The sequence below is a fragment of the Ursus americanus genome, chromosome 14, assembly GCF_024610735.1.
Source record: "Ursus americanus isolate L20-20 chromosome 14, mUrsAme1.1.p, whole genome shotgun sequence".
NCBI lineage: Eukaryota > Metazoa > Chordata > Mammalia > Carnivora > Ursidae > Ursus > Ursus americanus.
Genome location: NC_142140.1, coordinates 68,688,967 through 68,760,115, shown reverse-complemented (window position 1 = coordinate 68,760,115; position 71,149 = coordinate 68,688,967). Strand labels below are relative to the sequence as shown.

Sequence of the window (71,149 nt, the reverse complement as noted above, 5' to 3'; positions counted from 1 at the left end):
CCGATGTGGGACTTGATCCCGGAACGCCGGGATCACGCCGTGAGCTGAAGGCAGACGCTTAAAGACTGCGCTACCCAGGCGTCCCAGGACATCCTAGTTTTTAAGGATTTAAGTTCTAAATTTTGTACCGCCAGGGCAATGCAGCATAGAATTTATATTTTATCTTTTAATTTTATTCACTATTGTATGATAACATAGAAATATGTTATTCTTTTAAAATAATGAAGCATTACAGATGAGGCTAAATTCTCCTTTGACCACCACCTCTAGTCCCACCTTCTCTCTCTTTAGAGGCAAGTACTGCGATTGGTTGGGTGAGATAGTGTCATGATTTTAATTGTAAAGACTACTTAGTTTGGATCTTTTGAAACCATTTCTATGTTCCTTCAGTGCAGGGGTTAAAACCCCATAGGACTTTTTTAAAAAACTCCATAGTATCTTAAGAAATATGCTAATTAACTCTCCCTCTGAAACTAATAATATCCTATATGTTAATTAATTGAATTTAAATTTAAAAAAGAAATATGCTAATTGTGTATTTTATGTAATCAATAAAAATCCCTAAACAAAATATAAGTCCAATCCAATGGCAAGTGAGAAGATGCTGAGACCCAATAGGAATGGCAAGATGGTTCAATAACAAGTAATTGGAACCGTGTCTTTATTCCGAGCCCCCGCCCACTGGCTGGTTGATTCCTCAGCAGAGAGCAGAGCAAGGCGTATGGAAGGAAGCTAAGCTAGGAACTGGAATATAGACTGGGAACTCTGATATGCTTTCCTGCAGAGTCCTCTTCCTCTTTTCCTCACCGACCAATTCTTTGAAGAAATAGTATGTGGGAAATTTGCAATTCAGTCTATTCATTCACTCAATACATGGATTTTTGCTGAGTACATTCCATGTGCTAGGGCCTTACCTGACTCTGGAGATAATACGATGAGCAAGACAGACATGGTCTCTGAGGTCGTGGAGCTTACAGACCAGTGGATTAGACTGACAATCAGATAATCATACAAAGAATAAGTTAGTTATGAGAATTTATGAGAGGAATTAGACCTTGGTAGGTTTTCTTGAAGTTGTGACATTTAAGCAGCAATCTGGAAGGTAAGAAATCAATATGCCTCCCAGGTGTTTTCTAGGTAGAGAGAATCACCTTTTAAAAGACCCTGGAAGCTTGAGGGGGCTATCTACAGGTGTTAGATACCAGCAGGACTGGCTTCATGGGCATGAAATCTGTCAGCCACTCAGGGCCCTGAGCTCAGGAAGGGCTCATGCTTGGTTTATGCTCTACTGTCATGATTTTGAAATTCTTAATAAGTTTTGAACGGGGAGCCCTGCATTTTCATTTTTCACTGGGGCCCATGAAGTATGTAGGCAGTCCTGGCTGTGGGAGTTTGATCTTGATTTCACTTGTCATACGTAGCCATGGGAGGGTTTTAGACAAGGAGAGACATATCTTGATTCCTGAAAGACCACTCTGGTTGTGATATGAAGAATGGAAGGGTGGGCACTATTATCACCCTTTAGTAACTTACAGTATCGCTGGTAAAACCAAATTTGGCTAAGAGTTATAATTAAAAGTCATATGTTACAGAAATATATTGAAGTGGATCCTGGGAAATTGGGAGGAAGGTCATCTAATAAAGTCTCTTGATTGGGAAAAGCTATAATCTCCTACATGGCTTCTCCCAATCTTCTCTTCTCTGAGCCAAATACCATCCGGTACTTTTTTGGCTCTTCAACTCAAGGCTAGATTTCTTAGTCAAGAAGCTTAAAGATCTGAAAACCCACCATTTCCCATTTGAAGCCTTACAGTAGCTTTTGGAATTGCTTAGATTTCTTAGTCAAGAAGCTTAAAGATCTGAAAACCCACCATTTCCCATTTGAAGCCTTACAGTAGCTTTTGGAATTGCCCCATATCTTCAGCTTAATCCTAGAGACTCCCGTATAAGGTGAGGCTTCTTTCCCTTCTTCCTTCCTATCATTCGGTGAGTCCGGATAACTCCCAGAGGATTATGATGAGGTTTTTCAGTTGTTCATCTGAATCTCCACTAATCTAATTCCTCAGATACATGGGAGTCCATCCCAGAGACAGTTGGCTATCTCTTCCGCTTAATGCAGCTGTGTTTCTGCTGTCAGTGAAGCTTCTGTTCTAGGCATTGTCCATAAATACTATTTTATGACATTATTGCCAGCCACACCATCCCTCTTGTGATGTTTTATCTATCAGCTCTGTTCAATAGCACTTTCTTCAATGATGGAAATAGTCTGTATCTTCTCTGTCCAAAATGGTAGCAACAAACCACATATGGCTATTGAACACTGATTAGAGTTCGACATGAAAATTTAGGCCACCAAAGCTCAGGAATGCTATTTTAGCTGTTTCATATCACAGAACCAGCATAGTGTAACTCCAGACATAAACCTGGGCCTTCTGTCTCTTGGTGATCTTTTCTTTATACCAGTGGTCTCAACAAGCATTTATTTGCAAAGTTTTATTAGACATCTATTAAGTGTATTAAGTATTTGGGGGATGCAAAGAAATAAGATAGCTCCATTGGTCAAAAGGGGGTTAGCAATAAGGAGAGAGAATCACTTTGTTGACCTCTAAGAGCAAAGAAGAAGAGGGACAGTCCCTGTGTTCACCTTCGGGAGTCCAGAGGTGTTACTATGACTGTTGCACAAGATGGGGCGAGTTCTGCCTCTGTGCTCTACAGACAAGTCTCTTGATCACTGAAAGTTCTTTAGTGCTTGACACACACAAACTACAGGTGGTCATTCTCATCTGCTATGCCACTCCAAGGTCTTCAGGTTTGGTGACAGTGAGGCTAAGTAATCTGCCCAAGCCCACACAGCTACTAAAAGACTGAGTCCGGATTGAAATCTAGATCCTTTTGACCCCAGTATTAATTAGGATAGCGGAGGGTACAGATGTTGCAAACATAGTTTGTGCACTGACTCTGGTGGTCTTGAGTGTCAGGCTAAGAAATTTGGATTTGATCCATTGGAAGCAGTCATCCAGAGAATCTTTTTTTTTTTTTAAAGATTTAATTTGTTTATTCATGAGAGACACACAGAGAGAGAGGCAGAGGAGGGAGAAGCAGGCTCCCCGTGGAGGAGGGTGCCCGATGTGGGACTCGATTCCAGGACCCTGGGATCATTACCTGAGCCGAAGGCAGACACTTAACCGACTGAGCCACCTGGGCTCCCTCCAGAGAATCTTTTAATGAACTTCTCAGTGGAAGCTACTGAAGAAGTAGGAAGAATAAGCCAATAGTGGTGTAGAGGGGACAGATGGGAGGTCTTCAAGAAAAACCATGTATCAAGGTTTTGTGCCTTAGGGGCTGCTTTCTCTCACATCCAGAAGATGTCTTAGAGGACATCTGGTAGCATTGGAACATCAAGGACCAGAACTGTTTTGGGAATCAACTGGAAGCTCAGAAGCTCATTTTTAGGTTCAGAAGATGTTAATTGATCATGGACTGAGCTGCGGGAAGGTCCAGCGGGAAGGTCCAGCTGGTGCCTGATGAACACAGAGCAAACCACCCCATGCTCTCTGGAATCGAGGGAGGGTGAAGTTAAGTAACTTGAACAAGGCCACCAGCCAGTCTTGGAAGAGAAGTGTGTACAGAAAGTACAGTAAGAGCGAAGAGGCAAGGGAGTCATCTCAGAAGGGACAGAGGAGGTCCAGAATGGGGCAGTGGTGAGAGAGGAGAAAGGAGAGTCCAGGTTGTGTTGACTGGTGTAACATTATGTAAGGGGTTGCAGGAGGGTGAAGATCAGAAATAGACTTGAAGGACATGAGGGAGGTCGCTGATAACTTTTAATAGTCCTCTTTGGGGAGCACAGTGTGGCCAGATAACACAGGAATTCAAGGGAAAGAGGACTATGTTCTGTGGGTAGCAGGGGTTGACAGGCAGTGAACGGAAGGACAGAAAAGCAACAACAGAAAAACACAATGAAGTCAATGCAAGTCTCTTCAAGATAGAAAAGAGCATGTTCATATTTGTAGGCAAAGGGAAAGAAGCCAGCGGAGAGAGTGAGAAATTAAACATATTGAAAGAATCATACTGCACGTACTTCTCTCAATATGGTTTAAAAAACATCTTTCAGCCATTCTTACTTATTTATTATTCCTGAAGCAGTATTTTTTCAAGATTTATATATTTATTTTAGAGAGAGAGAGAGTGGGAGAAGGAGGGGTTGGGGGGGAAAGGGAGAGAATCTGAGAATCTCAAGCAAACTCTACCCTGAGTGCAGAGCCCATTGTGGGGCTCTATCCCATGATCTTGAGATCATGACCAGAGCTGAAATCAAGAGTCAGATACTTAACCTACTGAGCCACCCAGGCGCCCCATCCTGAAGCAGTATTTTTAAGCTATAGGAATTGAAAGTGAGATAGGCCGACAGATCAATGAAACAGAAAGTCCAAAATAGCCCTAGATATATATGTAGATCTAACAAAATCTATATTTCACAATATTGGGAGAAAAAAATGGATTATTCAAGAACCAGTTACTTGCAAAAAAAAAAATTAGGTTGTGATTTCATGTGATGTACTGACAAATTCTAGCTCGTTATGGAGTTTTAAAATCCATAAAAATACAGGGGCACCTAGGTGGTTCGGCTGGTTAAGCCACCGACTCTTGATTTCAGCTCAGGTCGCCATCCCAGGGTCATGAGATTGAGCCCCACATTGGGCTCCATGCTCAGCATGGAGTCTGCTTGTCCATCTCCCTCTGCTTCTCCCTCCTCTTGCATGCACACAGTCTCTCTCTCTCAAATAAATAAAATCTTAAAAAATAAATAAAATAAATAAAAATCATGAAAGTACTAAAAGAAATGTACATAAATGTAATAGTAATCTAAGCGTATCAGAAGCATAAAACTCAAAGCTATAGACCAATGAAGCTAAGGGTTTCCTAGAAATAATCTGATGCAGAGCTAAATAGCTGTGGTAAGAAACCCTTCCATCCTCTCTGAACCTATTCAAACATCCATAAGTATGATAAGAGTATATTAATCTCAGAAGCTGGGAGGTAGCAGTGAGTGTGGTCCCTATTGCATTTTTTGGTGGACTCGGGCTTTGGAATTTTTCAAAATCTGTGGCATCACTTGGTTACAGTTTTAAAATATCATCTACTCAATAACATCATCTATCTCTTCCTCTAATAATTGGAGAAAATCATCAAACATCCGGAAGGAGTCAAATTCTTTTCAATTAAGTTATTTGCACCAAGTGTCCATCCCTTTAAGAGTTCTCAAGATTGCCAAATATATAGGTAAGGTATGCCACATGTCACATAGGCAAATCACTTGACATCACTGAAATGCCCTTAAATGACATTAGCAGTGCCATGAAGTAATGCTTAAAAAGACAAATCCACACAACTTAGTCCTAATTTCAAATACTCATTTGAGTGCCTTTAATCCAATACAGTCTGTGTGGAAAATTTGAAAAAAAAATCTTAAAATCCCTGCCAATCCTTTCAGACCACGTGCTGAGAAAACATATTTCAAATGGGCACCACTCGATCTGAGTTTCCAACGTGAGTGCATTTCCTGTGTTATTGCGTGATGTTTAGTAAGCATAATACTGAGAAGACTGACATTTAGAAGCAACTTCTTTTATTTTGATGGCAACTCCCTTCCTTGATGCCTGCTTAGCGAGTGTTCCACGTACCTGGCCCCGACGCACATTTTCCAATCCTGCCATGACTCACAAAATAATTGTTAACTAAAATAAACACCTCTTCTCCTGTACCATAGTTTCCAACAGAACCACGTCACCAGCCTCTGCTTCCTTGAATACGTCACTCATATTTCAAGAGTGAGTTCAAATGCTGGTACATTGGTGGTTTAATCCAACCACGAATCAAAAATAAACACAAGTCTTACTACCACCCCTCATGACGTTGTTCTTCCATACTATATGCTGTTAATACTCTGCTTCACTCAACTTGCATCCACTGATTAAAGAATTCTGGCTCTATGTGTCACTTGAGATGGGCTAAGTTATACTGCGGCAACAAAAGACCCCCAAATCTCACCCGGCAAAGTTCATGTCTGGTGTGTGTCCGTTGAAGGCGGTGCTCCATGGGATCCAGGCTGGTGGGACAGCCATTCCTAGAACATGGACGAGGTGTCATGGCGGTAGGGGGAGAGAGAACATGGCGAATCACACACTGGCTTTTAAAGTTATTTTTCCACTCTCATTTCTCTGACTAAAGCAGGTCACACAGCCATGCCTAGCTTCAAAGGCAGCGGGAAGATGCAGTGCTGTCATGCTCACAAACGACGAAGACCTGGAAATAGGTAGTGATCAGTACTAATGACTTCCACATGCTTATTTGACTTCCTTGCTAAGCATAAATGTGTCAAAAGCTGTGAAATTGGTTTCCCAAACTTTGGGAAAATATTTTGACTCAAACCTGTTTATGCTTTGGAGAAGGCTTTCAATGGTGGCTTTGAAGTTTTAAGCTCCTTAGATAAAAAAATAATATTCAATTTACAACTGGAAAGCAATATCTTGTGTTTGTTCTAGAAAAAAAAATCTCCCAATAGGTTTGTGAAAAAGGTCACTGTTGGAAAATGATGCAACATCTTCGTCCCCTATTTAATAAAATTCCTAAACAGGCAAATCACTGCAGAGTAGAAATAAGTAAGTCCCTTGGTCCAGTGAAATCCAATTTTAATTTATTGTTTTATATTTCTAAGTAATCTCTACACCCAACATGGGGCTCGAACTCATGACTCAAAGATCAAGAGTTGCGTACTCTACCGACTGAGCCAGCGGGGTGCCCCCAGTGAAATTCAATATTGAAATTCATTGTCAGGGTTCCTCTTCCAGGCTTTAGTTGGGGGTTGTTTGTGAGAGATCTACTAGCCTATCACTTTTTCTAGCACATGCAGCTTCGCAGTCTATATTTAAGTTAGGCTGGAATCCTCTTTCCTGTTTATATTTATGATTTTATTTTGAGCTATAGTATTTATATTACTATTTTCATTGCACTCCTATTTAACAAACCACTTTTGAGTCATTGATTCTTTTTTGTGAACTGGGGATTTAAAACAGAAGGTGGGCAATAACAACAACAAAAAGATTAAAATAAAAGGTAATGTGCAGAGAAAATAAAATGCGGTGTTTACATGAATTAGGTAGACCTCATTGTATGGGATGGACATACTCAGTACAAGTTGACTTTAAAGTATATCTCACTTTCTACAATCTTCAGCAGGAAATGTTCTCCCATTGGGTGTTTGGGTCGGGAAGATAATTTTCCAGCAAGTTAAGTTTAAGTTTTTAAATTAAGTTTAGAGTATTTCTGAGTAAGGTATTTAGATGAGGGATAACTCATGTGCCCTGGAGAGCCTATATTTGGGTGACCTGTGAAAACAATATAAGCAGAATTCTGTATCCCCAGAGACAGATAAAAGTAGAAAATCCTACCTCTTTCATTTTCAGAAAATGGCAAACAATCTGAAAAGGTCAAAGCTTGTGATCTCAGAGAATGTGATTCCTCTTCTCCATTCTATCCAACAATGTCTTTCTAAATACCCCAACTGGTTTTGGGGTGTTGTTTGGCCTTTATTGTAAGAGACACCCCAATTTTTTAATTGATCCCCCTTTAGCTTTATAACTAATAACATGATGAATCATGATGAATCCATGATCGCCATTCCTCCCTGAGGAAGGACCCTGGAAGGGGGTAGAGAAAGGCCAGTTGTGTTCTCTTCAACACTCATCCATAGGGAGAAGAAAGCAAGGTCCCTCTTCCATGAACCAAAATAAGAAAAAGTGGAGAAAACTGTAATTCCTTCTGTCAGGCACTAGTGTTTATTGTCTGCTCTGATATGAAGGTTTGTGTCCCCCCCCCCCCAGATTTATATGTTGAAACCTAACCTCCCAGGTGGTGGTATTAGGAGGTGGAGCCTTTGGGAGGTAGAACCTTCCCAAGTGGGATCAGGGTCTTTATAAAAGTGGCCCTAGAGAGCTCCCCTGTCTCTTTCAGCATGTGAGGACCCAGCAAGAAGATGGTGGTCTGTGAACCAGAAAGCAGGTTCTTACCAGACAGGAAATCTACTGGCACCTTAATCTTGGACTTCCAACCTCTAGAACTTGAGAAATAAGTCTCTGTTGTTCATTAGCTCCCAGTCTGTGATATTTTACATAAGGCATTGTCTCAGATAATAGCAGTAGCAGTAAAGAACTTGAACGTGTTGGTAAGGCTCCCATAGAAAGGGCGGCAACTCTATGCACTTGAACTTGTGTTGGATCCTTATGGGCCAGGTCCTGTACTGGGCACTTCATAGTGATGTGAAGAGGAAACAGGGCTGACATCATGCTCAAGGGGTCATGGGAGGTAGTTCCTACAGAGGTACCAGATGAAGTAGGACAAGTGCCATTCAAGAGAGACAAAATAAGTGGTGTTAGCAGGTAAGGATGGAAGTGGGGGAGCTCTTGTTTTTTGGATCTGGAAAAGCTTAATACAGGAGGCGGGATTTAAAGGTGGAGACAGATTAATTGGACGAATTGTGACAGACAAAGTGTCAAGGGGATAGTATGAATGAAGGTATAGAAAGAGGGTGTGCTTTCTAGTTGGCTGGAGAAAAGTGTTCTCTGAGGGGAGTGGTGGAGGACATGCCTGGGAAGATATAACGGGGCCTTTGGGAGAGTGATTTGAACTTTACTGACTCGTCCATGAGGAGACCTTAGGGTTTGAGCCGTGCTTTGGGAAGATGCATTGGCCGTAGTCGTGGGGACTGTGGAAGAAAGGAGGGTTGGGCAGTGGCAGAGTTAGCGGTGGGTGGGATAAGGTTTGGCCGAAAGTGAGTTTGGCTAAGAGATGGACTGTAAAGAATGTAATTTTCACTGAAAGAAAGAAACCCAGAAACTCCAAGATTGCTCTGGAAGGAGAATCTCTTTTGGAGGAGGGGGTGGCTGGACTTGAAGCTGCCATGCTCTCCTCTCAAATTTCTCTTCCCTTTGGAGAGCCCTCATTAATTCCCAAGGCCCCACCACACTGTTCTGTGTTGGGGTGTGTTATGGGCTGAACTGTGTCCCCCTAAAATTCATACCTTCAAGTCCTAAACCCCAGCACCTCAGAATGTGACGTGTTCAGAGAAAAGGTCCCTAAAGAGACAATTAGGTGAAGATGTGGTCATGAGGGCGGGCCCTCATTCAATACGACCAACGTCCTTATAAAAGGAGGGAATTTAGATGCAGACACGCGCAGAGGAAAGACCATGTGAAGACAGAGGAAAAGAGGGCCACCCACAAGTCAAGGAGAGGTCTCAGAAGAGGCACCTTGATTTCAGACTTCCAGAACCATGAGAAAATTAGTTTCTGTTGTCCAAACCAACCAACCTGTGGCACTTCGTTATGGCAGCCCTAGTGTGTACAGAAAGTGGTTCCCCTTGATGTTTTGTAGGACAGCTGAGAGAAGACATTTAAAGTAGCCTTTTGTAAAGTTTGGGAGGCAGCAAAGGGGACGCAAACCCACAAACAAAGATGAAACTAGGCAATCGAGCTTGTGAGAAATGGCTGCCTTTCTGAGACTCTAGCAACCCATCCCATTCGTAAAAGGACGCGTCCAGGGATGCATGCCTTTGGATCCCGTTGCTGCCTCTTGTATTCAGAGGGGGAGCCCCCACAATACAGCTCTGCCATTTTGTCACGGAGCCACGTGCTCACATGTGCTGGAAGAGGGGCTAAGACTCAGACCACAGGTGGCCTAAGGCTGGGGTGTGCGACCAAGGAAAGAGCAATAGAATCCGGAATCGCAGCCTCCAGGTTTGTCCACAAACTGGTCTGGACATCCTGGGGATCGGTGTGGCCAAGGTGTCCCCAAGCCCTTGCTGGAAGGGCTGCACCATGCACGAGGTGTTTATAAGCTTTGATGAAAACTGCGTGTTCCTACAGCCCTGCGAGCCTGCCTGGAAAGGCGGCAGGACCGGCAGCTGCCATCCCCGCACGTACAGAGCAGGGGTGGTGATTCCCTCTGACCCGAGAGAAACATTATAGGAACATTCCCTGGCAAGGACTAAGCCCTCTAGAGTGCTCCAGGAAAATAGTTTTGAACACAGGAATTGCCAGGTCTGGATAAACATAGTTCAGTCCCTCAGATGTTTTGAGCATGACTGAATGTTCTCACTGAACAGCCTTTCATCAGAGGTCTTCAAATAGTTCACATAAAATCCTGATCCTGTTCCAAGCCGTGGCTTGGTCAAGAGTTATCAGATCCACTGTTCTGGGGACCCAACACCATCAAGGGTTCATCCTTTTTGAGATAAAGTGAACCCGTGAGAAAGTGAAAACTTTAGGCTGAGCTAGTGGCAGGGGTATCATGCTTACATGGGAGGGTCCAATTCTGATCTTCTGGCTGATGGACTTGGGAAGTGTCTGTACCCTGAACTTCATTTTCCTCATGTGTAAAATAGGAATAATAATAAGAACGTGTCTTTATATGCCTGGCTCCTACATGTTTAATCCGATTGAAAAGCGAAAAGGGGTCGACTTTGCCATAGGAAAGCTCGCAAAGTCCGTGCATACAACAGGTGCTCAGGAAGCAGCTCAGAAGATGGTGGGAAAAAAAAAAAAAAAGAAAGATGGTGGAAGGATAATGTTATGCTGGCCCTCTTCGCTGTGGCTGTCACTGCACGAGGCATTCTTGAGATATCCTATGATTCTGCTATTCTCCGCTCTTGTTTTTGCTTTTTGTTTTTGTATTTTTATTCTTGTATTTTTTATTTTTTCAAGATTTTATTTATTTATTTATTTGACAGAGATAGAGACAGCCAGCAAGAGAGGGAACACAAGCAGGGGGAGTGGGAGAGGAAGAAGCAGGCTCCCAGTGGAAGAGCCTGACGTGGGGCTCGATCCCAGAACGCCAGGATCACGCCCTGAGCTGAAGGCAGATGCTTAATGACTGAGCCACCCAGGCCCCCCTGTTTTTCTATTTTTAAACCAGTCTTCAAGCCCAAGTGACAGAATGGATCCTAGGTGAATCATTAGGTTGGAAATTTAAGATGTTTGAAGTAATGTAAATAAACGAGTTGCTCAAAACGATGGTTAGCAGCCAACAGGTGTGGTGCGTATAAACACGGGGTCACCACAGGGCAGGCATTCTAGAAATACATGGAGGTTTGGAGATTCGTACGTTTTTCTAACTATACTCTCATTTATTCATTCATTCAACAAATATTGGTAAAGTGCTTATTTTATGCCAGGGACTACAATTAGGCATAGGAATCAGAAAACAGCAAGACAAGTCCCAGCCTTCCAAGGGTTATAGACTGAAGGAGGAATATGGTAAAGAAATAGATGAACAAATAATGCAACAAAGTATAATTAGATTTTAGCAACCGGATGGGAATTCATGGAGTCAGCATCCTGTGAGTGGTCACACAGATTTGTGACACGATTCTTATAAGACTTAATTTTTTAAGAGAAATTTTAGTTTATAGAAAAATCGAGAAGGTACAGTAATTTCCCCACATATACACCATCTCTCCCATTATCAACATCTCCCAATGTAATGAGCCTACATTGACACGTCATCATCACCTGAAGCTTGGAGTTTACTCTTAGGGTTCACTCAGTGTTGAACACTCTATGGGTTTGGACAGATGTGTAATGACATGAATCCATCATTATAGTATCATGCAGAGTAATTTCGCTGCCTTAAAAATCTTTTATTCATTCCTCACATGTCCCTAAACCCCTGGCAACCACGGATCCTTTTATCATCTCCATACTTTTGCTTTTTCCAGAATCTCCTGTGGTTGGCATCATACATTATGCAGTCTTTCCAGCCTGGCTTCTTTCACTTAATGATATGCGGGTAAGTTTCATCCATGTCATTTCGTGGCTTGATAGCTCATTTTCTTCTTGTGCTGAATAACATTCCATCGTCTAGATACATCACAACTTCTTTAGACATGCAGTGATCTTAATTTTGCTCAGGGCGCCATGTGAAATGTATGGGCAGGAACAAGTCACCAAACTAGTGAAGAGACCAGCTGATCGCCCATTATCCAATGTGCCAGAAAGGCTTGGTTCTCTATGGCAGGGGTGGGGGTGGGGTTTGTGGGAAGGGGCTCCGGCATTAATATCTTCACAGTGTAAAAAAATCCTATCTTGGTACTGTTGAGGGAAACAATCTTGAGACACAAACCAGCTGCTGGTGACAATGATGGAAACAAGAAATAAAGATGTCTAGGGAAGAAGTTGTTTTTATCTAGAAAAAAGCATTTAGAGGCAACAGGTAGGCTATATTGGTAGACCCCACCGCAGGAACTCATGAGGTGCTCAGAGTGTATTCCCATGAATAGAAAAGCTCTATTCTCTACAAAGGGTGCGGAGATGGGAGGAAAAAATCAGGGGAAGCTTCATGAAGGAGGTGATCTTGGAGCAGATTCTTGGTAGATAAGTCATGTCCTGACCAGGGATGAGAAGGACCCATGCCTGTTTGGAAAATACTGATTAAAAAAAATCAAACAAAAGAACTTTAATTTCTGAACAAGAAGGAGTGTTAGGGACTGGATTTACCCTCTGACCAGGAATAACCAAAAAAAAAAAAAAATCAAACAGATAAAATCTATAGAAACTGGACACTGGATATCAGGCAGCAAAGAACATGGGTCCCAGAAAGTCCCTGTATATAGACAGACATAAATAGGAAGGAAAAGAGGGGGGAAAGATGTGATATACTAAGACTAATTTTTAAAAAGCTGAAGTGTTCCTCAATGTCTTTCAAGAGTGATTTATAGTTTCTAGAATATAGGTCCTTTACGTCTCTGGTATGATTTCTCTCATCTATGGAACATAAGAACTAGGATGATCGGTAGGGGAGGAAAGGGATAAAGAAAGGGGGGGTAATCAGAAGGGGGAATGAAGCATGAGAGACTATGGACTCTGAGAAACAAACTGAGGGCCTCAGAGGGGAGGGGGGTGGGGGAATGGGATAGACCGGTGATGGGTAGTAAGGAGGGCATGTATTGCATGGTGCACTGGGTGTTATACGCAACTAATGAATCATTGAGCCTTATATTGGAAACCGGGGATGTACTGTATGGTGACTAACATAATATAATAAAAAAATCATTAAAAAAAAAAAAGCTGAAGTGATTCAGTTAATATCGGACGGTTACTATCAGACTTCAGAGCAAAGAGATCAATTTTATAAAAATAAAAGGATCAATCCAACAAGAGGACACAACAATCCCAAATGTTTATGCACGTAACAGAACTCCAGAATAAATTAAGCAAAAACTTATGAGACTGCAAAAAGAAATAACCACAGCCACCAGTACGAGTAGGATGTTACAACACCCTTTTTCAATACTTGATAGAAGAAAAAATAGAGGGGCACCTGGGTGGCTCAGTCAGTTAAGCGTCTGCCTTTGGCTCAGGTCAGGATCCCAGGGTCCTGGGATCGAGTCCCAAGTAGGGCTCCCTGGGAGCCTGCTTCTGCCTCTCCATCTCTCTCTCTCTCTCAAATAAATACATAAAATCTTTTTTTTAAAAGATTTTATTTATTTATTTTGACAGAGAGAGACAGCCAGCGAGAGAGGGAACACAAGCAGGGGGAGTGGGAGAGGAAGAAGCAGGCTCCCAGCGGAGGAGCCCGATGTGGGACTCGATCCTGGAACGCCAGGATCACGCCCTGAGCCGAAGGCAGCCGCCTAACGACTGCGCTACCCAGGCACCCCAATACATAAAATCTTTTAAAAAATAGGGAATCAGGAGGATACATACAGAACACTTGAAGCAACTATCAACCAAGAGATCTAATGAACATTTATAATTAATATTTCTCCATCCAGAAACAGCAAAAGACATAAGCTTTTCAAGTGCACATAGCACATTAATCAAAATAAGCCATAGGAGGACCATAAAAAAGTCTCAATGAATTTAAAATGATTAACGTCAGACAGAGTATGTCCTCTTACTACAATTGAATTAAATAAAAAATTAGTCTTCCAATCCGGAAAAAGTCCTCACATATTTGTGAAAGAAATGACATACCTCTAACCACCTGTAGGTCCAGAAATAAATTAAAAAGGAAATTAGAAATAGTATTTGGAACTGATAGAAATAAGCTAGACAGTACTGATCTAGAGGATTTTTTTTTTTGCAATTCCAGAAGACAGTGAATGGCTTTTCCATCTTTTTTTTTAATATAATAATATTTTTTTATTATATTATGTTAGTCACCATACAGTACATCCCTGATTTTTGATGAAAAGTTCCATGATTCTTTAGTTGCTCCTGAAGGCTTTTCTTAATCCTGAGGGTAAGGGAACGTCTCATCTTAACACAGAGCACTGGGCAGAGGGTGGGGGGTGGGGGTGAAACGGACCCTTAATGAGCCACTTTCAGATTGTTCCATACAGGTAAATTCTAGTTTATAAAGTGGTAATAGCAAGAAATATTCATAAGTTGGTGGCCTGCCCTTGAAATGTCTTTCCCATAGCATCAGTTGGGAGTTTCATTCCCAGCTACCCCCCAAGCACCTGTCCCAGCCCCATGGGGGTGAATTTCAACTACATTCCGTGTGGCCTCATTTGGTCAGACAGTCACCATCATATACATTGTTGCCCTGGGAGCGATGCGGGGTGACGGGTAGAGAAAAGACACCATGTTTGTTCAAAAAGTCCTTTTACCAGCTGCCAGATGTCTGTTGAAATAGAAGCAGAGAGGTGTGGGTGACAGGTCCGGCCTCTGGGGACAGCTGGGAGTCACTTCTGTCTCTGCAACGGGTGTGTTTCGGTCAGTGGATGGAGGGTTTGTCCAAGAGCTTGAGGGCTTTTTCCGCCCTGGGGACGCCTGTCCAAGGCTCCTGGCTACTTCTTGGTCCAAGGCTCTTGGCTACTTGCGTCCTGAAGGAAGAACTAGGGTATCCTTACAGACCCGGAGGAGACTTTCCGATTTGATACAGTTCCTTTGAACCCAAGGTAACCGGATGAGCCAACATCCCATGTTGGTGCAAGATAATTAAGGACAGCGTCTGGGAGGTAATAGAGTTTGTGAATATTTGGCAAAACAGAGCTCCTCTGTGTGTGGTGGAGAGAATGCTTACCAGACACTGAGTAATCTCTGACACGGAGTCTTCTTTACAGCTCAGTTGGGTTCATTCAATTCGTTTTGGCCAATGGATGCTGGAGAAAAATGTCAGCTACGTGGTTCAGAGCCAGCATGCCTCTTCCCACCTCTCCTGCCTTCCCACAGTGATCTCGGTGCTACTTAGTCATAAGATATCTCATAAGAAGAAGCAGAAATCCTGGATCCTTGAGTCGTCTCTGGGACTCGAGCCCTCACCGACCCCAACTGGAGTCTGAGTGAATAACAATCTTTGTTGGGTTAAGCTATTAAGATTTGGGATTTTATTTGCTATTCTATCTTCCTTAATGCATTATTTAAATTTGAGCCACTAACTCAGCTCTGAGTGGTTGCTGCCGTGCAGTAATGCGGGCTTGGTGTTGCCAAGTGTCCCAGTTTTTCAAGGCCAGCCTGAAATAGAGATTTTCACGTGACTCCAGGTTGGAAGAGCTGGCAGTGAGTTCAAACTGAAAACATCATGGCCCTATGGTGTGTAGACCAAACGTCAGTGGGCTGACTTCAGCCTATTGGTTGCTCATTTTCTGACCTCCGAGGTCTCTTCTAGTCTATGTGAGTATTTGACAAACTTAATGTCCTATCATGTTTGTAATTTCAGGCAACAATTATGTGGCACAGTGACATGGACGTAGATGTCTCAGAAACTTCAAGCTAAAACGTAGAAGACCATGGCCATTGGAGGGTAATCCAAAGTGAAAGTACGTCTCCTTCTTGCCCCACTCTCCCCTGTCTTTCTTTCCCTTCCCTTCCCTGCCACCTTTCAGAAAAGGGGCCTTAGATTGGGTTCTCCAGAAGCCAGCACTGAGATGGAAATTTGTGGGCAAGTGACTTACTAAGCAGATCCCCCCACTGTGGACTGATAAAGGATGGGGACGCAGGGCAGTTGAGAGGAGCCAAGCAAAGGCACCAGCATCTTAGGCAACATCCTGTTATCTTTACCCTATAGAATACTGGAGGGTAAGTGCCGCTAAGAGTCGCCCCAACCCACAGCAAGGGATCTGAGCTTTCAATCTCCTTAACCTGGCAGTCTGGGTAATGGCCAACATGAGGGCGGGAGGCACGTACATGAGCTCCCAGGCATCTCTGGCTCTCTGTGCCTGCAGGCGGAGAATTCCAGAAGCCCAAGGGCAGCCCTTCAAAGAAGAGCTTGTGGGTACTGGCCGTTGGAAACACAACGATGGAGGCGGGCTGAGGAGCTGGTGCACAGAAAGGATAAAACAGCATTTGATGGTATTTCGGCAGAACACCGACACTGTCCACTGTAGACGTAAAAAAAAAAAAAAGATTTCAGGGGAAAAAAATTCTAAAATTGCACCATCGATCGGTGGACAAGAGTTATTTTGTTGGGGGCTCATGTAGAAGTAGTGATTGCAGTTCTTTATAAGCAGAAGGTAACCGCGTGACTCGGGGCATCTCATTTCATTGCTCCGAGCCTCCGTTAGCTTCGGACTGTATGGCTGCTGAGAAGCACCCAGAGATAAGGCCTGGTGCATTTTGGCTAAGTGTCCTTAGCGTCTTCCCTCTGCATGCTCCTGGTACCCCTATCCAATGCCGCAAGACCCTCCCCCAGGAAGACGCTCCAAGGGACACTCCTTAACGCACTCTAGATTTTTTTCTGGGATTTATTTATCCTCCTGCTGTCTGCAGATTGAGAAAGGGGGGGCTCCGTTGAGAATGGTGCTGAGAGTTGGGGTGCATCATCTCACTGGCTGGAGTTGCCGTTCCTGCAGCCCCTCGGGCAGACTTTACCCAGCAGCCCCTGCATTGGCATTCGGGGTAGGGCTGGCAACGCAGATTGGCATCACTGTTAAGATCATGACTCACCGATGGTCACAGAACAATGTCCTTAGGACAACCGCGTCTTCTGGCCAATGAGGTGCAAAAGGTTGAGAGTTATTATTTTATGCTTCAGAGCCTCTCCCAAGTAAGGGTTCTGTTCTTTTGAAAAGTTGTCTGGCAATTTGACTTTCCATAGAAATGCCCTCTGGCTCAGTGTCCCAAGAAAACTTTGAACAGTTAAGCTCCTGCCACAAATGAGAGTTCATGGTTCTGGGTCAGGGGCTGTGCACCCTGGCGGGCCAGCATCGCCCTCTTTGCAGAAATTCGACTAAAGCGTGGTCCACACACGGGACCAGTGCCAGCTCACGAACTGTTACGGGGTGGCTGTGAGGTCAATACAGAAATCGAGAGTAAGAATTTAGAAACTTTCATGGCAATTTTATGTTGCCTGGAGGCCAAGTACACAATCAGTGGGCGTGTCCATCTCGCACATCCGGTGGGATCAAGAAGCTGACTGCAATGGTTTAGAAATAAAGCAAAAACAAGCATGGCGCTTTGCCACAGTCAGTCTGAGAGGTCCTGCTTGACTCTACGTCTCGGAACACCCCACAAATCCACAGGGCTCTTTATGGACCCATAGCATCCCCACAGAACCAGATGACCGTTGGAAAATGCCAGAGAGTTTCCAGAGAGGCTAAGCGATTCCCATGGAGCCCCAACAGATTCCCATGGAATCTGTTCAATCTCCCTGACCTTCCCACTTTCTTCCCTGAGAGTCAGTTGAGCTAAGTATTAAGGTCAGTTTTCCAGGCCCCAGAGCGCCACGAGGGAGTGCAAGTCAAATTGCTACTGCAGGACATGCTGGCTCTGACCTGCTGGCATGGGGTTCTGCTTCTAATGGATGTATTTGGCACCTGACCCCAATTCTAGGATTGTTAATGTATCAGCTAGCTTTTTATGTGAAACAAAGCACCCCCAAACTTAGTGGCTTGAAACAACAAATCATCGGTTTTCAGCAATGAGTGCTGGCTGGGTTTTGCATGGCATCCTTTATGGTCTGAGCCAGGCTCAGCTGCTCTCCAGTGGCCCCCCCCCCCCTCACCCTGGGGTGACTCACTTTTCCAGGGCCTTAGCTGGGCTGGCTGGGCTGGCTGGTCTCTCAATATCCAGCAAGATTCCCTGGGCTTGTTCAGATGATGGGGGAATCGTCCCCAGCAGGAAGAGGGCAAGCCTCAATGAGCAAGCCCTCTTGAAGCTTCTGTTTCTGTTGAGAATGTCCCATTGGCCCAAACAGGTCACGTGGCCAGGTCCAGATGCAAAGAGTGGAGGAACAGCCTGCACCTTTTGATGGAGAAAATGGAAAAAGCTGCATTGCAAAGAGGGACTTTTAGAGGGATGGGAATTTTTTTTTTTTTTAAGATTTTATTTATTTATTCGACAGAGATAGAGACAGCCAGCGAGAGAGGGAACACAAGCAGGGGGAATGGGAGAGGAAGAAGCAGGCTCATAGCAGAGGAGCCTGATGTGGGGCTCGATCCCACAACGCTGGGATCACGCCCTGAGCCGAAGGCAGACGCTTAACCGCTGTGCCACCCAGGCACCCCTAGAGGGATGGGAATCTTTTGCGTTCTAATGGAGATGAAAGAGGCCAAGCGACGTTGCTTGCTTCTGGTCTATGGTAGTTGCTCAATAAATCCCTGCTGAATGAATATAGTTGGAAGGAGCCTTAGTTTCCCTTCCCCTCACATAGTTGAGGTTAAAATGTTCAAAATACACTTTGCCCAGAGTCTGGTTCTGCCTGTGGATGGCCTTGGATGCCAAGAACACTGAGTCATTCTGTGTTTACTCTCTCATCATGGAAGAAGCCAGCAAAGTCCAGTGACCTTAGTGAGAGGAACTATATGGCTTTTGTTTCCTTTATAGAAGCAACTGCTGGTGTAGACTGGGAGCTGGTGCTTTAGTTGTGCAGCTGTTAAGACCAACCCGTTTCAGCCCTACCAGGTATCCACACTGAGCCCTGTGGATAAGGGTCGGCTGCTGAAATTGCTGGATAAACAATGGGTCCCTCAGTCACCCAAGCGGGAGTCCACCTCATGGCGTGTTGTCTGGGTGCAGGGCTCTCGAGGGCTTCCCCCAGATGACATACAGCTCTCTGTACCAGGTGCTTCTTTTTCCACAGCTACATAGCAGAGCAGTTCATGCCTTCAGCCTCATGACAGGTGTTCTCCCCCACTTGAGAGTGAGAAGGGTCTTCCCATTGGCAGCCCACCACTGGCAAGCCATGTCAACACTTTGCACCCTTAGCCCCTCTGGAAAACAAACAAACAAACAAACCCATAAAGCTGGGTATTTGAGGAAGCTGGAATGGCCTGTGTGATGATACCCCTGGGGCGCTTCTGCTTCTCTGGAGGATTTTCTGCCCTTCTCTGCGTGCGTGAATCCTAGGGCCATCGCTGGGTTTCTGTGTGCTGGCTCCAGGATTCTTCTGTGTCTCACATCTCTCCATGTGTATGTGGGGGTTCATTTGAGGGACTCTGGGACGGGTCTAGGGGGAAAAGATATGACCAACAGAGGGAGTAACAGTTGCTTGGGTTGGGGAGGTCCCTCTCAACATGAGACTGCCCAGGGGCTATGGTGGGTGGGCACAGAGGGTACCACCAAAAGGAAGAGGGAGAAGGAAATCCTAGAAGACCGGATTCCAAAAGGGGGCTTACGTGCGTAGGCGATGTTACTCACCAGTGCGGCAAGGAGCCTCTGGGTCGGAACTCTGAAGGGCCATAGCAGCTTGGTCTCTATGTTGTCAATGGCCTACAGATAGGCAGTGAGGTTTCACGGGGTATGCAAAGCAGACAGGTTCGAAATGGATAAGAATGTGCTGATTTGGGCAATTTTTAAAATAATTTGATATGTAGAAATTTGTAGTAGACACCAGCAGGCTTTTGAGCTGATGGGTCTCAGTCTGTGAGAAATACACAACCTAGGGACTAGTACACAGAGGCCAACTTTGGGTTACTCATGTAACACCATGACTATTTTCTGCGGTGTTCTTCCAGAGACCATGATGGGGCCACCCCCTGAGTTGAAATACTGTGGTCTCTCCAAAAGGAGAAAAACATATAACAAGGCGGAGGGGAGGGGGATGTTGCTGAGTGGCCACTGGGAGTGGCATGGCATGGCATGACCTCAGAGGACATCCACCAAATTCCTTACTCAGGATCACAGTGACAAAGCTCTCAGTTGACCTCCGTGCATGTTTTCCCTTACCTGCTTGGGGGAAAGTTAGTTGGCCTGGAGTCCTTAGCTGAAGCCTCCTGTCTTCAAATCTGTCTCTTCATTTCCTGAAATGTCTATAGTCGGTTTGAAGGAATACCATTCTTCTATTTAGGAAAGACTAGAACATCAGAGCTGGAGAGGTCATGCAGCCCAGTGTTTCAATAGAAGTGTTTCCAAGATTGAGTTCCATGGAACCTATGTCTTGGCGAGAATCTGGGAACAAAAGTTCAATGGTCCAATAAATTTTAAAAATGCTTCATAATCTAGTCCCTGCCTAAGGGTTCCCAAGACTGAGTTCTGTATTCAATGATCCAAAATCGTATAGGAGCAAGGCACAAGACTATATCGAGTAGATCACCCCCTGGGAATCCTCTTGAAAATACCTTCCTTGGAAGGTTTCCCAATGGTTGAGATCTCCCAATGGTTGAGGAGGTCACAAGGTAGTGAACTTCAGATAGTAATAGTATCTTGATTGCATTATGATTGCATACCATAATGGATGGATGAGGCATGAGAAAGAGGGAGGGAGAGAGAGAGAAAGAGAGAGAGAGGGAAGACAGTGTGATTGGAGATAGAGCATTGACAACCATGTAGGGCTTTCCCCCTTGGTCAATGGACCATAACTGGTCAGTGCACTTGTACTCATCTGAACTACGTCTGACCATGTTTTTGCTGTGAGTCATAAGGATTCTCAGATTCAAAGTCACATACCTAGACCAATGGACTGTTGGCTCATTCATGTCATGGCCCCTCAAGATCAATAAGGGTCTGGGACACTTCCTTTTTTATTTTTTACTTTTTCTGTTTGTCTCCTGATGTATTTAAATAAGTACAAAATAAGGTTATGAAACTCATGGTCCATATAAATGCTTACATTATACCATCAACATTGTAAGATATGCAAGCTGCTTCCTTGTAAATGCACAACTGAATGCAATACCGTTGTACTACCTCTGGGTCTGGACGTGTGACTCCATTTGGAGACAGCACAAGAAATGAAGCAAGGCCTGGCCCGTGGCTCTCCTGACCCCTCCCTGGGGTAGGCCCAGTGCCCACTTCCTCCACTCAAGCCAGAAAGTGACAGATTCAGCTGATGGAGGCCACAAGACTAAGACGGGTGATCATTAGTCACGATCGGCCCTGTGATAAGCACACTTCCACGCAAATGTATTTTTCCCACTTGATGTTGAACTTGGAAGCACAGGGTTGGGCTGCATTCTCCAACTCTGCAGGCTTTCAGATTTTGTTTTTGTTTTTTGTCACCGTGGAACTTGGGATGTGTCTGAAAGCATACATTTGTTGGGGTCTAGCAGTTGAGAACGTAGGGTCTTGCCTTCGGACGGTCAATGTTTCTATTCCAGCTCTACCATTCCAGCTGTGTGCCCCCGGCACTACATTAACCTCTTGGTGCCCTAGGGGTCAGAGATGTCCAGCCCTCCTGGGACTGTTGTAGGTATTAAGTGAGGGGGCTAGAACAGTGCCTGGTAAGCACCCAATACATTATAGATGTATTATTTCCTAAATTTCCCCCACTAACCATGCATTGTTGACTTTTCCTCATTTCCTTACATAACCTTCTTCAATGTTATTTTTAATACCTACATATTATCTCATCTTAAGACTGCACCAAATTTCTCCAGTCATTTCCCCATGGTTTGAGATTAAGGAAGCTCACAGTTTCCTTCACGGTAAACAGGGTGCTAATGGCCAAATTGTTGCCTATCCATCACTCCTGTGAGATACACTTCTAGAATTTTAATTCCCGGATCAGAATGCCAAGGTAATTCCCGCAGGAGACCCAGGCTTACCACTCGCACCCTGGATAGATATTCCTGGGTCTTTAACAAGGAAGAGTACGCATGGTTGAAGCTTTGCCCATTTCTGCCTTGAACCTCTCAAAGGATCTGACCTTTGTCCGTGAACTTCCTTGGCTTAAGCTGAGGTTTCACACTTGATAAGTGCTTCACAGAGAGGAAGAAAACATCTGTGTTCAAGGTCATTTTTAGTGCAACCGCTGTTTCTCCGGCTCAGAGGTACTCGTAGGACGACGCATCGCGAGGAAACGATGCATCCTGGGGCTTGTTCACTCACATCATTTTCCGGAACGGTTGGTGCACACCTCGTTTTTCTCGCAGGAGAGTAGTGTCCCATGGCTTGGTGTGGCCTCGTTTCCCTGAATCAAACATTCCCTTGGCTTGTCGTGGGCTCTCCTATCTACCTCCCTCAAAAAGGACAACCCCCAACAGGGAGCCCGGGCTGCCTCCCTTGGCACTATCGTGCCTGGTCTGCGGGGCCCAGAAAATCTGTCCATTCCCTCTTATCCCAGCCCGGGCCATGTGGCCAGATTGATGGCCTTCCCCACCTCCATGGGCGTCTCCCCAGCCTGGAACAGAAAACTGTCCCTGAGGAGTTCAGAGTCTTAGGCAAGTTTCAGGGTTTTCCATCTCAAGCACCGGTCAGTTTCAGACCGTCTCCTGCTTAAATTGCTCCCAGATCCCTTGTCTGCTAGCTCAGGACATGTCAGAAAAGTCCGCTTTCTCGCCCTCTGCTTGCATCCACGGAATCTGGCTTTCCTAAGCAACAAATGTTCGGGAACAAAGAATTCTTTGTACTTCGTATCGTTCCAAGGGCACAGAATAATCGCTCTGTGCTTTCTCGCTCCCACAGGTGAAGCGGCTTCAAGATGCAATTTGTCCCAAGATAAATTTGTGATTTTTAAAGACGGTTATTGAGGGAATGGGCCCGGTGCCAGCTCGAGTGTGTGTGTCTTCAGGCTGCTTTCTACCTGCTTCTTTTGGCCACAGAGAACGTCTTCCGGGGGGCTTGGATTTGCCATCATTTCAAACATGTGTATTTATAGGGAGCTACTCAGGGAAGTCAAACTGGCTCCTTCCATTCCTTCCCTTCTCCCTTCTCCTCCTCTTTCCTCTCTTTTTCTTTTTCCTCCCTCCCTCCCTCCCTCTTTTCTTTCCCTCCATCCCCTCTGCCTTCCCCCCCCTCCCCTGTGCTTGAGCTTTTAATACTAAGCTGCTCAGAAGAGTCAGAAGAGTGTAGACGAGGCAGTAAACTCCCTTTTGAGGACCTTTCCAGACCAGATGTGTGCACGCCTCGCCAAGAACGCCCACACAGGCTGCTGGCCGCAGTGAGACAGGAAAAATCTTCATTTATGGTGTAAACACCTACCCAGATATTGACCCAGTGCCTGGCGACACCGCCATTCTGACGACGACGTCATCAACGGGACAAATGCCCAATTAAGACTCACCTCTGTTTTTTTTTTTTTTCCCTTGGGGGAGTCCACATGATGGAAAAATCACAGGTTTGGAAATCAGACGGACTGGTTTCAGGGCCCAGCCCTGGCACGTACTTGCCGGTGGCTGGAAGAAACATGGTGAGTTCTCCAAGCCTCGCCTTCTTCACATAGAAGATGGTCAACACCCCTCTTCCCCCCGCCCCTGTGTTGAGTAAAGTTCGGGCGGGTGGCAGCATTTCCGCAGCTCGAAATGCAGGAAAAAAGGGGCTGGGTCCCACTTCCAGCGCCTGCTTCCATCCCACTCCCTGTGGACGACGGCGGTCGTTTTACCAAATCAAACGTCATCTGCAGGACTGCGACACAGAGGACTTGCCACAGAAGCAGGCCGGACACCTGCGAGGGGGGCTCACAGGACTGGTGCAAGCACTGGAGGTGTTGGGATGCTTTCCTGCTTTTTTAATGGAAAAAAGAAATGCGGGTGTAGAAATAGATAGACCAAATCAGCATCTTTGGCGGAAAAAGGAAATTGGATTATATGATGTGTATGGCACGCATCGTGACAAAGTGTGAATGTTCTGTGAAGGCCAAAGTCAGGGTACAAGATAGCACGGGGTACAGGGCGTGGGCTCTGTGGCTGGGATGCCTGCTTCACATCTGGCCTTTGCGGTTTCCTCGTGGGGTGGGGTGTCCTGAGAAAGACACTCAGGGTCTTGGTGTGCCTCAGTTTCCCCTTACATGGAAAAAGGATGACCAGGATGCCTGTTCATAAGATTGTTGTAAAGAGGAGCGCCTGGGGGGCTCCGTCAGTGAAGCGTCTGCCTTCGGCTCAGGTCACGATCCCGGGGTCCTGGGATCGAGCCCCGCATCAGGCTCCAAGTCTGCCTGACTCTCATCGTCCCTATTTATCAAATGGGCAGAAATAATAATAGAAGTAAAATACCCCTGGGGGATATTCTCCATGGCCCTGAGGACGCACTGGTCAACACAGAGGGACTGGGGTTTCTTTTGGCCGAGGAGGGCCTCCAGAACAGGGGAGAGAGAGGCCCAAGAGGAGGCAGAGAGCCTGGCATCGGGACAAGTGTCTTGGTGCCTGATGGATCGGCCGGTGGGGGAGCACAGCAGGGACCTGCTCTGCTGCCGTGAAGCCTGAAGGAGCTCCTCCAAGAGGTCTTACCCAAAGCCCACAAGTTTTCAGGGCTTGGTTGCAGGCAATGGGCATGGTCGAAAGAGACGGAGGGCCAAGAGAGCTGGTCCTGGAACATGGAGCTCTTGGAAGGATGGAGGGCTGATCAGATTGGCACTATCCAGCCAGAAGAAAAAGCCATGCCTCCCGCCTGCACCCTGCCCTATGCTTCTATCTCTGAATTCTTAGCCCTTGGAGGGAAATGATGTCAGATGTCTCAGGCTTTGTCCTGCCTGAGGGACAGCAACCTCGACCTGTGGCCTTCAGGTAGGATCATGGGGGGCATCTAGGAAGGGGGTTGTCTGGGGAAGCCCAAAGTCATGCTCATTGGGCCCTCCCTCACCCTCTATGTCGGGAAGGATTGAGGGAGCTCCTCTCTCTTTCTCTCTCTCACACACACAAAGAACATACACACATGCACACGTGTATACCCACACACGCACACCCCAGATACACACACACGCCCCTGTGTTACCTGGTAAGACTGAACCATAACTCGTCTAACCCTGCAGCCCATGCTGGGCCTTACCTCCATCTGGGCTCCACGACAGAAGGCAGCTAGAAGGAAACCAGGGGCCATCTGACGCCTTGTGACAATTTGGCTGGACCCTGGAGCATCTCGAGGAATGTTAAAAATTACCCACACCTGACCTGCATCCCAGACCACTGAGTCAGCCACTCGGCACACAGGCCCAGGCCAGTGGTATGCAAAGCTCTCTGTCGTTTTAATGAGCAGTCAGACCTAATGAGACCCAAGGCTCAGTTACACTCTTTCACTGGGGCTGGAAAGATCCAGGCTGGGAGCAGAACAGAGAGAGGGCCTTTGGGACCCCCTTCTGCCTGTGGAGCAGAAGAAACTTTGTGGCAGAGAGAGACTTCCCCAGACTCTACAGAGAACTACAGTCCCCCCCCACACCCGGCCGCGACATAAGAAGTGGGGGAAATTGCCAAAATTCCAAGGGACTCCTTCAATAAAACCAAGTGCCCTTGTCTCGGCGCTTCTACCCAGGAGAACTTGCTAGAGATGGAGGACCCTTTCTGAGAGCTTGAAGGAGCATAAAGGGCAAAGAGCCTGAAGAAGACGGCATCTTCGTTTGTCTGCCTCTCCATAACTCTCGCAAGCGCTCTCCTAGCCTGTCCTGCCGGACGGGCTGGAATGTTTTCAACAGAGCCTTGTTTATTTGAATTGGCTCATCTCGTGGAGGTCAACATTATCCGTGCAATGTCGGAGCTCCTTAAAATGATGATGTCGATTCAAAATGAGACTCAGTCTGCAGGTAACACATGTGACACGACGCGCACAGACCCTTCGCACAGTACATTTCCTCCTTGCAGAATTCCCTGGAGGGTGAGAGGTGGGGTGCTGGGGGCGCTCAGCTATCACACAGGCTGCCACAGTGGGAATAGGCTTGGCTTCCGAGGTTGCAGACGTACCTCAAGTCCCTTCCCTGTTGATCCCAGGTTCTCCATGCTCCAAAGGGCCCCTTGGGATCATTGTACCCTGGCAAGTACACAAAGCAGGGCGCTGTCTCTTTAAGTAGAAGAGGCTGAGATGCTCTCAGGCCACCATGACATATCCCAGCATTGGACCAGCCCCTGAATAAACTGGAAAGGCGCCTGGTCTGGCTTCAGTTACAGGGAGCACCACCAGGGAACATCTCAGGGAGCCTGGTTGCAAGCAGTGGGGCTTAGAGTCTGCCTGCTGGTCTCTCCGCCGCCCTGTGGGGAGGGCCTTGCCTTGGCATCCCTTGCGTGTGACTGCAAAGAAATCCGCGTGGAGGAAGGGGTTACACCGTTTGGCCGGGTGAGTCTTCTTGGCAAACTGTCCCTCTGGGTAGCGTGTGCTTATGCTTCTGGGAGAGCTGCCCGATGCCCCACTCCCTGCAATCACAACTGGAAGGGATTGCAGGGAGACGGTGTGCTGTGTTGCAATTGACAAGAGAGTCAGAGGATGCTTTAAATCCCTGATGAAGAGCTGGCTGTATAGTCTGGCTGGGGAGGTGAGAAGGACTGACTATCTGAGAGCATCTAGGAAGCCCAGCACCTCCAGATTTGAAGGGAGTAAGGGGACCGACCTGGAGCTGTTTCCCATCCGCACACACGCCTGGCAGGGGACCTCAGATTGGGAAGCAGGTCAGGGAGAAGTTTCCACCTGCAGCAAAGCGCTAGCCGGGCTCTGGGTGTGGCCAAGCTTGGTCGACACTGCTCTGGGCAGTGTTTTCTTTTCTACCCTGGGAACCGGGCAGGTGGGAGGTAGGCAAGAAGCAGTGAGGGCTGAACCAAAGGGTTCAGGTTCACGTGTTCGAAACCCATAGCGCGGTGTCATTGACTAAAATACTGAGTTCAAGGCAGAGGAAGAAACAAGCTATGCTTTACGATGTGTGTGCTTTTCTAGATGTATTTACTTCATCAAAAAGGTTACTCGGAGCAAAAAGAAAGAAGAGAAAGAAAATCCCGAGTTCAGTATGCTAATATTTGTGAAGTGCTTAGAATAGTCCTGGGGACATAGTGACCACATAAATGTTGGTTAAATAAATACAATAAAAGTCTGATTGGCATAAGGTCAGGCCATGAATCCTGGGGCACTGCTGACCTGTAAAATGACCCGGGAGGAGAGAACACAGCCCTATTCCTCTGGTTGGTTTTTCTACTTGCATGTGAACATTAGAACTGTGGGATTTCTAAGCTATTTTAGGTCAGGGGGGTCTGCCTTGCCTTGAGGGCTAAAGATGATAGAATAATAACCATGGTGACAATTTATTGAGTCCTGGTCCCTATGTTCTAGGCACTATGCTAACTGCTTCACACACTTCAATCCCTTTACTCACCACCATAAAATAGGCATTACCAGTCCTGCTTGCCTGCTAGCTTCGATGAGAAAATGGAAGCTCATTGAACTTCAGCTGCTCACCCAAGCTCATAACCCTGAGTAATAAGGTTTGTCCGAGCCCAGAGCCAGAGTGCCCAAGCATTGCCCCATACCCCCTCTCCCAGAACATGTATAAAGTCCTGCTAAAGTGCTTGCCACACAATGGGCATTGAGTGAAGTTTTTACACATCTTTTTAAATCTCATAATACAAGAATTTTTAAAAGACCATTCATTATTCGAGGAATATTTCAGATGCTGTACTTTTACTTAAAGATAAGAATATGCAATTGGCTACCCTAAGCAGCTACTTTCAAAGAGTATAATCGTACAGAATCGAGGGACTCATTTAGAGCGATAAGGTTTTATGACACGGGACACTAGCAGGAGGCGGGGGTGTGCCTGTGCGAACGTGCAGCATTAGTAAGCAGAGACATTCAGAATCCACATGAAGGCTCCTTGTTTCCATCAAGGCTCTGCCATCGGACAGCCTTCCTCGGGCCCACCTGTGCCACGCCCAGAAGGGCTAGCCTCTCTCCCTGTGACGCTGGGCGGACCGCGTTCAGGCGACTATGAATCAGCGGATTTCCCTGGCTGTTCTTCCCCGACCTCCAATGGCCAGCTCCCCACCCTATGGCCGGGGGACGCCAGCGGAGGCCGGGAGCCAGGCCAGGCGAACTTCGCCTGGAGCTTCCCCGGTTGTGGTCTGGTTTTGCCCAGGCTAGGAGGAGCCAGACCACCCCCGCCCCCCAACCCCGCCCGGCACGCTGTTCTGTAGTCGGCGGGACTCTCTCCTCCCGCTGATTCTCACCCAAGCAGGGCCCTCCAGTGGGTCCCCTCGAGTCCCGGGAACCAGGCACACCGCCTAGGTGCGGACACTGACAGCGCGGGGCGGGCGCGGGGCAGGGGTGCCCAGGGGAAATGCTAGGGCAGGCCAGGCGCGCCGGGACCCTAGAGGACAGGGACGTCTTTCGGCGCTTAAGTGCCAGCTTCCCCCTTCCCGGAGGAGAGGAATCCAGCTTTGGCCCCCGCGTGGGCGCAGTCCGCGTGCGTGCGCCCCAAAGCCCAGCGCTGGGCACCGGCGGGGGCGACCTCGGGAGGGCTTTTCCCACGTGGCCGAGGGGGCGGAGGGACCAGTTTATTGGCCAGCACTTGGTCTCCAGGAACTCGGGGAGCCGGAGGAAGCGGAGGTGACAAAGCTCAGCGGCCGCCTAGTTTCGAGTAAAAGTCGCAGCGGTTTTGCAGTGATCGACTTTCTCCTGAGGCGGATTGAAGGCTGAGTAACTGTCTCCGGCCCTCCCTCCCTCCCTCCTGTCCTCTCTCCTCCCTGAGGCCCGCCCCCCTGCACACGCTGACCCAGGGACACACCCTATTGCAGCGAAGCAGACAGGGCGTTGTTCCCGTTAAAGGGGAACGCCGGGAGCCTCCCTCTGGCCCCTCGCTTCGCGCGCGCAGCCCGGCACCGCAGCTGTCTTCGCGGACGCCAGCAGCCGAGCAAACGCACCAAGTTTGTGCCGGAGGCCACATTGAGGATCGGGGACAACCATCCCTTTGGACTGTAAGTGCTTTGGTAGGGAAAGTGGAGGAGATGGAGGAGAAACGTGGGCATCTTCCGTCGATGGTGCCAGTAAGCGCGGAGCAGGCGCGGGCTTTGGGCTGGCCAGGTCTCCGAGCTGTCTTTCCGAGCTCAGATAGACAGACCACGGTCTGTCTGGTATAGTTCTTACACGGCTTGTAGGGCCTGCTTTATGGTCCCGAAGTCGTAAGGGGCGAGGGTGGTGGTGTTGGGATATCGGGCAGGGGCCGCGCAGTTTTCGTTTCGCTGGAGAAGCGCCTACTTGGGGACTCATTGGCAAATTGGTCCCTGCGGTGGACACCTTGGGGAAGGGTTACTGGACCTCGGTAGTCCCCCAGTTTCTAACCACATAACCTATCTCCGATTGTCCTTCTCTGTCCCTCCCTGGCTCTAGGAGCCACTGGATTTAATTTAAACCTTCTGGAAGACATCGGAAAACCGGGCTTATTTCTTCCCGTATATTCCAGGGTTCTTTTGAATGTGTTGCTTATGGAGAGCAACGGAGGGGCCTGGTACTGAGTACTTTTAAAGCTGAGTTACTGAAACGTCGTCTCCCTGGCCCAGGGCCCTGTACTGAAACAGTCCCCCCAAGTGCAGCCGTGTTTTCACAGTCATAGGTATCCTCTAACGGGTCACCTGGCTCTTCACTTCCCCAAGGGCTGTAAAATAAGGGGCTAGGACAGCACAACTGCGGAGGGAAGATGTCCTGCGGGCTCTGGCGGGCTGCAGTTCTCCTGGGACCTAGCCCTTCATCCTCCGCCTCTCCTTCCCACCGGACGTCTGGCCCCCTCCATGCAGGCTCCTGGGCGCGCGTCCCGGAGCGCCGAGGCTGGACGGGGTTGCGTCTCGGCTGTGCGTGCCGGGGGCGCGGCCGGGACTCCGGCGATCCGGCGAGGAGCCAGCCCGGGAACGCAAGGCCCCACTCGCCGGGGCCTCCTGGGGAAGCGCGCGGTGGGCGGGAAGCGCAGGATCGGGCCGCTCTCTGGGCCACTCTTTCCTGCCCACACTCCCCCGGCTCTGCGCCTCGTCTCCGGAGCCACCCGGGTCGATGCCAGGCCGAGCTGGGGCCAGGACGGCTCCCCAGCGCTGGCAGAAGCGGGTGGAAACTCGGAGACTAACGGAATGCGGAGCGCACCGGGTCTGGGAAACCAGCTCGCAGCCGCGCGCTCCCCCTCATAGCGTGCCGCTGGTGTCCCCGGGCCTCTGGCAGAAATCTGGGCGCCTACCCCCTGACCCCCCCCATCTCCCCCTCCGTAGGGGAAGGGGCCCACTGTCCTCCTCCTGCCCCCTTCCCCTCGTGGGGTTGGGCTTGGAGGCAACCCCGGGTGGGTGGAGGTGTGCCTTGGCCTCCGCTCGTCCTTTTGGAGAAACCTCTCCTCTGGGGGTGACTTAGACGTGCGTACCCCTTGTTTTGTTCCCAAAGCAAAGGATGGTCTGTCGCAGGCGGGCCCAGAGGCTGCGGGGCGGGGATGCTGCGGTCGGCTGCTGCCCTCTCTCGGCCGGCCGCCGGGAGGCGTGCAGGCGCCCGGGGCCGGGCCAGGCGGGCGGGCGGGCAGGCGCGGTGCCAGCCCCCTGCATTCCGCCGGCGCGGGGACCCTCCCTCCGCGCGCTCCTCCTCCCTCGCTTGCTCGCGCCAGTTGGTCCGGCCTCACGTCCAGCTTCGGCCGTCTTTCCCGGCAGGCAGGAACTCCGCCGAGCGCAACTCGCCGCCACAATGCTCCTCCTGTTGCTGGGTATCATCGTCCTCCACGTCGCAGTGCTGGTGCTGCTGTTCGTCTCCACGATTGTCAGCGTGAGTGGCCCGCGGGCGGCGGGGGGCGGGCGGGGCACCCCGAGTCCCCCCCCCCAAGTGCTCCGGTCTCCCCGGGGCGACGATTCCGGCCGCGCTCCCTCTAGTACCCCGCCGCGGTGTTACTTTGCAGACAACGTGAAGTCTCAGACTGCAGTTTCTGGCAATCTGCCCCCTTCCAGTTGTTTTGAGAAGACTGGAGCAGATTCAGGGGTAGGAAGGAAGCAATCGCTGGACTGGGTTAGCTGCGCAGGCCTCGTTAACGCCAGATAATTTCAGTGCGGAGCCAGGGTTCCCCGACCTTCATTTGATGAGAGTGCTCAGCATTTTTTTTTTTTTTTTAATTTCTCGCTGTAGATTCGTTGAGGAAGGAAGCGGAGTATTTATGGAGTTTTGTTTTTCTCCACATGTCATAGGTCAGGTGGGCGGCTTAGTTCATACAACACCCCTGGAGGGCTGGATATTGGAAGGTTAACATGGGCTCTTCCAGAAAAGAGTTCACAGTCCTGGGTCTGCTTTAGGATGTGGACCCAGCGCCTTCACTGCAAGAACAGGTCGTCAGGGTAATTTGGGTCACAGAACCATCAAACATCCAGCACATTCGATTTGAAACTTCAGGCAGTTATGTGACTGTGGCTTTAACTTCTTAATGTAAGGCAAATTCCAGGCACGCTATTCCCCTCTGTTTCAAAGGTTGAGAGATAATTATTGGAACAAGAAATACTGATGTTGGGGGCTTGTGGGTTGTTCTATCATTTATAAGCATCTTTACAACGTCTTAATTAATCTTGTTGGATTAATAGGAATTATGGGTAAGGAGAGAGGCTCAGAACAACACTCAGGAGATCAGGGAGGGGAGGGGCTTGAATACAGGTGTCCCAGGCTGAGTGCGAGGCTCCTTCTATTATACGTACTTCTGCACATATCCGCTTACACGCGTGTGCTACTTTTCTAATAACAAAGTGCATTTCGCTTGCAAACACTCCCCCCCCGCCCCCCGCAACACCATGTCTGAGCCAGACCCCCACCTCTCTCCTTTTTCCCGCATGACTGTGGCCTCTGGCCAGGTGACACTGGGCAGGGCAGGGGCGAGCCAGCTAGATGGGTGGATGAGGCTGCTCTTCCCTTCCCTTCGCTCCTCCGCAGCTTGTCTGATTTAAGATGTCTGGTTCTTTCTAGCAATGGATCGTGGGCAATGGACACAGCACTGACCTCTGGCAAAACTGTAGCCTCTTGTCTTCGAGCAACATTCTCCACTGTTACTCATCATCCACGAACGGTGAGACTGGGTTTTTGCGCCACATGCTTGTCCTGGTCTGTGGGTGCCGTGTTTCTCAGTCCAGACCCGGAAACACCTGTTCTTGGAAGGACACAGCTCCAACCTTGTTGCTGGGGTGGGGTGGGGTGGAATGCAACGGGGGGGACCAGGAATCCAAGACAAAAGGAGAGGGGCAGAAGTTCCCCTGGCTACGACAAGACCCTGGGTATCACTGGACATTATCTGGATCTGGAAAGATGCCCTAGAGCTCCCCCTTATCACCTGATGTGATGCTCTTTGTGGGCAAAGAAACTCAGATGCAGATAAGCAGCAAAGGTCGTTCAATGGCAAGACTTCAGGCTGACCCCATTGGGATTGGGATCCAACTAGCATCTTCGTTCCGGTGGCTGTCTCTATCCAGAAATGTCCTGCCTCTGCCTGGTTCAGGGACGGTCCCAAGGGTAGTTTTTGGTCCAGCTTTTGGCCTCCCATTTACAAGACTGTTTTTCTAGGTCGTGGGCCCCCCTGCTGCTGTTTAGCATCAGAACCTTTGAGTGTTTCCTTGTGGCACGATGGGGACTCGAAGCTATTTGTAGAACGCTAAGCCGAGCCTGGGAGGGTCCTCCATCCAGAGGATTGTGTTTCTCCCCTGTCCTCCGTGTCTTTGCTTGTGAGATATTTGAAACCAGGCTTACTTGGACTCGAGTGAAGGGGATAATTGGCAGTGAATCATCCACTGGACAGCTCAAGTACTCAGAGAGAGCAGTACGAGGGAGCAGGGAGTCCTGTGTCTTTAGATACGGAGAGGCCAAGGTAAAGAGGGTGCATTGTTTTGGGTGGCTGGGTGTTTCGTGGCCTCGTGGCCCCTGGGAGGGGCTGCAGTGCTTGGCGTTGAGGACATGGTCGGCTTGGCTTGGCACGGTCTCGCGTTTCAAAAGATATGTCCTTAGCCTGGAGAGGGAAGTCGTTGTAGGATGGGCAGAGAGAGGTTTCTTGACATCCTGGGTTTTAAAAGACCAAAAGAGTACGGCTTTCATTGTTGCTGAAGCAACTCATGATCCAGTTATCTCTGTTGAAGATGCTACAACCAACGAGAGAGACCAGTTTAGACCCAGCGCAATAAAGCAGGCCGTGAAGGGACCCTTCGTTCTGGCTTTGCACGATGCAGTTTCTTTGCTGGGCTTTGCCTCCCGTGGGCTCGGCACCCAGTAATACCGAAACTGCACCGAAGCATTACAAACCAAACATCTCGAACCTCAGTATAAAGAGAAAGTGCTAGAATGATGATTTGGTAGTTTCTGTGGGGAGGATAGGCAAGGAGTAGAAAACGCTGCTTTATGTTGTCACTTTCCTGGGGGGAAGAAAAGAAAGGCCTCCGTCCTTATTGACAGGAGCAGTCCTGATTCTTTGCTCGGAGTGCGTGAAAGATACTGAATTAAAAACATCCCAGAGGGCGCACCGTGAGTTTGCATGGTGAGCTGGCAACCGGGCAAATGGAATGAAGTACTCATGCGTGCCTGAGAATGTGGCCATAGCCCTGCTTGTCCCCAAAGCCGCAGCATCCGGTGTCTCCCCCCTTCAGGGTCTGGCTCGAGTTCCGTGAAGCCCTGGGATAGGAGGCGCGCCGCTCGCTACTGACACCTGGTGGTCACAAGCGGTGACGCGGCCCGAGAGGGTGGCTCTCCCTGAGGCGGGGCGGTGTCCACAGGCAGCCTTCCCAAGTGGCATTTGGCCGTGTGGGGTTGGCACGGAATCCTGGACTCTTAGGTCCAGAAGGGGGCACAGGAGCAGCCGTCTAAACTGTGCTCAAATCGAGAAGAGGAGCGGTCTTCACCTCGGGGCCTGTTATGGACCCTTTATGCTGCACCTGCCGTGAATGTAAATGGCTGTTCTCCCATCTCAAAGAGGGACCAGTGTTACTTTCATCAGGAGACCTCTCATCCCTTAATTGGCTCTTTCTGTGCCAAGCTCTTTCCTTGGGTTCATTGACAATGACTTCGGGGTCTTTCTTGTGGGCTCCAAATCCATATGGTTGCTTTGCGGGGTGGGGGGAGGGAGACCCCAGAGCATGGGTTCTCTTCCCCATCTGCCTTCTCAGATGTTTTGAGGGAATCTGGACACGCCCTTAAGTCAGCTGGCTTTGTTTGGATTTGAGCTTCTTCTTTTTTTTTTTTTTAAGATTTTCTTTATTTATTCGACAGAGAGAGAGACAGCCAGCGAGAGAGGGAACACAAGCAGGGGGAGTGGGAGAGGTAGAAGCAGGCTCATAGCGGAGGAGCCTGATGTGGGGCTCGATCCCAGAACGCCGGGATCACGCCCTGAGCCGAAGGCAGCCGCTTAACCGCTGTGCCACCCAGGCGCCCCTGGATTTGAGCTTCTTCTAAGTCAGAAGTTTCCATGGAAGCTTCCCCAGTTAACTCTGCTGATGTCTTCCTGGTGGGTCAGCTCTGATGGAGGGGGGAGCGGAATCCTCTGAGTCTCCTTGGCCTTGCTGATCCAGTCGAACAATTTCCATGGCAAACAGTGGGCGCAAAAATATGTAATTACAAAAATTAGACAAATGAAACTATATTAAGGCGTGAGCCACCGACTTTGGTCCGCGATTGCCCTCAGAATGTTCCAAACATACTTTTTATCGACGTAATCAAAAGGAACTCGCTATCGATATCCATTTGCGAAGAGCATGTTACAAGCGTGTTATGTGAACTGATGCTGGTTGATCTGACTTGCTGGTTTTTTCTGAAGGGGCTTGTGTTTGAAGGTGTGGGGCCAGGGCCCGGCGCTTCTCCGGGGGGTCCCCGTGCACTTTGTCTTCTGCATGAATGGTGCCCCTTGCTCGCCACATTAACCTCATGTTAACTGCTGTGTGACGTAGCTGGAAGGCGATGTCTCTGATCTTCCGCCCCACTACCCTTTGATATTAGATTGATGTTAGTTTCAGATTTCTTACGAGCTGCCCTCAACTCTGCCTGCCTTCTTATTTTCTAAATGTATTTACATGCCTTCTGCGTCCATCCTGTACCTGACTGTAGGTGAAGGTGAAAGAGCCTTCGCGGGGCCTATGCATCATGACCTGGCATTGGATGCCTCTCGGACCCAGGGAATACGAGGCCTTGGAAACCGTGGACCTTGCCCTTGGGGATACCGAGCCTCTTTGAGGAGCCAGGGGATAAGGGAGGAGGGATGAATCACTGTGAAGGCAGCGAAGGCCAGATGCCCAAGGAGTGGGGGCAGGCAGGCAGCGCCAGAGTTCAGGGGAGGAAGTGGAAGGGAAGTCTCGTGTGGGAGGTGGAATTTGAGCCATCCTCCAGAGGATGGGCAGGATTTAAATAAATACAGGCAAGGAGGAGGCTACTCCCTGTCCGGGCAATGACGTGACCGCCAGCAAGGGGACAGCAATGCAGGGGACGTGTCAGACCAGTCGGCTAGTAGTCCGGTTAGGATTAAGATTGACTGCATGTAACAGAACATCTTCAAGAGGCAGTGGCTGAAATAAGATCGTTTATGGCACTTGTATGAAATTGTCAGAGACCCAGGCACCTTCCAGAGCTCCTTTCTTTACCATCTCTTAGATTTGCTCCTCATCCTCATGGACTAAAGGCCTGCTGGAGCTCCAGCCATCTCATGCACGCTTCAGGCAGCAAGGTGCAGGAAAGAGGGGCAGAAGAATGTGTGCCCTTCCTTTTCATGAAACGTCTCCAGATAGACCACACATTTTTGTTTCTTGCTTTTACAGGAACTTAGTCACACAGCCACACCTAGTTAACAAGGGAGGCCGAGAATGTAGTCATTTGGCCTCGTGGGAAGTGTGGCTTCTCAATTCCTAGAAATTTCATAGCAAGAACCTCCTAGTAAACCTCCCAGAGACACTTGTCTCTGGGGCTTTGGCCTTCCCCCCGCCCCGTACCTGTTCATACTGTTTTACCATAGCTCTGCTGGGTCCTAAGCAGTTTCTGAGCAAAGCCCCGTTATTTTAGGATTATTCAAATATTTCATCTCTCGTGTGTCCTGGGCTCCATCTGCTGCCCCACCGTTCTGACTGAGCCCCATATCGGCAAGTGTATAACCCTTAGACTTGCCTCTCTCTCTCCGTCTCCAGTCATTAAGTCTTGTTTAAGTCTTATTGTTTTGTGATGTCTTTGGGATCTTTGTTTTCTTCCAGCCTCTAACTCTCTTCTGAACTCCAGGCCTGCATATCCAGCCATCTCCTAGACATTTCCCCCCGGGATGCCTCAGAGTCACCCCCGAACTAGTCATTCTGCATCTTCCCCCACCAAACCCACCTCTTTGACAGTTTCTAGGATTTCAGTGAATGCTGCTCATGTCGGCAGCCTGCCTGGGTGTGTTTCGTCCTCGCTCCTTGTACCTTCATAGGTTCCCCCTACCCCCTCCGCCTCCCGCCGCTGTGCCCTGACCATTGGCCATTCCCTTGTGTGTTGCCATGCCTGCAGGACTTATCAGAGCCACGGAGGCAGCCCGCTAAGCCCTCACCTTGCCTGTTTCTTTGTAACTCATGTTTCACATTGAATTCAGGGTGATATTTTTAAAAATACAAAGCCAGGCCTATGACTCTGGATTTGAAGCCTTTCAGAGGCCTCTCCTTGGTCTTAATCTTCGGATGGAGATCTTTACCAAATCCCATAGGAATCTACCTGAATGATCTGTTCCCATGAAACCTCACCTCCCATCTCTTCTCCCCCCTCATCTTGGAATGTTAGCCTCCTCTTACTTCCCTGACCACGAACTTCCCATCTCAAGGTCCCCCCTCTCTCCCTTTCTCCCTTCCTCTGTTCTTTGGTGCACAGCTACTCCAGACGGTGGGAAGACAGAGGGCAAGGGGTAGAATAGCACACTGGCCTGTAGATCCTTCCAGACCCTAGTCAGCAGTTTGGTGCATATGGGTGCATTTCTACATTTTACAATCTCGTTCAGACCTGCTGCGTTTTATACGCATCTCTGTCCATCTTATTCCAAGTTGGAGCAGCAGTCCGGATCATTTGTAAGGCAGAACACGTCAGAAATCTTACACAGTAGAAATGCACTGAGGTATGTCCGGTCAATGTCCCGAGACATGGGATTCTTACCCCTTTCATCATTGCTTTCTTTTCCATTGCCACTTTGCCCATCTTCCTCATTGAGATCTTTTGTTTCCACGCAAAATCCCATAGGAATCCACCTATTTCACATTTAATTTTCCAAATAGCCATAAATGTCATTTCCTGGTAGGAAATTAGTATTGAGTAACAAGCAGGTTCTGTCTGCCTTGAGTAAGAAAGCGGAGCCTGAGGGCTTGGCAGGCGGGACCGCGGGGCGGCGTCCATACAAACAGACATCCGTCCAGAGACAGAGGAGGCCAGTTCCTAGAGCCTTGGTTTTTCAATCTGATGAGATCTGAGCAGCTCCTGCTGGGATCTGGGGAGCAGGGGGGAAGCACCAAGCCTTCTCCCCAAGTCCTGAAGGCACCTGTCTCCTTGGAGCCCTTAGGCCATGAGGGAGTTTAAAATCAACTGACCCAGAAGGTTCGGCAAAACATGTGTCTTGCATTGACCGAACTAATGCTTTTTGTTTTGAATTCTCCATATTCTGCACATTTTAGGTCCAAATACACACAGGCTTTCTCCCAACTCTGTTTCATTGCATGGACCTGGTGGGTAGCAGAATGGGTCAGAGTTCGGAGTTGGGCTGCGGGCTGCTTGGGACCCTGGGAACTGGAAGGGCTCATTTTTTCAAAAAGGGGCCCATACTGAACACAAAAGCATGAAGGAAAAAACCAGGCCGTCCTCCAGTCTGTCCCCAGAGCACCCAGGGCCACCTCTGCTGTATCAGGGTAGCGGCATATATGCACCCCCATTTCCCAGTGACACCAGGCAGGTCCGCCGTGCCAGAGTGGGCTGGAGCCAGGATCTCAAGCCAAGAAAGTAAGCAGGCGATGCTTTTTTTCTCCATTCTAAGCAACGATGGCAACAAACTCATGGCAATCAGGTGGGGGGCATTAGTTTGAGGCCTTGGATTAAAAATCAGAAAAACACAAATGTTGCCAGTCTCGGAAGCCCCGAGTTTGAGCCTTGGTGGTCACTTGTCGTCTGTGTCTTCCCTGATTCCAGATTTCTCTCTCTCTCTTTTTTTTTTTTATCCATTTGGTGGCCTTGTCATTTCGGCAAGGGCATCAGACCGTTTCCTCGTCTGTGGCTCAGCTCTTGGTCAGATTGTAGAGAACACAGGAGGCCCTCTGCATTTATGGGTTCGCGTTTTGCAATTTAAAATCTTCCTGGCTCTCTGGGCCAACCCACAATCTCTGTCCAAGTAACGGCTCTTGATTTTACAGGCCCTTGTGGGTTGCGGAGGGCCTGGCAGGCGAGGGAGGTTCAAGGGGTGGGATGTGATGTCAGAAGGCTAATGTTTCAACCCGCGAAGTTTCTCATCAGACACCAACATCCAGGAGTTAATTCTGCATGCTTGTTCAAACCTGGGTCTGAACCACATGGCCCTTGAAGCTCCCAGTCTTGGCTTTTTCAGAAATTTAAATTGCATTCCCAGGATTCCAGCAGAGTCAAGAAAGCATCTCTTGTATTTCAGGAGAGGGGATTGGCTGTCATGAGGCCTGAGGTTGTGGGCGTTGGTTTTCAGGGCAGGAGAGAAGGATGTCTGGCACGAAGCCTCCTGAGTGTGTCATCATGGACACACACGTATTCTCCCAATGTTGGCAGGGACCTGGGAGGTCATCAAGTCCATCCCTCTCCCTCTGCACCTTGCGTCAGACCCCTCTCCACTATGCCCACCCCGTGTTCATCCTACCAGTGATGGGGAGCTCACTACCTCTCAAGAGTGCCTTTTTCTTTTCTTTTCTTTTCTTTTCTTTTCTTTTTTTTTTTTTAAAGATTTTATTTATTTATTTGACAGAGAGAGACAGCCAGCGAGAGAGGGAACACAAGCAGGGGGAGTGGGAGAGGAAGAAGCAGGCTTCTAGCGGAGGAGCCTGATGTGGGACTCGATCCCAGAATGCTGGGATCACGCCTTGAGCCGAAGACAGACGCTGAACGACTGTGCCACCAGGCGCCCCAAGAGAGCCTTTTTCATTTTCCAAGAGCTAACAGCATGGCCCCTTCATTTATATTCCTCAAATATATTGAGCGCACCCACAAACCGACCACACAGAGCTGAACAAGAAAGACTGAGTCTCTGCTCTAGTGGGGCTCACGGTGACTTGGGGGGAGACCCAGAATATACAATAAATACTCAAGTGCGGAGAGTGGACAGGCCTCTGAAGGAGACAGAGTGATGACATAGAAAGTTGCGAGGGTCGGGGGAGCTGGGTCCGGAAGGCCTCTTCCTTCCCGGTCTTGTGGCTGGAGACCGGAGGGACCGGTCACGGGCAGAATCACAAGAAGACTATTCTAGGAGGTAATGGAAAGAGTCCAGCGTGGCTGAGTGTGCTGGCTGGAGAAAGGGGTGCGAGGTGAGGTGGCAGAGGGGAGGGCAGGAAGAGAGGCATGGGGCTCAGAGTTGAGTGTTGGGGTACCCCAGTGAATAAACGGGGTGTGGGAAGGAGGTGGCAGAAGGGACTCGGAAAGAGTAGCCAGTGATATGGGAGAGATGCATGATGTATTGTCATGAAGCGTCGTCCCGCGTTAGACCCAAGTCTGTCCCCTCTTAGGTCCGCTCATTTCTGACGGCTTCTTTCCTGCCTGATGTGCTAGACTGGGGTTTGCCCAGGTTGCCCGGTTCAAACTTCTCAAGGGTCCCTAGGCTGACCTCAAATATTCAGAGACCCCAGTTTAGTCTTCGAGGCTCTCCCGTTGTTTGGGTGATGCCTCCTTCCTTCAGTGGCTTCTCTGGTGTTGGCCAGATTCCTCTGAGGTCCCAGCTGTGTCACGTTCTGCCTCTAGAGAGCAGGCACGAGCCTCTTCTTGTCCCTCTGGGGCTAGGCCGGTGGTTTGGCTTTGGCGGGTTGATGGACAGAGAGTGGGGGACCTCGTTTCCTCACCACACTATTCTCCCTCCTCCCTCCCTGGCTTCTGTGAATTCTAACCCTAAAGGAAGGCGGTAAGGTCGTTTAATTCAATAGATTTCGAACACATTATTGAACCTCTCAACACGGGGGTGTGTTGCAGGGAAAAACCCAGTAGACCTCAGGAGTCCTTACTTTTTTGCCCTTTTTTTTTTTTTTGGCCTCTGAGCTGGGTGTTGGAAATTAGGTAGAATTTCAGTAGCCATGCAGGGGAGAGTAGGGTGTTGTGGTAGGGGAGGGGAAGGGGGGGTTACTGTGGCTGGTGGGGTAGGGGCTCCATTCTAGCTCTTAATTGCCGCGATGCTTGGCCTTTTTGAAAATACTTTCAGGATTACAAGGAAAGGGGGCTTCTGATGATTATTCTATGGAGAATGCCTTTCAAACCCAAAGATCCTGAAAATAACACAGGCAGCCCCCCTCATCCGCTGAACTCTCTCAGATAATACAGCTCATAAACAATGCCTTTCTGTCCTCGACTGCCGTTTTTCTGGCCAAACCCAGCGGTTCCAAGAGGTCTGTTCCTAAAACAAGAAGGTTGTGTGATGAGTCAATTTGAAAAACATGAAAATTCGAAAGCGAAGAAGGCTGCTTCTTTTATGGCAAGAATTCTCTTAGCCTTTAATAGCAATTAACATCCAAGGAGGGAGGTTAATGGACTTGACCGTGGAACCCATCCGTTCTGTTTTTGTTTTTTTTTTTTTTTTTAAATCAGCCAGTGGGTTGAGTGGTCCCACAGCAATTCTTTGAGAAACACAGCCCAGCCTAATCGGATCCTCTAGTTACTAGAGTTTTCCAACCGGAAAATAAGGGCAGCCTCCAACAGCTTCCTAATTTCAGCTTCTGTGCTATATCATATATTATATTCCCTTTTCAAGCCCCAGGACTAGTTAGCAGAATAAGACTGTTGGTGTCAAACCACAGATACAAGTTAGGCTCTGAAAGACTCCTTCCATCGCACCTGTTAACTAGGAGCTCGGTTAATTGACTGACTGTGTCAGGTTTAGTGGACACGCTTGGATGTGACGTTTCTCTCCATGGGTTGTGCTCTGGTTAACAGGCCCCCCCATGATTATGTGTTGGAAGAGCCCCCTGCCATGTGTCTTTCCTCCTGTCTGTGAGCTCCAGGCCGCGGGCTGTGGGCTGAGAGCCCTCACTCAGCTTTCCCCTCTGGCTTGCATCCAGCCTGAGACCTGAACCTCCTTTCAAAGCTGTCAGCAGGTCTGGATGGGGATGACACTGAAGCCCCGGGGGCGGGGGACCCATGCTGGGCACTGCACGTGCTCCGGCTGGTGGGCGAAACATTAAGTGCAAAGGCCACATTGTTGGGGACGGAGGCCTCTTGGCAGTCAGCTCTTCCCGGAATGACATTCATACTGAGAAGTAAGGAAAATGGCACTTTGTGGTGGCAGGTGGGTGGGGAGGTTTGGTCTCGTGCTTTTTTTTTTTTTAACTTTTATTTTTTAAAAGCATCATCGTCATCATCATTATTATTATTTTGGTCACGTGCTTTTGCAAGCAGTCCAGCGTTACACTACTGTGCCATCTGATAGATCGATCTCTTGCAGTTGGGATTCATTCCCTCTGATGGCCTCTTTCTTCGAGGCTGTGTTCTTTCCTGGCCTCCCTCTCCTCTGACTCTCCCGCACCTGTCGTCTCTCTCCCTTCCAAGAAAACCCGTTCTCCTAATGGAGTCAGAAAGCTTTTAGGAGCAGCTCAGAGCCCAGCGGGACTCCCGGAGGGGCAGGGGGGGGGGAATGGGAGGGGCAGGTGGCTCGGTGCTGGTAATGGAAGATGCGGAAGGGCCCGGATGATCTGGCATATTTCAAAGTGCTTCATCCTCTCTGAGCCCCTGACGCACTGGACTGCAGGCCCCAGGCTAAGAATACAGCTGCGGGGGCAGATGTCCTTCCTTCGCTGCTTAGCTGCCACGGCAGCAGGACTCTGACCTTGAGGCGAGCTTTGATCATTGAGTAACTCAAGCTTGCCCTTATCTGCTGGGGGAGCTGGGTCTGCCTGCAGCCGCGGCCCGCATCAGAAAGCTGTCAGCAGCTCCTGGACCTGGCACTATCATTTGAATCAAGCCTGCGGAGGGTTTTAGGGCGTTTAATTCCCATGCTCTGCACCAGGGTTGGAGATTAAAACGTTGCACGGGAATTCCACAAATATTTACCCAGGCATCCACCTGGGGCCAGCCACCGAGCGGGGGCCAGCCACCGAGCGGGGGCCAGCCACCGAGCGGGGCCAGCCACCGAGCGGGGCCAGCCACTGAGCGGGGCCCAGAGAATGACCGTGGGTGCTCATTACAGGCTCAGCGAGTGATTGCGAACTTGCAGTTGGAGAGAAAGTCTCTCCCTGCCCTTGGGGCTCGGATAGGAGCTCAGATTTGGCCCTTGGAGTGTTGGTGTCATGTTAGGTTTGCTCCGCGTAAAACAGGCTTGTCATTGATGGTGCTGTCCCTTATATCAGATGTCACCCTACCCTAATAATGACATCTTGACTTAATTGCGACAGCACAGGTTGACCACTACACCCTGCAGGCCACGCCTGGCCCACAGCCTGATTTTGTAAGTCAGGTGTTATCGGAAGAACGGACCTCACCCTTTTGTTTACATATTGACTAAGACCGATTTCGCGCAAAGATGCTAAAACCAAGGAGTGGCCACGGAGACCCTACCTGGGCCCTGCAGAGCCTAAAATGGTCACCATCTGCCTCTTTCCAGATAATGTGCAAATACTTGCAAATGCTTTTGGAGTTCTGGCTGGTGCCCTAATCCTATGGCTTGCACGAACACTGTGGTCCCCGGTTCACATTACCCACGTGACCCGGCTGGAGCTACCCCAGAAACCGTACCCTGGGACGGTCTGTAAATGCTTACTTGCCCTGGTCCTCGACATCAGCTTTTTAAACGGGGTGACTCGTATCGGGCTTTGACAGAGTTTTCCTATCAGCTTGTTTGATCATCGCGATAGCCCCACGAGATAGTTGGTCGGGCATGTCAGAGAAGAGAAATTCAAGGCCAAACGCATGGTAAGTGGCAAGTTAAGCTGAGGGTCAGCAGAAATAGGTGGCAGAGCCATCCCCTGGGCTGCGGTAACTGGAGAGCTCGGCTGTCCCGCGGTCGGGCTTGGCACGTCCTCATTCGGGGTCAAACACCTGCTATGCCCTGAGCGGGGATGCCTGCTCTCCTGCTCGAGTCCAATCCAGAGGAAGGATTCTGGCTCTGAAGCCACGTCCTCTACACTTAAGAATCCTCAGGGCATCGTGGGCTTCCTTCTGAATAATCCCAACAGGCCTTTTGAGCATTTAGCCAACCTGTCGGGGCTGGAAGGGAGGCTGCTCCCTCCTGGCCCCATTCTTTATCTCCCCGCCCTTCCCGTAGGTCGCTTCTGATCTGATGGCATTTGAGGGAAGGAAATATCCCTTTACTCTCTGTAAGCGCAAGACCAGTCCTGTCCAGATTCCAGCTGTTCTTTGAGTTTTGGAATCCTTCTCGGGGGTGCCGTGTCTACTTTGCCTTGCGATCTTTTAAGTTCGTTTTAATTATTCAAATGTTACAGGAAAGAATTCTCCTTATTAAAAATAAATCTGATGGTATAGATATTGACCAAAGACCAAATTCTCCTCCATTCTAGCTCCAGCTCCTGGGGGCAGCTGTGGATATCAGTGGGCATGTCTGGCTCTTTTTCCAACGAACACACACACACACATATCCATGCGTGTGTATCCATATTTACACATATTTATATAGCTTTTTTGGTGCGTATTTACATAATGACATTCCGTTGTGCGGACACTTCAGTCTTTTCGTTGTCTTGGAGATCTTTCAAAGGCTATTCATCTTCTAACTCATGATTTTCTTTGAACTGTTGCAAAAATTTTCCATTGTAGGGGTTTACCCTAATTTATTTCCACTCATAGGAGTGGTGGTATAGTGAGCAATCCTTATTCGTTCTCTTTGAGGCTCTGTTTAAGTATTTATCCCGGATACAGTGATTAACTTGTGGACTCATGTTATTGACATTTAACAATTTAAATGTATTCTGCCAAATTGCCAGTCACAGAGAGATGATTATATTATCATTCCTCTGCACAGCGTTCGGAGATATCTCTCATGCATGTATGCTGTTGACATTATCAGCCTTTTTGATTTTTGCCAATCTGATAGGTAAACATTGGCATCACATTCCTTCTGGATTTCACTTGCCTTTTCCTGGATACTAGTGAGGCTGAACACCATTAAAGAGGTTTATTGGCTCTTCCTCTTTCTCCTTTGTGAATCACGTGTCTATACGGCTTTATAATTCTACACTGAGCTTCTTGTTGCATCTGGAATCGAACTTTGTGGATGATGTGAGCTAGAGATCTTTTCTCTTTTGACAAATGGGTAGCCGTCCCCACTCGGTATCTGTTGTATTCTTTCTCTGCTGATTTATATGTTAATTTATATGTTAATTCCCAGGTATACTCCCAAAGTCTCAGTTCTGTGCCATTGCTTTCTTTTTCTTTCATGGCTAATGCCACACTGTTTGAACTGCTGAAACTTATACTATAAATCTACACTTTGCCTATCTATATTTTGATATCTGGTAGGTGACGTTCTGTCTCATTGGTTTTGTTTATGGATTTTTGTTTTTTCTTCTTGCTGTGTTTCGTTCAAAAAATTTTTGTGGCTACTATTGCTTATTGTCTTTCAGATAAGTTTTTATTATTTTATTTTTTTAAAGATTTTATTTATTTTTTTTTGAGAGAGAGAGAGAATGGGCAAGGGGAGGAGCAGAGAGAGAGGGAGAAGCAGGCTCCCTGCTGAGCAGGGAACCCACTCGGAGGCTCATCCCAGGACCCTGAGATCACGACCTGAGCCGAAGGCTTCACTGACTGAACCACCCAGGCGCCCCTAAGATAAGTTTTTAAAGCATTTGTCAAGTTCCATTTGGGATATTATTTAGGATAGCATCGAATTTGTACATTACTTTGGGGGAAAGTGGCATATTTACGACTTTGAGTGTTTCTATCTGGAAACGTAGTATGTTTCTGTGTCTTTGGCCCTTTTATGTGCTTTAATAAAATTTGTCTGCCTTATTGACCCCCCCCACCAAAGAACATGATTCTTTAATTAATTGTATTTTTGTGCTTTTAAAATTTTATTAAAAATGGCTCTCATCAGTAATGAGTCAATTCATTTTGGATTCAATTAATTATTCCTTTTCTAAGGTCTTTTTTTTTTTTTTTAAAGATTTTTTATTTATTTATTTGACAGAGAGAGAGACAGCCAGCGAGAGAGGGAACACAAGCAGGGGGAGTGGGAGAGGAAGAAGCAGGCTCATAGCGGAGGAGCCTGGCGTGGGGCTCGAACCCGGAACGCCAGGATCACGCCCTGAGCCGAAGGCAGACGCTTTAACCGCTGTGCCACCCAGGCGCCCCTCCTTTTCTAACGTCTTAAGTGGAAAGTTTAGTTCATTCTTTGCCAATACTTGTATTTTTTAGTAAATGCTCTAAGAGCCTACATTTCCCACTAAGCACTGCTTGGACCACAGCCCATAGTTTTGACATTTACTATCTACTCTCTCAATCCCAATCCCTGCTGAAGAAAGTTTTCGTTCTCATCTTGATTTCTTTGTCCAAATACTATTTTTACATTTCCAATCTTATTTTGGCCAGTTTGTTTTTCGTTCCTACTTTCTGTTCGCCTCGATTTATGCCCGTATCACTCTAGCTTCCTTTGACATTTATGGAGATTTTCTTGTCGCCTAACACGTCGCGTGTAAGACTGTTCCTTGTGTGTTTGAAAATAATTCACGGTCTTTGTTATGGGGACACACATTTTCTGTATGTCTCGTAATCGAGGTGGTTAATCCCGTTATCAACAATCTCTCTGCTACTGTATTTTTTAAGTTACTTGATTTGTCTATTCTGAGAGACGAATGCGAAAGTCTTTCACTGTGATCGTGACTTTGTCAATTTCTTCTTGTTTCCCAGTTATCTTTTACTTTATACCTTTTCTGGGCTGTGTTATTTTATAGGCATAAATGTTTACGACTATCATTTCTTCATGGTCAACTGAGTCTTTCCTCACTATGAAGTATCCCTCTTTGGCGTCTTTCATCTTTTTCAGTTTAAATTCCGTGTCGTCTGATGCCATTATTACTATACTTTCTTTTTGTTAATATTCGCGTGGCTCCTCTTTTAAAAATATTTCGATTTTCCACTGTTGTTTGTTTTAGGTGTATGTCATATCACAGTATCAATGGGAATTATGTGATTCTAGGTGAAATTCTTCACCTTTGAACAAGTGACTTGAACCCATTTTCATATATTGTGGTTGACGATGTGGTTGGACTTACTATCTTCATGTATGTGTTTTATTTATTGTACTTATGGTTGAAAACCTTCTTCAACGTTGTATCCCCAGAGCAAACCAGAGATCTGGCCTCAAAACAGTAGGTGTTCAGCGAATAAATGCCCATTGAATAAAAACTTCCTTGACCCCCCCCCCCAATTCCGATCTGATTTGACAGCTTACGGCAAAATAACTCCATTGTAATGGGGTTGGGACTGAAGTTCAAAGTGTTGGTAAAAGAAGTTTCTAGAAGGCTTTCGTTGCATTTCTAAGTCTGAGGGATTTTTCCTGTTCCTGTAGATTTAGCATCAAAGATTTTGAGCTTTCTCTAAATGTGAGGTCTGTTGTTAGTGGTAGGGGAGGTAAAGAGTAAAGGTAAAGGTTTTAGAACTGGAGGAGGAAATCCAGGGGGTCATCTGCTCCAGCCACACTGCCTGGGAGGGTGCACCTGGAAGAACGCTTCCCAGCCAAAAAACTCAGTCACTGTTTTCGTTCTGGATTTGGGTCTCACGTATCTTTACATTTCCAGCCTCACCTACCAGAGCGCCGGATAATTGGTTTACTTTTGAGAAAATAGCATTACGGCAACATTAACTTTATTGCAGACTGCTCCCCTAGAGGAATGACTAGGCTGGGGAAAGACAAACAGATTTAATTAAGAGGCATATAAAAAATGAAGTCAGGATGGCTCACAACCTGGGACATCATTTTCTTACCTTAATTGACAAAGACATTGAAAACATAAAAGGAGCAGATGTTCTGTTATGGTGGAAAGACTACTAGACTGGAATCAGGGCCTCCCAGAGTTGGCTGTGCCAGTTGGGCTCATTAGAACATCTCCGGAAATCTCTTTCAAGTACAAAGGAGCTGGGTTAGTGATCTCTGACATTTCTTCAGTTAACCCCGCCAGCGCCCTTAAAATTCTGCCGTGATCTCCTTGAATGTCCAAAGGACATTCATTGTATTCAGTGATTGATTAGAAGCCATGCAGATTTCATAGCTTTGAGTACATGTTGGGCATCGATGTGTTTCTTGAAGCTTTTACACAGTAGCCAGTTACTGGGATGAGAGGATCAAGCCCTGTGGCTTCTCCAGGTCTTTGCCTTGTTCAGAGCAGTACCCACCCCAATGATTCCTTGGCACTTGGAGGACAGGACACGGGTGACAGGTGGGCAAAGCCACACGCAGGTCTCCTAGGCGGACACCGTAGGTTCCCTGTGTAGTGCTGAGCCCAGGCTGTGTCCTCTTCTCTCTTCCCTCCCGAGACAACATTCCTTTGCAGTAGACAGCGAGCTACAGGATTTTCTTTTCTGCCCGAATTTCAGTTGGAAGCTTGGGGATTTGATCCAAGCTTGGGGTGGAGGGTGTTCAGCAAAGCTGCGGAAGTAGAATCCAGCGTCCCACCCGGTGAGCGCAGACCGCTCTGTGCGGAGGCTCATGACTAGGGTTGAGATTAATCAAGATACAAGCTTGGCTGAGCCATTGGATTTTCATAGCACACTCCATCAGCATCGTCTTCCAATTTACTGCAAAATTGGTTTTGGCAACAATACTGTTTGTGCTTCCCAGCCAGCCTCACGATCCCTACCTCTCCTTGGGGGATGCTGATATTTTGAACAGTGGTTTTAAATTATTCTTGGAATATAGGGGTTGCAATAAACCAGCCCTTGAAAACCCCTGGAGGGCAAGAAGAGAGAAGGCAGTGGGCGGGGCTCAGACCCTCTTTAACGTGTGGACTTAACATTTGGCAAAAAGACTGGGAAGGAGTTCAATATATTTTAACTTGAGTTTAACTCCTGGTAGAGGGACTAGAGCTGTTTTCATACAGCCCTTTCTTAAAAGGGCCACAATTAAGTAGATATTAGAAAAGTGAATGGTCTGCGTTCTGCTCATAAAAGAGGGCTTCTGCCACCTGGGAGGACTGTGGTTTCCAGGGGTCACGGTGTGCCAGGCGCCATGTTCCTCCTGGCACAGCCCCTCCCCCGGCCCTGGCTGGCTTGTCCTAACCTGGTGTCTCTCCCCTCCCAGAATGGCTGCAGTCTGTCCAGGCCACCATGATCCTGTCCATCATCTTCAGTGTTCTGTCCCTGTTCCTGTTCTTCTGCCAGCTCTTCACCCTCACCAAAGGGGGCCGGTTTTACATCACTGGAGTCTTCCAAGTCCTTGCCGGTAAGTTGGAGATGATACCAAGTTCATGTGGAGACTGTGCCTGTCCAAGGCTGGGGAATGATCAGTCAGTAGAGGGACAGGGCCCCGGAAGGACTGAGGTTTCTGAGGCTGTACCTTGGATGGTTTTTGTAAAGTACAGGTGTGTGTGTATGTGTGTGAGTGTGTGTACCTCACCTTAGAATTTGGGACTCTCCACTATGCCATGGAACAAGAGCCATAAGAAATAGGACTTTGGGGCTCTGGAAGGAAGGTCCCTAACCCAGCCAGGCCTATCACCAGGATATATATATCTGGTGTGAACTCCAGTTCACGAAGCTATAATCTGGACACATAATCAGAGGTGAATGCAAAGAATATCAGTAGAGTCATGGCCAGTCTTGAGGGCGTATCCCTGTACATTATGTTATGCCCCAAGGAGTTATCCTTGGCACTTCGGCATGGAAAGTGGCCCCAATGTGCTGCTGAGTTTGTTCCCAGGTATGTGTCTCATCCCTCTAAGCAGTGATGAAGCCATGGTGAATTATTACCCTCCTTTACTCCCCCTCCAGAGTTCCGGTGGGCTTTGATTTACTGTTGTCATCCTGTTGTGTCTTCATTTTGGCACCTCTGTGTCATGTGCCATCATTTCCAAGCATGGGGCCGTGACAACACACGAGAGGTCTCCTCCATCTCCTCCTTAAACTACCTTCACGTTCCCCCACTGGACAGGTTATCCATACATACAATATGCAGAGTCCAAGAAGCTTCCATGATAGAGGGTGACATCTTCCAACTTTGTCTCTAGATTCTCGCCAATGCCTTCCTTCATTGACTCTTATCCTTCTGTCTATTGTCTATCCGTTGGCTGAGTCAGCAAACACTGGACAGAAGTCAGAGGCAGATGGGGTGGTGGCTCCTAGAGTCCATGTTAATAAGTCACAAACTCCATATATACCAGAGTACATCTATGTACTGTGAGATGTTCTGGTATCTGGCTGAGTAGACAAAGGGCTATGCTATCTCTTAGTTGGTTGTTGGAATGTCCATGGTGCTGAACCACCCTGTCCTCGGGAGCATCATTGGAGGGTTGAAAACAGCCCACATGTCCCTGATGGATGGTTGGATGGATGGATGGATGGATGGAAGGATGGATGGATGTGGGGATATAATGGCTTACACATGGCTGTATGGTAAGGCACAGCCTGAGTTTGAATGTTGATGACCTTTTCTAGGAGCCAGAGAGTTATCCTTTCCCGGAAGAAGGAAATAGACCGGGCAGCTAACACTCATTAAATCCTGAAACACAGCATTTCAATGGGTACCATTTGAGGATATCAAAACCGAATAGTGCTTTGCTACTCGCATAGTTTTCTTACACCAAGCCAGGCTCCTGGAGTGTTGCCAATTTTGTTAAATCGTGAATTATGGAGTAAGATATTATTTCCTAGGTGTGTTAGAAGCAGAGCTATCATTAGTCACTCCACTTCCAGAAATAATACACAAAACTAGAATGTATTCTGGGATTTCTTTTTTGGCTCTCCATTTACAGTTTGATATCAAATCAAATGATGATCATATCTGTTGCACCAATGGTTGTATCCTCGAGATAAAACAATCCAGACTTAAGAACCAGAACTTTCATCAAATGTTTGTATTTGACCCATACCAGCGTGTTATTTTACTGATAAATAAACTGAGACCGGGAGAGGACCATGAGTACCCAAGGTCACCCAGCTCAAGCAAGAACAACAGAATGCCTCCAGTTCCCCTCATTCCACATGGGCTCAATATTGAGTTAGGAACCGCACAATCCACCAAAATTGCCACAGAACCCAAAATCCAAGGCAGAAACTGCTTTTCCAACGTGCGTTTGCTAACCCGTCCTGTTCTGAACCTCCTCTGACCTCAATTCAAGCCTGTTAGAATTCTGGTATAAAAAACCACTAAATCTAAAAGCACATGATTTGTTCTTCGTTCTTCCCCTTCAAATGTAGCTTCTTATCTCTCATGGGGCCCAATTTTCGGTTTATCAGTTCGTCAGCCTGGCGGCCCCTATTGCAATAGGAAGTTGTCTTGAATTAGCTACGTCCAGCCACAGGAGTGGTTGTAATTATAAGCCCAAAGAATGTTCTGTTCCTAGCTGTGAGCTCCAGTTCACGTGAGCTGAAAGGAGTCCTCCGGCAACCACGGGCTCTCCAGAATGGTGCATTTGAGTCGGGTCTTGCCACTCAAGTTGACGACTAAAAGAGGAAGGGGCTTCCCTTAATAGATTCCCATGCTTCTTCAAAGCACCAAACCATTTTATTTTTTATTATCTTTTTAAAAGACTTTATTTATTTGAGAGAGAGAGACAGACAGACAGAGAGGACAAGCAGGGAGGAGAAGAAGCAGGCTCCCTGCCAAGCAGGGAGCCCGATGCGGGGCTCGATCCCAAGACCCTGGGATTATGACCTGAGCCGAAGGCAGATGCTTAACCGACTGAGTGACCCAGGTGCCCTGCACCATAGCATTTTAAATGGAAGCCACTGGAAGATCTTTGGAGTCTGGGGGGGGCTGTTTCGGGCTGCACGGTCACTGCCCAGCTTCCCTTTGGAGGGCCCAGCTTCGGTCCTTAGATCACACACTTGAGCGTGCGGGAAAGGCAGGTACCAGGTGCGGGGGGCTCTCGGGGCTGATTGTAGCTTTAAGAGCCGTCTCTGCTTTCTCTAGATTACACCTCTGTGGGTGCTTATCGGTCCGTCTGCTTCGCTGCCTTACCCCCTTCTGCTTTTCATAATAAGCCACACGTCTCACATTGAAGAGCTGTCTTCCCTTGATTACATACTTGTTAGGTTGGCCGCCTCCTGGAGACATGTTGAGAGATTCCAGCCACTTCTTTGCTTTTCCATCTTAGCTGTACATCCGAATCACCTTTTCAGGGGCGCCTGGATGGCTCAGTCGGTTGAGCGTCTGACTCTTGGTTTCGGCTCAGGTCCTGATCTCAGTGTCGTGGGATCGAGCCCCGATGGTGGGTTCTGCACACTGCTCGGGATTCTCTCTCCTGCTCCCTCTGCCCCTCCCCCTGCTCGTGCACACACTCTCTTTCTCTTGCTGTCTCTCAAATAAATAATTCAATCTTAAAAAAAAAAATCACCTTTTTAAAAAGAGGATGCTTTAAAAAATGCCAGTGCTCAGCCTTCATGCCTGGAGAGCTCTTGGGTGGCGCCGCTCCCTGGGTGGTTCTGATGTTCAGCCAGGTTGGGAGCTGCTGGTGTAGCCATCACGCTGTCCCTAATCCCACTATAAGGTCTTCTAGAAATTTCTCTGCCGACAACTCGTCCCATTCCTGAACCATAGATTCTTCTAAACCCCTTTCTTAGAGAAGAGCCTTTCTGATCCTCTCTCTGGATTTTGGAGTCTTTTTTTATTTTCAGAAATGGTACCATCTGTTTTCAGACCGTAGTTACCCTGACCCTAAGTCCGCCGGGATGGGTTGCCCTCCATGAGAAAGTATTGAGAAATTCGTAGAGAAACAGACCTGAAAGACAGAGCCCCATGTTTGGCTTTTTATTTCACTACTTAACACCCAGCACCGAGCTCCGGGCACGCCACATAGAAGGCCCTGAATAACCCACTTGTTGGATGACTGGATAATTGTCTTCCCTTGGCAGAATCAAACGCGGGTCACATGTGTAGTAATTTATTGTGATTACGAAGAACAGAGAAGACGGTAAAAGGAGACTCCTGAGTGAGTTTTGCTGTTTGTTCTGTTTCTTCTATGAAACAGACTGATACGGTCGTAGGGCTTTGGAACCAAAGACTTTGGGGGATGAATAGAAAAGCACAGCGCCCTCCCTCTTCCGAGTGGCTCCAAGGTGGTGGCAGCCAGATGTCACATTTAGGAACCGTCCAGATGTTGCGCTCCCTCACCCCAGACCCAATCCACCCCTGCGTGGATATCGTGTCCATTTCTGTTCTCTCTTGGCCTCACGAACCCCACTACAGTTGTGCAAAAGCCAGCTCAGGTGCCTTCCCGTCCCCTGTCTTGTCACCACCCCAAAATCCATTTCCCATGCTGCTGCCAAAGTGATCTTTCCAAACACACCCCAGATCATGTTTCCCCTCTGCTGAAAATGTGCTTCCCACCACAACTTCCTCAGCATGCCATTCAGGGCCCTCCCGCCTCCCCTCATGCTGCCCTCCCTCTGTCAGGAGAGATTCTTGTCAGGACCCGCTTCCCCTGGCTATCTCTTCCACACCCCGTACACTCAGATCAAGCACCACGTCCCCCCTCAGGCTTCCCCAGACCTCCCAGTTTGGACTCCGAGCCTGTCCATCCTCTCAGGGCATCATCGGGTTGTTTCTGTCTCCCACTCTTGAAATCACGTCAGACCACATTGGAAGTTTCTACGGGCATGTCTGCTTCTGAAAGACACTCCCCCCTGACGTTAGGAGGCTTGTGTTATCCATCTTGGTGCCCTCAACAGCCAGAACAGGGTCTGCACATACTAGGCGCTCATTACCTGTGTTCTGAGCCAAATGGAATGCAGATAGGGAAGTTTCGAGACTTCCCGCCATTTCTTGCTTTGCCTTTGGCCCCTTGGTTGCTCCCTTCCAAAGGTTCTGGGCTCTGATCGCTCACTTGTGGTTGCTACTGCTGTGAACGGGGCTTGAGGCCTCCTCTTCAAGGGGCCTTTAGGGGGCTGGTTAGAGATCCAGCCGTCCTGACAGGGAGAAACTCTCGAATGTTGTCTGGACAGCGTCTGTGGCCGCCACTGACAGCTGACTGCCCTCCCGGACTCAGGCCCCTGCCGGGGCGTCCCCGGCACTCCCAAAGCACAGACTGCTTGTCGGTGGGGAAGGAAGGCACAAGGCTTGCCCCTACGGAAGCACCCTCACTCCCCTTCCCCGTGGGGGACCTTCTTCACCGCGCCCCCACCTACTGGTGGGTGAGGAAACGAGTTACAACCCACTTATGGGGACAGATGTTTGACGTTGCAGGACTACGGTGTGGCATCAGCTACCCTATATCCCAGGCCACTTCTGCTGTACAGACAGACAGCCTTGTAATAACATATTCCCCAAAACATCAGTCTCCCGACGACAGTAATTACAAAGCGTGTATCGACTCTCGGGCTTTGTAAGTATCTCAGCTCATTGCGGGTCGGGGCAAAGCTCAAATTCGTTTCCTTCTGAGCAGCTCCTCGGTCAAATTTCGTATAAGCTAGGCCATCTGGTCAGTCACCACACTTGTGAATCCTGCCTCCCTCTGTCCCTCTTGGCCCCAGATAGAATGTTCGCTCTCTGCCAGTGAAATCTGGGCATGGCTGGTCTATACAGCTCTCATGGCCCTTTTCTCATGCGGTGGCCGGTGAGACACATGGCCCATTTGGAAGCCTTGCCAGCATGACAGGCATTGGCCTGGCCTTTTTGCATGCTGCTCCCTAGGTCACATTTCTCTTTTCATAACCCTGACCTCATTAGGTAGGTCAGTATTGCCCAAGAGACAACCACAATCTTTTCTTTCTTTTTTACTAGTTTTTAATTATGTTCGGTTAGCCACTGTATTGTACATAATTGGTTTTTGATGTAGTGTTCCATGATTCATTAGTTAAGTATAACACCCAGTGCTCATCCCAACACGTGCCCTCCTCAATACCCATCGCCCTGTTACCCCCTCTCCCCACTCTCCTCCCCTCTGAAACCCCGAGATTCTTTCCCGGGGTTCACAGTCTGTCATGGCTCCTCTCCCTCTCTGATTTCTCCCCCTTTGGATTTCCCTCCCTTCCCCTATGGTCCTCCATGCTATTCCTTATGTTCCACATATGAGTGAAACCATATGATAACTGTCTTTCTTTGCTTGACTTATTTCACTTAACATAATCCCCTCCAGTTCCATCCATGTCGATGCGAATGCTGGGTCATCATTCTTTCTGATGGCTGAGTAATATTCCATTGTCTGTATGGACCACATCTTCTTTATCCATTCGTCTGTTGAAGGGCATCTCAGCTCCTTCTACAGTTTGGCTTTTGTGGACGTTGCTGCTATGAATATTGGGGTGCATATGGCCCTTCTCTTCACTACGTCTGCATCTTTGGGGTAAATACCCAGTAGTGCAATTGCTGGGTCCTAGGGTAGCTCTATTTTTAATATCTTGAGGAGCCTCCACACTGTTTTCAGAGTGGCTGCACCAGCTTGCATTCCCACCAGCAGTGTAAGAGGGATCCCCTTTCTCCACATCCTCGCCAACATTTGTTGTTTCCTGTTTTGCTAATTTTTGCGGTTCTGACCAGTATAAGGTGGTAGCTCATTGTGGTTTTGACTTGTATTTCCCTGATGCCGAGTGATGTGGAGCATTTTTTCATGTGTCTGTTAGCCATTTGTAGACAACCGCAATCTTTCTTAAAGACACGAATTTGCACTTTGCCGAGGTGAGCCATGGGGGGGCTCTTGGGGAAGAGAATTGGGGATCCCGGGCCTCAGGGCAAGTAAAGCCTGTTCCAGGCAGATCGAAACAGCTTTCTTCCCCAAACGACGGTTTGCCAGCTCTGGTTTCCCCTCTCACACCGGGCGTCTTTGCTGTCTCCCGAACTTTCTGTAGGTAGCAGGCCCTGGATCCGATCCCACAGTAGTTCCAGGACCATTGTGCGGCTTTCTCAGCGGGGGCCAACCGAGTGGGAGTTTTTCCTCCTCTGACTTGGAGAAGGACGGTCTTATCAGGGTGGCAAATGTACCATATTCCCACTTCTGCACTTTGCCAAACAAAGTTGCAGTGTCCCGCGAACAGCCGCCCAAATAGCAGTGAGGTTAGATGTAGGTGGTCTGGGGCATTGGGAGCTTTGGAACCACAGGAATCCCACAGAGCATGCTGGATTTATAATAGAGTCACTCAGAGCCTCTCACAGACCCTGTTTTCAGGAGGGAACAGAGGGAACAGAGCAGGCTTTGTATAGCTCCGGGCTGGGGTGCTGACATCACTGGACCCCTCCCTGCAGGGGGACGCCGACTGCCATTGTGGGCAGGGACCATCACTCTTGAACTTGCCTGCTTCAAGAGCCCCTAGCTGGAGGGTTTTCTTGTCCTTCCCACACCAAAGAGCTGCAGAGGTGAGCGAGGGAAGGATCACCTGATTTATCTGTGTATCCAGTAACTTCCTCTCTTCGTTGGGCTTCAGCCCCAACCTTGGGGGCACCAAGGAACCATTGGAAGGGACCAAGTGCAAGGATAGTTTCCTCCCTCTGCTTCCCACTCATATCGCGTCCTTCCTCCTCCTCTTCTTTTTCCTCTCTCTATATTCCTTTGTATGCCTAGCGATGCCCACAGGCATTGCTCGCTTGATCTGTTACGTGGCAGTCCTGCTAAGGGACCCCTGGCTCTGCCTGGAGCCCCGTGCCCTGGCCCTCACGTGACTCAGAGACTGGCAAAATGTCATTTCACTTTACTGGTTCAGATGACACCGGCACTCATTTGTAGAGCTATTCGCGGGTTTCCAGGGGCTCCTGCACCCAGCCCTCCTTGGAAAGAGCTGGGCAGGTTTAGCTTGCAACCCAAATTCTTGCAGTCCGCTAGGAATTGGTGACAGTTAAAGGAACAGAGATGGGGCAAAAAAGATGACAAGGGACCGCGGAGATGCTGGTCTGGGTCACAGAGATCAGAACCAGAGAGCAGATCACTTCCCATGTTTCTAGATCTTTGAGACCCCTCCTCCTAACCTGGCAGCTGATTCTTCCAGAATCGGATACGCTCGTCTTGCACCAGCGTTGTCTGCCACAGACTGGGCAACTGGGGTGTGTTTGTGAGCGTGTGTACGTCAAGAGCAGCGAGTGGTGTGGGCAGGTACCCACGGTCCTGTGGCATCCGCGCTGGGGGTGGTGGATGGGGACCCCTCGCTGTGACCTCCCCCTCACCCTGCTTGTCCCTCTCTCTCCAGGTCTCTGTGTGATGAGCGCAGCATCGATCTACACGGTGAGGCACCCGGAATGGCATTTCGCCGCTGAATACTCCTATGGCTTCGCCTACATCCTGGCCTGGGTGTCCTTCCCCCTGGCCCTTCTCAGCGGCGTGGTATACGTGATCTTGCGGAAACGCGAATGAGGCGCCCAGACAGCTGGTCTGAGGCACCGAGCATACCTAGGGGAAGGGAGGAAGGAAACCAGAAACCAGGAAAAAAAAAAAAAAAAAAAAAAGAGCTAGCCAAAAAAACCCAAACTCAAACCAAACCAAACAGAAAGCAGTTGAAGGGGGGGGTTAGTGTTGACTGAAGATGTATATAATATCTACGGTTTATAAAACCTATTTATAACACTTTTTACATATATGTACATAGTATTGTTTGCTTTTTATGTTGACCATCAGCCCTGTGTTGAATCTTAAAGAAGTAGCAAAGAACTTTACATCCTAACCGTATAATCGAGCTCAGTATTTTTGTTCTGTTTTTCATTCTTTCTGTTTTGCCCGGACATGAAATAACTCCGTCTTGCCCCTTCCCTTTTTATTGGAAAGAAGATACCTCCCTTCCACTGCACCTCATTTAGGAAACCAGAGTGTGGGTAGAAACCCCGAAAGGCCAAAAGCCCTTACGTTGTGGGTGACCCAGAGACGGGCGCCGCCCACACCTCCGTGCGAAGCCTCACACTTACATGGATGAATCCCCCAGACTGGAGCCCTCGGCAAAAACACGGCTTGTGGCTTTGGGATGCTTGCCCTCGACGGTGGGTGTCTCAGTCCCACGTCTCGATGAGAAATCGGTGACAAGCCTACGAAATGGTGCTATGTATTTACCATTCTCGATTATCACTAATCATCTAAACTACTCACTGGAAATTCAATTAACGATTTTACGACATAAAGTAGAACGGAGACCTGAATAATTCTCTGTAATATAAATGGTTTATAACTGCTTTTGTACCTAGCTAGGCGGCAGGTATTACAATAATACATCAATAATAAACACAGCCTTTAGCGCTCCCACATTCTTCCTGCGGTCGGAGCATGGGGACCAGCCTCTAGACCCCACCCCCTGCCCGGGACTGTGCGTTCCCAGGGCCCAGCTGGGTCTAGACTGTTCTCTGCCTCCAAGGACTGTCTGGCAATGACTTGTACTGGCCACCAACTGTAGATTATATACGGTGCCCTTCTGATGCTAAGACTCCAGACCTTTTTGTTTTTGTTTTTTTGTTTCTTTTTTTTTTTTTGCTTTGCTTTTTCTGATTTTATACCAATTGTGTGGACTAAGATGCATTAAAATAAACATCAGAGTAACTCACTGATCTCTCTTGGGATTTTGTGGCGATCTCGGCATGGGTGGGGGGGTGCCTTTCAGAGTGGAGGGAACCGCTTCGGCGGAGAGCAGGGTTGAGCTCCTGGTGTAGGTTGCATTTTGGCTTTCTTGCAGGTGACAGGGAGCACATCGTGCCTTGAGTGAGCCTGAGCAAACTTCTGCTCATTGGGGAGGGAGGGCCAGGAATTGCAGCTGAAACAGAAGCTGTAAATGGGCTGGAAGGGACTCAAGTGTTCGTTTAGCTCAACCCTCTCTCTCGTGCTCTCTTCTCTGATGAACCACACGGGGGACCTCGGAGGCATGTCATGTGTTCGCCTAACATGTGGGGAATGTTGGCATGAGCAGCACAGACCCTTACCCTGTAAAAGAAGGGGGAGGTCAGATGAAGGAATCATCTGATGATGACTGGAGGCCAGACTTTGCGATAAAACACTGGTAAACATCCACTAAGTTCCCCATGGGGTCTTGAGGGAGGGCATGGGCCCAGCATGTCATCTAGCTCCAAGGTTCTGGGCTGTGTCTCACCTGAAGATATTTTTACCCATTGACATTATATTGAACACGTGCAAAACATTGAGCTCACAACGCACTGACGTGGCTCCAATTCTCATTGAGCACCTACACTGAACTGGGCACCAGAGATCCAGAAGTGATCACATACTTTTTTTTTTTTTTAAGATTTAATTTATTTATTTTAGAGAGAGAGAGCACAAATGGAGACGGGCAGAGAGAGAGAGAGCGTCTCAAGCAGACTCCTCGCTGAGCACTGAGCCCATCCCAGGGCTCCATCCCAGGACCCTGAGATCATGACCTGAGCTTAAATCAAGAGTCAGACATTTAACCGACTGAGCCATCCAGGTGTCCCTAGGATCACATACTTCTTTTTTTTTTTTTTAAAGATTTTATTTATTTATTTGACAGCGATAGAGACAGCTAGTGAGAGAGGGAACACAAGCAGGGGGAGTGAGAGAGGAAGAAGCAGGCTCATAGCAGAGGAGCCTGATGTGGGGCTCGATCCCATAACGCCGGGATCACGCCCTGAGCCGAAGGCAGACGCTTAACTGCTGTGCCACCCAGGCGCCCCAGGATCACATACTTCTTAATCACAAAGGGTAATATTTTAGTGAGAGGCACAGGCAAACAACTATATTAGGCTCTTTGAGTTTGAACCTGCCCTCTTCCCCTTACCAGCTGCAGGAGGCTGGACAGGTTATTCAAACTCTAAGTTTGCATTTTCTCATCTGTAAGATGAACATGGCAATGCCCAGTTTATGGGTTTGTAGAGATTAAAAAGACATGGAATGTATACAGTGCTTAGTATCGTGAGCAGTAGATAGAAAACCCACTGTAAATCAGTGGTTATCACAGATGCGAAGTTTGAGGTGTATTGCAAGGAGGTATTGATTGCTCTGGGGAATTCGCAATCCCAGGCCCAACATTAGAATCTCCCCTGCAAGGGCCACCCCAGAGCTGTGGATTCCTTCTGTCTGTGCTGGGACCCACCCTGCCTTGGTGGGTTTAAAGGACCCTGCAGGTGATGACAGTGCACAGTGGGGGGAATGAGAAGATGGGAGCCTGTCCAAAGACTTTTCAAGACTTCAGTGTGCTAATGAATCAGATGGGAAGCCTCTAAAATGCAGATCTGGTTCAGTAGGTCTGGGGTGGGGACTGACGTTCTTCATTTCCAAGTCATGCCTAAGTTGACGTTGATGCTGCTGGTCCACGGACCACACTTCGAGGAGCAGGGGCCAGAGTAAAGCCACCTTCACACACCTCATGCTTTTGTGTCTCTGCACAGCTGTGAGAGGAGGGCTTCCCCCTTTCTAGGTTTTCAATAGTGATCGGCTAACTCTGCTTATGACTTGGCAAGATGGCCACCAGGTGCACGTGACACTTAGGTGATTGGGAAAACTAGGAACTTCACTTCACAAGCTTGTACTTTGAAAAGTACGCTTTCATTCCACAAACCTTCCTCTAGAACCTTGACCTAACAATTAAAAATTTCTATGTGTAAGAATAAAGAAGAAAACCAAAAGTGGCCCAGATCTCCCCACCTAGGTTAATGCTATTGGCATTAAAAAAAAAAAAGTAATATATATCTAGGATTTTAGCATCCTAAAGACATATACAGGGAAAAATAACCCACGAAAGCTTCTTTACAACCTGCCCATAGTCTCTTTCCCAAGATAACCCATAAGACATACCTTACAATGTCCTCCACGAAGAAAGACAGTGCCCGCATATAGGCACCCATTTAAGTAGTTGAAAAATGTACATGAAATGGATCAAAGTACTCACACTGGTCTGTGCCATGCTGTTCTTTTCGTTTAATAATATAAACTGGAGATCTTTCTACATCAGCACATGCCTCATTATTTTCAATGAGCTTGGTCATTCTTTCAAAAGTCTGCATTGAATTTCGCTGGGTAGCTATACCCACCTCACTGAGCCCTGGCTCAGAGATTTTTGTGTGGGTGGAGAAACACAGACAAAACAGATAGCTTCTACTCTCTTTCCCAGGAACAGACCACACCTGCACCGGAGGGTGAAGAAGTTCAAGCCTCAAGGTGCTCTCAAGAATGGTGGAGGCATTTGGGAGATTCAAGACACCTGCTAAACTGTAGGCTGGCTGGTTTGCAGGAGAGCACAAGGGAATAGTACGGGTGGGAGGAACCCTCCTGGGATCAGAACAAAAAATCAGACCTTGGCTTGAGAAACTATCCCTTCCAAGGAGTTAGAATTTGACTGGATTAATTGGTAGATCAATTTATGACCCAGGGCATTGTTAAAAACAATAGAGAAACCAGCAGTAAATCACTGGAATCTAATAGTGGGGTGTGGTCTGGAAGAGAGGAAGAGAAGCCTACTGAATCCCCTGTCACCCTGGGGTGACAGCGAGCATTCCAAAGCTGAGCCTCCTGGAGGAACAACATCAGAGGCCGAGCACTGTCATGAGGAAAGAGACCTCACTAAAATAATGTAGTCAGTTACTAAATACAAGCATACCTCATTTTACTGGGCTTCTGCACTTTGCAGATCTCGAATTTTTTACAAATTGAAGGTTTGTGGCATTGAGCATTGACCAAGTCTATCAGCACCTTGAGCACGTCTATTGGTGCCATTGACCAAGTCTATCAGCGCCATTTTCCCAGTGGTATTTGCTCACTTTGTGTCTTTGAGTCCCATTTTCGTAATTTTAGCAATATTTCAAAATATTCATGATTATATGTATTATGGTGATCTGTGACCAGTGATTATGACTTGCTGAAAGCTCAGATGATAGTGTGTTTTAGCAATAAAGTATTTTATTTTATTTATTTTTAAAGATTTTATTTATTTATTTGACAGAGAGAGACAGCGAGAGAGGGAACACAAGCAAGGGGAGTGTGAGAGGGAGAAGCAGGCTTCCCGCCCAGCAGGGAGCCGGATGCGGGGCTCGATCCCAGGACCCTGGGATCATGACTTGAGCCGAAGGCAGACGCTTAACGGCTGAGCCACCCAGGTGCCCCAGCAATAAAGTATTTTAAATTCAAGTATATACATTAGGTTTTTTATATGTGATGCCATCGCACACTTAATAGACTACAGAACAGTGTAAACACAATTTTTATATGCACAGGGAAACAAAGAAAAAACATTTGATTTGCTTTATTGTGATATTTGTTTTATTGTGGTGGTCTGGACTGAACCCATCATATCTCTGAGGTGTGCGTGTAATTAAACAAACAAATAACAGTAACAAACTCCAGAGGAGGGACAATGTATTATCTAAAATATCTAGTTGCTACAATATATTATCTAAAATATCTAGTTTCCAACAAAAAAATTACGAGGCATGCAAAAAAACCAGGAAGTATGACCCATACACAAGAAAAAAGCAGAAAAACTATCTATGAGAGAGACCAGATGTCAGATTTATCAGAAAAAGGCTTTAAAGTAATCACTGTAAACATTTTCACACAACTAAAGGAAATCATGATTTAAAAAGTAATTGAAGGTATGATAACAATGTTGCATCAGATAAAGAATATCAATAAAGAGATGGAAATTATGAAAAAGGGACAAGTGGAAATTATGTTGTTGAAAAGAACAATAAGGGGGCGCCTGGGTGGCTCAGTTGTTGAGCGTCTGCCTTTGGCTCAGGGCGTGATCCCGGCGTTCTGGGATCAAGCCCCACATCGGGCTCCTCCACTGGGAGCCTGCTTCTTCCTCTCCCACTCCCCTTGCCTGTGTTCCCTCTCTCGCTGGCTGTCTCTCTCTCTGTCAAATAAATAAATAAAATCTTAAAAAAACAAAAGAAAAGAAAAAGAAGGCAAAAATCATGACATCCCAATCAATAGACTCAGAAAACGCATTTGACAAAATCCAATGCTCCTTTATGATAAAAATACCCAACAAACTAGGAATAAGAGAATATTCACAACCTAATAAAGGACATCTGTAAAAAACCCACACCTAACATCATAGTTATTGGTAAAATACTGAATGCTTTCTCTCTAAAATCAGGAACAAGACCATGGTGTCTGTCTGTGCTTATAACCTCAATTTAACATTATCTTGGAGGTTCTAGCTAGGACAACTAGGTAAATTAGGTTAAAAGAAAGGTATCAAGATTAAAATGGAAGACTAAAACTATCTCTATTCACAGAAAAATGATCTTGTATATAGAAAATCCTAAGTAATCCAATAAAAAAATTCTTATAAATGAATTTAGCAAAGAGGCAGGATACAATATCGATGTATAAAAATCAATTGTATTTCTGTATTTGCGATAAACAATTAAACAGTGAAAATAAGAAAACAAGTCCACTTAGAATAGCATCCAAAAAAAGGATAAAATACTTAGGAATAAATTTAACAACAAAACAAATGCAAAACTTTATAGCTTGAGAATCATAGAATATGGATGAAGACATTAAAGAAGATCTAAATAATTGGAAAAGTATCCCATGTTCATGGATCAGATGATTTAACATTGTTAAGATGGGAATGCTCCTAAATTGTTCTACATTTTCTGGGCAATTTCCATCAAAATCCCAGCTGACTTAGAAATTCAAAAGCTGTTTCTAAAATTCAAATGGAATGATTGGAAATCCAAAATAACCAAAACAATCTTGCAAAAGAACACAGCAGGAGGAATTCCCACTTCCTGATTTCAAAACTTACTATCAAAAGCAATGGTAATCAGGACAGCATGGTACTGGCCAAACAATAGACATATGGATTAGTGGAATCAGGTTGAAAGTCTAGAAGTAAACCCACATATCTATGATCATGTATCGTAAGCCCACATATATTTGATCCTGTTCCATGATCAACTGAATTTTGACAAGGGTGCTAAGACCATCTACTGGGGAAAAGAATAGTCTTTTCAACAAATGGGGTTGGAACAACTAACTATTCACACGCAAAAAAAAATTAGGTTGGACTTTTATTTAACAGCACATAAAAAATTAACTCAAAATGGATCAAAGACTTAATTTAAGAGCTAAAACTATAAAACTCTTAGAAGAAAACTTAGGAGTAATCTCCATGACTTTGGGCTTGCCAAAGATTCTTAGAGATGACACCAAGGTCACCAGCAACAACAGAAAAAAACCAATAAATTGGACATCATCAAAATGAAATCTATCGTGTTACAAAGGACACTATTAAGAGAGTGAAAAGACAAACCACTGAATAGAAGAAAATATTTGCAAATCGTATATCTGATATGGAATATATTAATAAAGAATGCTTATACTCAATAATACCAAAGACAAATAACCCAATTAAAATATGGGTAAAGGATTTGAATAGACATTTGTTTAAGGAATGAATATAAATGGCAAGTAAACACTCCCCCCCACAAATGCTCGCATTGAGGAAATGAAAATCAAAACCACAAGGAGATACGAGTTCACACCTACGAGGTTAGATAGAATCAAAAAGTCTGATAATTATACACGTTGGTGAGCACGTAGAGAAATTTTAGCCCTCATTCACTGATGGAGGCAATGTAAATGGTGCAAATGGTCTGGAAAACATTCTCTCAGTTCTTCAAAGGATTAAATGTAGAGTTACCGTATGACCTAGCGATCTGTCCTAGAAATATACCTGAGAGACACGAACACACAAAACGCAGAAACTTGTACCTGGGTGTTATTATTCATAACAGCCAAAAGGTGGAAACAACCCAAATGTCCATCGACTGATGAACGGATAAACAAAATGTTCTATATCCACCTGCCAGAATATATTTGTCCACAAAAAGCTACGTTCCGCTATATGCTACAACACGGGTGAACCTTGGCGACCTTACGTGGAATGAAAGAAATCAGGGACAAAAGACTGCATACTACGTAAGTCAATTTCTTTGAAAGTCCAGAATGGGGAACGCTACAGAGACAGAAAGCTGATCAGTGGCTACTGAGGCTGGGGAAGGGGGGATGGGAAGGTAGGGCTGTAATAGCTCAATGGTACCAAGTTTCCTTCTGAGGTCATGAGAGTGTTCTAAAATTGTCATGGTGTTTGCACATCTTTTCACACAAGTGACTATACTAAAAACCAAAGAATTGTACACTTTGAGTGGGTCAGTTGTACCCTATGATAATTATATCCCAATAAAGCTGCTGATAAAAAAGAAAAGAGACCGCTGTCTGTTCCAGCTGTTGGTAGTTCTCTCACTGAGTCTGTTCTCTCTGTTTGAAAAGTAATATACCTTTTATTTTCGTGGTCTCGGTGATTATTATTATTTTTTTTTTTGAAGGGACAAGATTCTTATTCCTTCTGAGCACTAAAAAGCAAGGCAGGATGTTGAAGACGAACAGTTAACATATTTCTTCACTCACAGAATCTCGGGTTTTCCCAGGGGATTGTTTGGATGACATTTATTTTCCATCCTGGAGCTCTTCTGAGAAATAGTTCAATCTTGGGAATTTATACAAATGGAGTTTTGATTAGAAACCCCTCTTAGCATCTGCTTTCTGCCAGGGGTTCAAGCTCAGGGAGGGGACCATTTCCAGAAGGGCAAATGCTCGGGGTGGGGGTGGGGTGGGGGGCGGATGGCCCTGAGCTCAGGGAGCATGCGCCCTTCTTCCCATTTCTTTTCTCTGCAGGATCTTGTCACCTCCTGGCTTAGTAAACTCTAAACTTCAATTGTCTGCAATTCTTCAACGTGCTGAGAATGGCTTAGTCTTTCTGCCCTTAGCAATCTGCTTTTATTTTTAATTAAATTAATTAATTAATTTTTTTATGGTCAATTAATTTATTTTTTATTTTTTATTTTTTTAATTACACGCAGTTAGCCACTGTATAGTCCATCATTAGTTTTTGATGTAGCATTCAGTGATTCATTAGTTAAGTATAACACCCAGTGCTCATCCCAACACGTGCCCTCCTTCACACCCATCACCCTGGTACCCCATCCCCTCACCCCCCTCCCTTCTGAAACCCTCAGATTTGTTTCCCGGGGCCCAGAGTCTCTCATGGTTCATCTCCCTCTCTGATTTCTCCCGCTTCAGATTTCCCTCCCTTCCCCTGTGGTCCTCCGTGCTATTCCTGATGTTCCATATATGTGTGAAACCATATGATAACTGTCTTTCTCTGCTTGACTTATTTCACTCAGCATAATTCCCTCCAGTTCCATCCTTGTTGATGCAAATGGTGGGTAATCATCCTTTCTGATGGCTGAGTAATATTCCATTGTATATATGGACCACATCTTCTTTATCCAGTCATCTGTTGAAGGGCATCTTGGCTCCTTCCACAGTTTGCCATTGTGGACATCGCTGCTGTGAACATTGGGGTGCATGTGCCCCCTCTTTTCACTACGTCTATATCTTTGGGGTAAATACCTAGCTTTTTGACAGCTTTTTAATCTCTTAGTCTGCTGCTTATTAATTGGCAAACCCCTTAAGGGGAAATTCGGAATTAGTGGTGGACGCACCTCACTGGGTTTCCTTTTCGCTGGTCTACTGGGTCAAATGCTGGTGGCCTTGGTGTCACAATGATGCTTTCAAACAGATTTTGAAAAATTTTATCCAGATTTTTCAGTAGCTCGTAGCCAGGAGAATGGATCTGCTGGAAGCTGCTGTACACGGAGCCCCTTTTATTTTAAAAACAGAAATTCTTTATTTACTTTGAAAGAGTCTATGTTAAATGTATAAATTTTAGTTGGGAGAAAATCGGTATCTTCCCATGCAGGTTGTAGGGGCCAAGGCCAGGCTGCCCCGAAACATGCCACTTTGTCATATCGATTCTTTTATTTTATGGTTTTAAAGATTATTTATTTGAGGGAGAGAGAGTGCACAAGCAGGAGGGGCAGAGGGAGAGGGAGAGAGAATCTCAAGCAGACTCCATGCTGAGCATGGAGCCCGACATGGGGCTGGATTATCAGGACCCTGAGATCAGACCTGAGCCGAGATCAAGAGTCAGACGCTTAACGGACTTTGCCACCTGGGTGCCCTGGCATATTGATTATTTTAAATAGAAGTTACTTAAGAGCCCATGTAGGAAGGACACTCAGACCCTCCTCCATCCCCCTGAAAGCAGGAAATAAGTCTCCAGTGTGAAAAGCTCCCTCCCTCTATCAAGAAGTAAAAAGACATCCTTAACACCAGGGATAGGGACTTTAAAAGCTGAGAAAGCTGTAAAAACAAACCTTGCTACTTTTTTGCTAATATGCTAATTCAGCCCAAATTCTGCTTTAGAAGTCCTTACTAATTAAAACTTCCAAACACCTGTTTTCCTTATCTTGTACATTTCTTTCTTTTTTTTTCCTCAAGATTTTATTTATTTATTTATCTGACAGAGAGAGAGAGATAGGCAGCGAGAGAGGGAACACAAGCAGGGGGAGTGGGAGAGGAAGAAGCAGGTTGCCAGCGGAGCAGGGACCCCGATGCCGGGCTCGATCCCAGGACCCTGGGATCACACCCTGAGCCGAAGGCAGATGCTTAAGGACTGAGCCACCCAGGCGCCCCCTTCTCTTGTACATTTCTCACAAATTTACTGTCTCTTTGCCTAAAATGTATAAAAACTGCCTGCCTTTGTCATTTCTTTAGGTGTCTATTTCATTATTGGACCTCCATGCTCGTGTAATACAACTTGGGATTTTTCTTCTGTTGCTAACCGGTCTTGTCTAAATTTCGTTCTTAGTTCAGCCAGAATACCTCGGTTAGAGGGAGAATTTTCTCTCCCTGACAATGTACAGAGTATGAATGAATGCGAATCATTTAGTTCTTATCCTTTAGGAACATATCTCGCTTTCTTTATACTGATCCTACAGTTTTATATGAGTTCTATTTTTAGACATTTATGTGTTTTCTGACTTTTGTGAATAATTTTAATTCCACTGTATTGTACTGTTGCTTATTGTGGACATGCTGGAAAACTACGGACTTTTCTTAACCAGTTTTATACTTGGTTCCCTTGCAGAATTGTCTGATTATTTTCAATATTTCTCCAATTGATTATATAGACTTTTCACACAGATAATCAATGCATGGGCAAAAACAGAAAAATGAGGTACTGTGCCTCTTTTTCCCTTCCCATATTTGTAGTTCTTAATTTTTTGATCACCTTATCGATTATCTAAAACTTTCAGAACATACCAGATAAGAGCTGTGGTAGTAGATGTCATTTTAGTTTTTCTGAATTTAATGACAATGCTAGTTCTTACTATTAATTTATTTAAAAATACTTTATTTCAGGGGCGCCTGGGTGGCACAGCGGTTAAGCGTCTGCCTTCGGCTCAGGGTGTGATCCCAGCGTTATGGGATCGAGCCCCACATCAGGCTTCTCCTCTGGGAGCCTGCTTCTTCCTCTCCCACTCCCCCTGCTTGTGTTCCCTCTCTTGCTGGCTGTCTCTATCTCTGTCAAATAAATAAATAAAATCTTAAAAAAAATACTTTATTTCAGTATGTCCATATTTCTGGATTCTCAATAGGAATTTTGACCAATAATTTATGTTAAATGTGACCAAATTTTTTCAGTCTTTATCAAGAATCCTGTTTTTTTTTTCTACCTTTAATTACTAGGGTAAATCCTACCAATAGTTTTCTTAATATTGACTTGCCCCTTTTATTAATGGGATAAAAGTTACCTTTTCACTATTCTTTTGACAAATGGTTTTGAAAGATTTTAATAGCATTTTATTGAGGCTTTTGGGGGGTTCATATTTATAAATTAAATTGATTTTTAAGTTTCTTATGTGCTATCTTTAATAAGTTTAAATCTTAGGGCTATGTAAGGGCTGTCACAGGAATGAAGATTATGTTTATTATGTTTCCTTATGGGACTTCTTAATATGGGCATTATCGGTTTTTTTGAAGATGAAATAGTACTCGGCAGTGGAAATTCTCTGGCTTTACAAGAGTAATCCCACCAGCTACAGAATAGCACTCTGGTATCTTCCTCAAATTTCTGTTTCCTGATTTGTTTCCTATTTCAGTGTTTGAACTCTTCATTTATTTTAACGATTTGTATATTTTCTAGGAAATTATCTATTTTCTTCAGATTTTCTAATTTACTTTTAAAGTGACACAGGCTTTTCTAATAATAATTTAAAAACCTCCGTATCAACTTTCTTGTTCTTAATTTTGCATATTTGTGTTTTCTTTTTCTCGATTAGTCGTGGTGGTGGTTTCCCTCTCTGATTTTCTTAAAAAATATATTATTTTTTATCAATTTCACATCTTTTTTCCTAATTCATGAGGACTCTAATTTTTCTTGCTTTTCCCTTCCTGCTTTCATTCACTCCATTTCTTATTTATTTTTTTGCCAATTCTTCCTCGGATCTCTTATAATTTCTTGCTTCATGAACATTGATATGATAACATTTGCTGTATAAAGAAATATTACGGTTCTATCTCTGTCTGAATTATACCCTTTAGAATATAACATGGCCCTGTTTGTCTTAATCAATTTTTTTCCTTTTGCATTGGATTTTATTTGGTGTGAATAGAACATCGTCAGCCCACATCCTTTTTGTTGATAGCTCTTTAAAATGCCTTTGCACATGGCTTTACTTGACTTTTAACATCTAGCATCTTTTTTTATACAGATTTTTTATTTATTTGAGAGAGAAAGCACGCACGAGTGTGTGGGTGCATGTGCGTGTGCAAGCGGGGTAGGGGGGCATGTGGAGGGGTGGAAGGAGAGGGAGAGAGAGAATCCCAAGCAGACTCTGTGCTCAGTGGGGAGCCTCATATGGGGCTCAATCCCACTACCCCAAGATCATGACTTGAGCCAACATCAAGAGGGGGTCACTTAACGGACGGAGCCACCTGGACACCCCACATTTAGCATGTTTTAATACCCTTCTTGGCACACACCATGTACTCTCTACTATGATCTCTTCCTAAGTGTCGGGATGCTTTATCTTGCTTATTATTTTTAGCCATTATTGCACTGGAGATTTTTTTTTAAGTTTATTTTTGTAGTTTTGTAACTGTATCAGCAATTATGTTACTGTGCTCATGCCTTTTGGAGCTCATCCCATATTTTTACACCGTGCTTTCCCCATTCTTGAATTCTTTTTTTTTTTAAAGATTTTATTTATTTATTTGACAGAGAGAGAGAGACAGTCAGCGAGAGAGGGAACACAAGCAGGGGGAATGGGAGAGGAAGAAGCAGGCTCCCAGCGGAGGAGCCTGATATGGGACTCGATCCCAGAACGCCGGGATCACACTCTGAGCCGAAGGCAGACGCTTAACGACTGAGCCACCCAGGCGCCCCCCATTCTTGAATTCTTAAATGAGTTTCATTTTTGTAGTTTGTTGGAGGACATCTTCAACTAATTTGTCAAGAACACATAGGCACAGTGTTTTCTGAATCTGTGACTCACTGAGAATGAATTTCTGTCACCTGAATACATAAATTGGTTGGATTGAGAATGCCTGGCTTACAGATTTCTCTGCATAATGTTATATACAATATTGTCTGTGCGTGTTCATTCTGCCATCTTGGGAGTCTATGAGCAGGCATATTTTTCATCCTTTAAAGACCACCTGATTTTTTTCTCATTTTGCTTATGGGGTTTATCTTTGCACGTACTAGGTACTTAATAAATATTTGTTGCATGAGTAAATGAATGGGAAAATGTTTCTAACATGTATCAGTGAGTTATTTTTCATGCTGCATCTAAAAATGCCTTGCCAATAAATAAAAAATAATAAGCATACCGATAGAAAATGGGTGAATGATATAATCAGGCAATTTATGAATAAAAAATAATAAAAGGTGCTAAATACGAATCAAAAAATAAAAATTAGGGGCACCTGGGTGGCTCAGTCGATTAAGTGTCCAACTCTTGATTTCAGCTCAGGTCATGATCTCAGGGTCATGAGATCGAGCCCTGTGTGGGGCTCTGCGCTGGCCCGTGGAGCCTGCTGAAGATTCTCTCCCTCTGCCCCTCCCCCTTCTCTCTCTCCCCCCCAAAAATAAACAAGATGCCCCCCTCCTTTTTTTGGTCTACTAAACTGGAAAAGAGAAGTTATAGAGAATTATAAACTGGTAGAACTTCTCTGGGAGCCTATTTATTAATATACATCAAAATTGTTACATATGAAAATATCCTTTGCGTTAATAGTTCTACATTACGGATTTTAGTCTAAGAGAATAATCAAAGCTGTGTGCTGATTCAGCTTCAAAGATATTAATTTCAGACTTACTTATAATAGAAAACTTGGAAAAATAAGAAACTTTAAATAAATTGCGATGCATCCATAAAATGGTATATCAGCGATTACAAATGAAATGCTGTAACAGGAGAATATTTATAAAAAGGGACGCACAATCAGAATGCATTGTCAAATGAAAAAAGTTGGCCGTAAAACAGTGTTTTAGTATAATTCTATTCATTTCAGCTTCACACATTTTTATTTATTATCCGCGATATTATAACAGATGTAGCAGAATAAGGCGATCTTCTTTGGGAGGGAGAACATTTCTCTACAGCAACACTGGGTTGTAACAAAAAATCAAAGTGTTAACAGAGTCATGGATCTCCAGTTCAATGTGAGAGTGAATAAACTCCTTAACTCACACTCAAAGAAGTTATTATCTGTGAACACTGCTTACCCTCTTTCCACTTACAGTCTTTTAGACTTTGCTCATGCTGACAAATTTCTCGTGGAGTTGACCGAAGGTATTCAGTGACTTTTATTGAATTGCATTGTGATTCTTTACTTTGGGATGTTCAAGCTTGTTCAACTGGTCAGATTGCATGTGTGTTATTAGGGTGTGTGTGTGTGTGTGTGTTTGTGTGTAGGATGAAAATGCTACGAATTCAGTCTGTCCAGAGAGAACGTCAGTTTGTT

At 46.8% G+C, this 71,149-nt stretch overlaps 1 protein-coding gene and 1 long non-coding RNA gene across 3 annotated transcripts; one reads left to right on the top strand and one right to left on the bottom strand.

Moving 5' to 3' along the window:
* Positions 1 to 18,170: 18,170 nt before the first annotated feature.
* On the bottom strand, positions 18,171 to 25,194 carry LOC148109022 (uncharacterized). The gene is made up of 4 exons (XR_015726572.1): positions 25,137 to 25,194; positions 20,163 to 20,384; positions 19,635 to 19,706; positions 18,171 to 19,443 (listed from the first exon to the last, which is right to left on the bottom strand). It is a non-coding gene; the product is annotated as an uncharacterized LOC148109022 (long non-coding RNA).
* Positions 25,195 to 26,235: 1,041 nt separating this feature from the next.
* Positions 26,236 to 57,836, top strand: PMP22 (peripheral myelin protein 22). 2 transcript variants are annotated; one of them, XM_045778247.2, is made up of 5 exons: positions 26,236 to 26,411; positions 30,731 to 30,842; positions 32,019 to 32,118; positions 48,472 to 48,612; positions 56,502 to 57,836. In XM_045778247.2, exons 2-5 carry the CDS (start codon positions 30,765 to 30,767, stop codon positions 56,663 to 56,665), a joined length of 483 nt encoding a protein of 160 aa, XP_045634203.1. In that variant the 5' UTR covers positions 26,236 to 26,411; positions 30,731 to 30,764; the 3' UTR covers positions 56,666 to 57,836. The 2 variants fall into 2 exon arrangements, with proteins under 2 accessions (XP_045634203.1, XP_045634202.1); XM_045778246.2 differs by lacking the exon at positions 26,236 to 26,411 and adding an exon at positions 28,871 to 29,032.
* Positions 57,837 to 71,149: the final 13,313 nt, after the last annotated feature.

What these genes read in the sequence shown, in the direction of transcription:
- PMP22 (XM_045778247.2), top strand. Translation starts at nt 30,765, where the DNA reads ATGCTCCTCCTGTTGCTGGGTATCATCGTCCTCCACGTCGCAGTGCTG. An exon ending in TTACTCATCATCCACGAACG is followed by an intron (nt 32,119 to 48,471) that starts GTGAGACTGGGT and finishes CTCCCCTCCCAG; the next exon opens with AATGGCTGCAGTCTGTCCAG. An exon ending in AGTCTTCCAAGTCCTTGCCG is followed by an intron (nt 48,613 to 56,501) that starts GTAAGTTGGAGA and finishes CTCTCTCTCCAG; the next exon opens with GTCTCTGTGTGATGAGCGCA.